At 42.0% G+C, this 59,840-nt stretch overlaps 5 protein-coding genes across 7 annotated transcripts in view; 1 reads left to right on the top strand and 4 right to left on the bottom strand.

The window, feature by feature from the left end:
* asxl1 (ASXL transcriptional regulator 1) overlaps window positions 1-8,805 on the bottom strand; it is a 28,616-nt gene extending 19,811 nt beyond the window's left edge. For all 3 annotated transcript variants that reach the window (XR_013962308.1, XM_080733048.1, XM_080733047.1), the window contains exons 1-4: window positions 8,405-8,805; window positions 4,073-4,156; window positions 2,806-2,925; window positions 1-57 (exon numbers count right to left, since the gene is read on the bottom strand). The exon at window positions 1-57 is cut by the window's left edge and continues 166 nt beyond it. Coding sequence is in view for 2 of the 3 variants with exons in the window: in XM_080733048.1 (XP_080589174.1) it covers window positions 1-57; window positions 2,806-2,925; window positions 4,073-4,156; window positions 8,405-8,461 (318 nt within the window). In the remaining variant the exon portion in view is untranslated. The remainder of the gene's footprint in view (window positions 58-2,805; window positions 2,926-4,072; window positions 4,157-8,404) is intronic.
* A 6,321-nt stretch (window positions 8,806-15,126) lies between these two features.
* On the top strand, window positions 15,127-16,443 carry LOC308291559 (zinc finger protein PLAGL2-like; the record flags this gene model as incomplete). The annotated part of the gene is made up of 1 exon (XM_080733592.1): window positions 15,127-16,443. The coding sequence occupies one exon, from the start codon at window positions 15,127-15,129 to the stop codon at window positions 16,441-16,443; it is 1,317 nt and encodes a 438-aa protein (XP_080589718.1).
* A 7,935-nt stretch (window positions 16,444-24,378) lies between these two features.
* Window positions 24,379-34,021, bottom strand: mylk2 (myosin light chain kinase 2; the record flags this gene model as incomplete). Its single annotated transcript, XM_080732797.1, has 13 exons — window positions 24,379-24,511; window positions 24,620-24,752; window positions 25,811-25,963; window positions 26,121-26,249; window positions 26,609-26,679; window positions 27,229-27,370; window positions 27,951-28,060; window positions 28,570-28,663; window positions 29,007-29,112; window positions 29,465-29,655; window positions 30,005-30,393; window positions 33,147-33,280; window positions 33,760-34,021. 13 exons carry the CDS (start codon window positions 34,019-34,021, stop codon window positions 24,431-24,433), a joined length of 1,995 nt encoding a protein of 664 aa, XP_080588923.1. The 3' UTR covers window positions 24,379-24,430.
* Window positions 34,022-35,686: 1,665 nt separating this feature from the next.
* On the bottom strand, window positions 35,687-44,122 carry LOC308291316 (targeting protein for Xklp2-like). The gene is made up of 17 exons (XM_080733302.1): window positions 44,041-44,122; window positions 43,617-43,780; window positions 41,859-41,975; window positions 41,180-41,330; window positions 40,943-40,999; window positions 40,298-40,429; window positions 40,058-40,167; window positions 39,812-39,963; window positions 39,525-39,693; window positions 39,126-39,264; window positions 38,781-38,994; window positions 38,472-38,564; window positions 38,089-38,268; window positions 37,166-37,312; window positions 36,861-36,972; window positions 36,345-36,529; window positions 35,687-35,968 (listed from the first exon to the last, which is right to left on the bottom strand). The coding sequence occupies exons 2-17, from the start codon at window positions 43,723-43,725 to the stop codon at window positions 35,858-35,860; spliced, it is 2,178 nt and encodes a 725-aa protein (XP_080589428.1). The 5' UTR covers window positions 43,726-43,780; window positions 44,041-44,122; the 3' UTR covers window positions 35,687-35,857.
* Window positions 44,123-45,149: 1,027 nt separating this feature from the next.
* wasb (WASP actin nucleation promoting factor b) lies at window positions 45,150-55,941 on the bottom strand. The gene is made up of 12 exons (XM_080732497.1): window positions 55,828-55,941; window positions 53,714-53,854; window positions 53,270-53,356; window positions 50,134-50,230; window positions 49,850-49,870; window positions 49,674-49,721; window positions 49,177-49,372; window positions 48,934-48,976; window positions 48,465-48,618; window positions 47,390-47,778; window positions 46,362-46,467; window positions 45,150-45,709 (listed from the first exon to the last, which is right to left on the bottom strand). The coding sequence occupies exons 1-12, from the start codon at window positions 55,930-55,932 to the stop codon at window positions 45,657-45,659; spliced, it is 1,440 nt and encodes a 479-aa protein (XP_080588623.1). The 5' UTR covers window positions 55,933-55,941; the 3' UTR covers window positions 45,150-45,656.
* Window positions 55,942-59,840: the final 3,899 nt, after the last annotated feature.

Below are 59,840 nucleotides of genomic sequence, written 5' to 3' on the forward strand. Positions count from 1 at the left end.
CCCGTCTGTCGGCGTCTCGGACTCTGTCGGGCTCTTGGTCCACTGCAGGGCGTTCTTCTGCAACAGGACATGAGACAGGGGCGATGTAGAAGCAGACAACAGAAGGTACAAACACTTTCTGGGTGTTTAAATTGGCTGCTTTTCTTTGAGTGCTGGAGTGGAGACAGCATTTGGTGTTAAAAATATTCTTTGGTGTTAAAAGAATACTTTGCTCGAGCTTAAAAACGTTCACCACAGCCTGACGCTCGCTCCGGGAAGTGTATGTACATGTACATAGCTGCAGCCCATCCGTGAGGGAAATTGAGTAGGAAACTGAGTTGGTCGGAATATGTTCTTAACATTCAAATCTGCAGCCAGATTCACTTGAAACTCTTATTAGTCTACACTAGGATGTTTTTGTTTTAAAACATTTAACTTTAGCACCTATCCAGACTAATCAGGCCTTTTTACCCCTAAAAGGGACATTTGAAAACACTGCTGAACTCGTTTTGTTTTGAAAACCCCAGCGCTGCACCTCTAACACAGACGAGCGTGAGTGGAGACCTTTCGAAAATGATGACGCGGACACCCACATTCCCCAGTGGTTAATTCAACATGGATAACAAATTACGAGCATTAGTGACCTTGTTGTCTACGCTAGCAGCTGTTGTTCACTCGTAATTTGGCATTTTTGGGGGTGTTTTGTCAAATTTATAAATACATATTTTGATGTTCATCTAATGTCGGGTTGTGTATTCAAATAGAGATCCACATGCTGTTCACGAGACATGACTACTGCAGTACACCGGGGGTCAATATTTATCAGTTATTCAATAATTAATTATTATATTCAATAAACTCTCCTGTAAGTGAAGACAGTGTGTCAGGATTTTTCCTATATACTATTCAACATTAAGGTAGGGCAAGTGATTTTCTTTGGTTAAAATAAGTGTTTAATAGATCTATATTGTGATAGTACTTGCTATAGTGTTTGTTCAGTACCAAGAGTCTCTCTTGCTCTTCATTAAACAGAAAATGCATTTTAAGGTCAGGAATGGGATACCAATTGTATTCAATCAAGATAGAGAACTCAGTCAGGATCAGTGTTGGGTGTAACAGCGTTATAACTAACAGCGTTACTTAACAGTGTTAGGTTTGGGGGAAACAGAGTAACTTAACGAGTTACTTTTGCAATTTAGTAGGATCGTTACCAGTTACATTTTCCAAAAATAACAGCGTTAATTAGTTACTTTTAATACCTATAATTCCCTGTTCTTTCTGTTGCCACAAAGGAAAAATAATCCATCTGACACATTTGCGCTGTTTCCTGAATGAATGAGCTCTTCTCTGTCAGAGGAGCCTAGCTGAGGAGGCATGCATGCATGCATGGCCCATATTTTTACACGGAAAAGGGTGACCAACCAGAAATGTGTTGCAGTCTGTGGTGGTGGTAGTCATTCTACAGTTTACGACATTTATGAAATTTGGTGTAACACGGTCATCTATTGGAGAACTTATTTGTCTTGTTTACATTAATTTACAGTCACGCACGACATGGCAGGGCTTAAAAGAAGCCCTTAAAGGCTGTGGAAGGATTCACACTATTTTTGGATTTACTGGTGAAAGGATAGATCAACATCATTACATTATCCACGTTCAAACTGCATGCAGCCACACACAGCTGACAGCTCCACAACACTCTGGTAGGCTGCACTCTATTTTATGTTTACCAAACTTCCTCGCAGGTGGGTCTTAATGGTCGGTAACAGAAATAGTTAGTAACCTAACGAGTTACTTTTCTCAGTGGGTAACATAGTAACGTAACAGATTCGTTTTTAAAGGCAGTAACGATGTAACCTAACATGTTACTATAAAAAGTGACGAGGGGGGGTCTCAGCCGCTCGTCTTTTCCCGTATTTACCGAAATAAATGATTTTCATCCGAAAATCGGCGATCGTCTAACCTTCCCTAGTCACCACTCGTGCATCGATAGCTCATGGCTGGTCTGACATGAAGCAGAAGTGATGTCATGGCCCTTTCCTTCTCCAAGGCACCTTCCACCCATTCGTTTACTGTCTGTACACGAGTGCTTCTACTGCAGCCGTGCTGGGGGCTATGCTAGCGAAACTTTTCAGTTCTACTCTTGAGTCACACGTGGATTATTTGAGGGGACATTTACGTGAACGGATCGCGCACGCGAAACGCACAGGGACATGATGCGTCAGCCGAATCTCCCACTCTAAGCCAATGCAGATTGAGAATTTCACTGGGAACTGGGGTGAGTAAAACAACCCGGATCGCGGAATGGTAATGGGGGATGAAGACCACGTGATATAGCGCTGGATGTCTGGTAAAATGAATGTGGTTCAGATCATAATATAATAATAGAAATTTCACGGCTAATCTACCAACAACCATTCTATTTCGGGCTATCGTCATCCAAATATTTTATTCCTATATTAAAATGGCATCTCTTCATTGTTATGTTAATGTATAATTATCGTCATCCAAATATTTTATTCCTATATAAGTCACCTTGTAGGGTGATTCAGAAGTCCTCCCCTAGCCTTTTCTACTCCATATTGGATCAACAATGATGTTGCAATTATTCAGCAATCAGCAGTCAGCAAAGCATGCACGCACACACAAAGTTTTCAATAAAGCTGTACACCACAAAGACAAATAACTAGCAACCTAAATTAAGTATCACTTCAAAGTGTTTCCTGTTTCTACAAAAGCACATATTTGTTGGGCACTAAAAATAGCAGATCTACAAGCTTGGATTTGAAGCATTGTGAGCTTGTACACGGTATAAATCAATTATACCTTGAGAGTGAAGAGGCTCATGCGTCCAGGCAGCTTGAAGAAGATGCTGTTCTTAACTCTGTCCCCCCGAACCTGAGAGTGGAGCATGGTGACCAGACAGGCCAGTGGAGCTGTGCCACTGGAAGACAAACACATTCACACACAGTCTAATTAAAGCTTAGTGTATTGGACACAAGATCATAGCTAGGCCTGTCACGATTATGACATTTTACATGACAATTAATTGTCATTCAAATAATTGCGATTACCGATTTAATTGTATTTTTGTCATTGACAATTACATTTCTGTTTGGTTGTAGGCTTTGAAGTTGCACATGGCAGATACGACGCAGAACCTAAATATACAAATAAATGACTGACATATTTGATACTTGTTCAAATAAACGTTGAGTGGAAATAGCTCATCTACAAGCTCGCGATGAGACGCGTTGTGAGCTTGTAGATCTGCTATTTCCACTACTTTTTGAAAGTGTTTGAAACTGTCTGAACATTTCTCAAAATGGAAACGATTATGACGATTTTGCAAAAATAATTGTGATTATCTAGAACAATTGCGATTAGACGATTATGTAATGATTGTGACAGGCCTAATCATAGCACATTTGAGGCAAAAGATCATGTCAAAAGGTATCAAATATTAATGAACTGAACATGTGAGGTAATATGTCATGAAGAGAAACGGGTATAGAAAGAGAGTATTTCTGTTCTCTTATTGTATGTGACTTAAAATAAAATATTATGACTTTCAACTTACCTCCTGTTTCGACAAGAAGCACCAGTCAATCAGTTCAGGTCCAAACACATGCAGAGATTGGAAGGAGAAAGTAAATGAAATCAGTGAGGCAAGCTTCCTTTGTGCTGTCGGGTAGGAACATTTACATCTAAAATCTTCACATTATGAGAAAGAGGACACCGGCAGCCAATAATAAAATGGACACTTGTACTATCTTCTCTGCCATTTTGCCATTTACGTTTTGGGAACATTCTATTGCTATTCCATATTCATTTCCACCATATCCAGTAACACAATCAAGTTATAATGCACTTAATCACACATATGCAATATTTTAATAATTTCCATACAGAGACTATGGCTTGTAGTTGTGTGGTGTTAAGCACCGAAAATAACCGACCTACAAGCTCACAACACGTGTGATACATTGTGAGCTTATAGATTATCGATTATTTCAGGGTGCAAAACATTGGAGCAGAGCTACGTACAAAACAGGCTAAAGATAATTTACTAGGGTGTGTATATCGTATCGAACCTCATTTCCTTGAGCCCCTTTGTCTGGATGACATGTAGGATTTGTTTGGGAGTCATTGGAGCATCGGAAAAGTTCTCCAAAACCTGTGAAGGATATAAAATTGTTTTAACAGAACACAGCACTGATCTACACTTTCAACACAAGATTCAAACACCCGTAGCGTAAGACACAACAGTTCATCTGGAGTGGACCATTGTTGATCAAGACTGGCTCAAAGGTTAAGTGTTTGTCTACCTAAACAAATGGCGGGAGTAAAGTCAAAACACTGCCAGAAGAATAGCATATGACACTAATCCTTATAGTCTCATTGAACTGCCCCTTTAATAGTATTTACTGAGTCTCTCAAAATAATTCAAGGGAAAAGTACTAATTTGTATGCATCAGTAATTTGTCCTAAGGGGGTTATTATTAAGTATGCATGTTAGCTAGGTTTGAACATGAACACATCTATACTTGCTCATCTTAAAACCAGACAGGCATTCATTTACATCTACTATAGATATAATAGATATCTTGAAGAAGCTAGAAGCAATCCATGGATTGGCACAGTGCCACCTCCAGTCACAGGTTAGAACTGTTGGAAAGCTTTTACCTGGAAAACCTGTCTCAAGACTACCACATAGTCACGTTCTGTATGTCAAATTACATTATCTTGGCTCTTATCAACTTATACAGGCCTTAAATTTCAATTGTCTGACATGCTATTCAACTTTTTATGCATCACTTTAAAGTATTCAGAGTGGCCAACTGGTGGTGGATGATCACGGTAAATGAAGTGGTATTGCTCCTTCCATCTTGTCGTAGCATGCAAAGTATGCTACAGGACTGAGTGGATATGGGCAAACGTGTGTATGGATGGAGAGAAAGACCTTGAACAATGCAGCTACTCAGAACAAAATCCCAGATGGAGAGTGACCTTCCTAACGCAGGTGAATGTCACACTATCACTGCGCTGTCCAAATGTAGGGTGGGTGGGTGTGTGTGTGTGTGTGTGTGTGTGTGTGCGTGCGTGCGTGCGTGCGTGCGTGCGTGCGTGCGTGCGTGCGTGCGTGTGTGCGTTCGTGAGAGAGAGGGAGGGAATCCAAACCAAAGCATGCAATTTAACTGTAATGTACTACCAGCATTTCAGCTTCTAAAACATTCTAGGGTAAACCTCTCCCTCCCGTTAAATGTTAATTTTGACTCCTTGCGGAACAGACAGTAATTACACAGAAAGTACAGTACTTAATTCAGATGAAATGTATATGTCTAGACACACGTCACACAGATTATGTTTCTGATATTGATGGTGGTCTCTTTTCATCTGCTGTGGCCCGCTGTCATGGGCAAACGTGGAAGGAAACGACACCATGATTGGGGAGGGACTGTGAAACGGTGTCGTTTCAGCCCGGCTGAATGGGATACACGTGCAGGAAATGGGCCAGGAAGAACAGGGACACAAAAAGACATGGCACTGGGCCACAGCTCTCTTTGTACTATGTTCTCATTTAAGGCCTATGTTTAAAACATATTGTGAGAAATCTAAAGGATACCAAAGATCTGTCCAATCTGTGGAGCTGGGAAATGCACGCTGCCAAGTTTATGTGAATATTGAATACATTTCCATGGAGCATAGACAGTAGAATCTGCACTGCTAATCTAAGTCACTATGAGAGTGTAAAAAGGAACCAAATTAAACTCAGAAATAATCCTAGACATTTAACATAACTGAGTGTACAATTGAAAGGAATGGACCCATACAATTGTACACTCTTAAGTTATAAGATTTTAATGTGTAGTGTTGCCTAGATACAAGCCCCATCTCCATACTAATAACCAGCCTATTCATATGCTTTGATCCTAGAACTATGACCAGAGGGGAAATCTAACAATCCAGCCCAATGTATGTACTTTTCTTTTTTTCCTTTTCCCAACGGGTCAAGTATGAATGTTGGCCTATTTTTGGGACAAGAAACAGAGGTAAATTTCTAGGAGGTAAAAAAATATATATACTGATTCACAAATCTGCAGCAGCACAGATGAAAACGAAAGCTACATACCATTTCAAATAGATCAGACAGAAGCTACGGTAAAACATTTAGCCCAGAGTCAACTAGCAAGATCCTACCAATGTTTATGCTCATCCCAAATGTTTTTACAAGCTTTAAAGTGATCAGCGTGCACTCACTGCAACATTTGGCCTACAATACACCACAGTACTTCCAAGGCAATATTAGGTGTGTTCAATTCTGCACACCTTGTATAGACAGCAGTACAAAAGACTGCACATTTTGTCTGCTTTCCACGTGTCAACAATTGTTTTGCACATCATTTGCTATAATTATTCCATTGTGAAGCCTTCTCTATTTTTGCTAAAGAATCAAAAGAACAATTCCTGGCCGTCACAAAAGTGTAAGAATAGAATCGTTTATTTTAGTCATCTCTGATGCAAGACACAAGATTTTCATGATGCCATACCACATCCAAAAGAAAAATGGGCATTTGGTCCTTATTGAATTCTGCTGATTAAACAATTATGCACTAACATTTTAGTCTAACCCCAAAGTGACCACAATGAGGTTTCTCAGTAGTGCTGCGTGTTTAGAATTGTGTTGGACTCTTATAAAGTCCCACATTCTCACCACAAGACCTTGCAGTGACACATGGGCCTGGTTTATAAATACATAGGGCTGTGCATTCCCAGCTAAGTTGAAAGCAGTGCAGCAGCAGGGCTTTGTGGCGTTGCAATGCATGGATGCTGTCTGGCACTGATGTGCAGGGGGGTAAAATGGGGGGTTTGGCGTATGAAGCCAGCCACACCCTTAACTGTAACCCTGTGCTTTTTATTTTATTCCCACTCCCATATTTAGCAAATGAAGGTGTGAGCATCCTCACTGCTTCTCGCGAGCTAAATACGTTTAAATACATCACAGACAGAGAGTGAATGGGGAGTGAAGTCAAATTCACAGCAAGGGATGGTAGTGGTACTAATACTAATATATACGTAGCTACCATGGGAAAAGACAAAACTTATCTTTGAACTGGTAAAAGTAAACAAGACTAGAAGAGAGTTAAGTCAAGACAATCATGTTAATAAACAGAGGCTATTGGTGCATTTCTCTTACTTAACTAGGCTATTTAGAAAACCAAAATGAGCAGGTTAGCCTCAATTTCAAAGCATCCTGAATTACTTGTGTGACAATGTTAAAACTGAGAATTTAAACACAATCTAAACCCATGGTTTGCCTAGCCTTTCAGCTTTCCCTCCGTATCAAGCCATAACTGAAATGCTAGTTAAAAAAATGTTTTTACTAAAGTCATGACTGTGCACAAGTTCTATCATATTGAGTATTATGGAAACATGGCTTTCTTTTCCCCTAGTTGTGGTACTTATTAACCTTACAACCCTTCAGTGAGATTAGCAATCAAAATGTTGTCCTGACTGTTAACTGGATATCGTTACATTGTTATTTATGCTTTGTAAGCCCAGTCTTAAAACAGGGTATTGGGTTCGTATATCGTACTTACTACGTTTGGCTCATTCATAGCAACCCAATGTTATTTTCTGACCAGTTAAGCTAGCAATAGCCTACCTAGCCTTGCTAGATGTTATACAATAATGTGTGCATTATGTTGCATTACAACTGGTTTTGTTTATTGGTTTTGCCCAAGGAGCTCACTTTGGTTCTAAATACATTTTTGAACGCGAGGGGCTTTTGTTTAGTTCATGTGTACCGATGCTAGTTAACGTTAGCTTAGCTTTCTAGCAAACAAAGGGGTCAAAACAGAGATCTGTGAGCTTTGATGTTAGCCGTTAGCAGCTAGCATGTCAACACTACATGTAGCGGTTAGCAGCTACACTGATATTCTAATATAACAATACTATACTGAAAATGTGAAATGATTTGGCTTATTAGCCCAGTTTGATTCATCACAGAGTGCTCATATAATGCTAACGGTGTTACGTTTTATTTGATCTGGCTGTCGCTTTTGCCAGAAAGAGCAGATGTACAAGCTCACAACGCGTTACACAGCAACGCGTCTTCAGCTTGTAGATCTGATCTTTCTGGCAAAAGCGACAGCAGACCAAATAACCGATGAAGCCAAAAAACGACACATTTTCAACCAAACAAAGTGTTGACGTGAGGTTCATCGATATTCCTGTCTTAACAAAATTATGTTTGTTTTTTATTTGTGTCGCTCGGCAGGCGTAGAAAAGGGCGTCGCGCGAGGAAGGAAGTCTTTACATGCAACCCAATACAGAAGGACATTTCTTTCTTTTTTTTAAATCACGAACAAAGTTATTGTTTTTTATATAAAATTTATGTTGTAATTATTATTTGTATATTTACCATGCGAGCTGCCTCGGCCCACGTGCGCTCCTTCTTTCTCTTTTGTTTGTCCTTCATTTCCTCCGGTGTTGTGTGTTGTGTTGTGTTGTCTGTGTTTTTCTGTCACACTGCGTCCCCGTTCCTTTCCTTTCCTTTCCTCCCTACAAGGCTGCTGCTCTGCTCTGCTCCTGCTCGGCCGTTAGCGTGTTTAGCAAAGACTGGCTAACTCTACTAGCTGAATACAGCAGGTCCGCTCTTCTGATCGTCTTGATTCGTCGGTCCTCGCTGTTTGTTGATCGCTGTAATCAGCTCGGTTAGGCTTCAATTCATGGTATGCTGTTTGCATTTGAGTGAATAAGACTACGGCGATCGCAGGAGCATGAAGCTAGCTAGCTAACCTACCTAGCCTATAAACACACACGGGGCGCAGTGACAAGCCTCTGTGATGTGATAGTAGCCTACGCTGGAAGAAGTGGCAAAGTTAGCTGCAAATATGAAGGGGCGTTTCCGCTTGTGGACTTCCAAAATAAAATCCCACTTTCAGATAGATCAGTGGTTCTCAGACAGCCCATTCCCACTGGGCAGATAACAGTTAAAAAAATCTCTTTCTCCATTCAAGTGGATGGTAAGATACAGATATTTTTTTATCTGGAGAAAGAGATTTTTTTAATCTGTTATCTGGCCTAGTGCTAGTGGGAATGGGCCTCATTCCCACTTTTTTCTTTTCCCTCATTTGAAAAGATATGCCAGGGCAGGGACGCGTCCCCATAGAGAAGATTTAGTGATTCCCAACCATTTCAATTTCAAGGACCCCCAGTTTGACAGACCCTAATGAATGGAGCCAAATGGACGGGTACATACTTTCTGATTTTCCCAGAATGGATCCATTCGGTCCCCAACTATCATTTAGCTGGGGACCCCCTGGAACTCCCTAAAGCCTAAAGGACCACACTAATGTTACGTTTTAGAGAAGGGGTGCTGGGCTCGCATTGGCTGTAGGCTAGAGAATCAGCTTTATTCAGAATCAAAGGTTTCCATTATTGATTGAAGAATGTATTAGAATTTTGCATAGGAAAAGGTAAAGACAGTACAGCTCACTGGTAGGCCTACAAGGTCAACTGAAAGGATACGCTCAGGAATGGCTTATTTACATTGAGATCCCTTTTTAAACTCATATAACATTGAATGACATATAGAACACAGTAGCATTGGCCTATGTTCTATGCATTGTCTGCCGATATATATTTTAGCTATAATTTTTATCCCACACATTTTCACCCAGTGCCAATTGCCTATGTAATCCTGGGCTCTGCTTTCCCTCTGCCGCGCCTGGGGAGACAACGGACAAACCTCATGCTTCCTTCAATGCATGGGTAGTCCAAGTTGTTTCTTTTCACCTGACAGGGGAGATTTCCCTGGGATGGACGTAGTACGTGGAAGGAACACGTTATTCCAACCAGTTCCTTTCCCCTCCATCAGGCGCCCCAGGTGGCCAGGGGGAGGCATTATTGCCGTTTCATTATAGAAGACAGAACACTCAAATTATGTATAATATTCCACTTTTTCCCCTCGTCTAATTTTGAGTTTATTCTGAAGGCAAATGGTGTAACGTCCGGTTGTGCTGTGGTCCGCTGTGGTTGACTTGACGCTGCTGGCTGTGAGCACTGCTGCAGGAAAACCCTCTTTGGAATGCGAGGCGGAGGGAACACAACAACGAGGTCAAGGGTCACACACACTGCAGGAATGCAACAGAGAAAAAAACAACTTGCACCACCCCCACCACACACACACACACACACACACACACACACACACACACACACACACCCCTCTCAGTTGCCTCGACGCCACGCAGAGAAATGCAGGGAAGAATTGCTAATAAGTGAATACTGTCCACCAGGATTTCTTTCTATTGCTAAACAGACTGAGCTGGTTGACTGCATGCACTGTTTAATTCAGATAATTTATTTAATTCTGAGAGTGTATGGAACCAAATGGACCCCTAGCTGGCAATGTAAGGGAAGGGTCCTTTTGGTTCCATATTTGTACGCTCTAGTTAAATTAACATTGACTTTTACTGTGTAGTTGATCCATAATCCATTCCTCATATCTCATTACTTTTTCAAAAATTAAATTAATGTCATATTTGATCAGAAATGCACTGCACAGATTATTCATAAAAGGACAAATATTATGTTGATATAATAAGTAAAATAATAATAACAATGTTTGTGATTATTATGTATGTATTTACAATAACAGTTACATAGCTCTATAAGTGTGGTCTCCCCTTCTGTCCACTGTGTCCAGCTCTTAGTAAACAGAAAACACATTTTCATATCGGGATACATATTTCATCCAGTCAGGAGTGAGAACTAGTATGATACAGGACAAACAATTGAAATTGGATCTGATGTAAAAAAGGGGGGAAAAAAAGAAGAAAACAGACAAAATTGGAATTCTAACTATAAAATTTGAAGCTGAAAAACGGGTTCTCTAACTTAAAAAAAAGTTCAGTCAAGTTCAAGTTCATATTTACCAACAAAACAACAGCCATTATTAATGTTATTCAGGTTCTTTCAATTTCTTTGGTATCTTCTATCTTGCTATAAAGACATATTTTTTCCCCCCAATCATAGATTTAGATGTAATGTAAGTTGTTAGATTGCTTGTATGAAATTGACATAAAGTGGGGGTCCACCAGTAGCCCTCTGCCCCTCTCTCTCCTCTCCTCTCCTATCCTGCCTTCTGTTCAAAAGTTTGTCAAAAAGTGCTGTGCGTGACGTCACACTCCCACAATGCATGCGCTCTACAACTCCAACGCCGCGCCGAAGAGTCCAGGCCCAGAATATAATAAAAAATTAAAAAAATTAGGAAAAATGTTGAGGTGAATATCAAAGGGAAAATAATCAGCAGAAACAACGTAGACCGCTTCGAGGTAAGTTTTTAGCCGCGTTTTGGGAACGTATGACACCAACAATACTGCTTAAACTTGATCCAAAAAAATGACCCGTGCCGACTTGTGTAAACTCGGTGACATAAACTTGCTGAATCGTTTTTTATCTTTTGTGCATTTGTAACCAGCGCCAATCTGGATACTTTTTAGACATCATATGATAACTGGATTCATCGTCGTCGGATATTGAACAGGAAAAAGTGCATTTTGAGTCGTTCACTCTTGAATGTAGCTTTACCTCGTGAATGCACAGGCTAGTAGCTTACATCACTTTAGCCGGTGATAATCAGGTGGAATAGACCAGACCACGTTCAGAGTGCTCACACACACACTCTACAAGTGTCCAAATAATATTAGCCTACCTTCTTCTATGGGGTTTATTTTAGCACTTCATTAAAATAGAAGAACGCGATGAAATAACACCATCAGCCGGTAATTAGCTTGTTATTACAGATTTGCATTTAAAACATAAAAAACGTTCTGTCTCATCTGAACCCACTTGGATATATTCGGAATGAATACATTGGCCATCGTTGTGGGTTTGCATGTTTAGGTTGCTTACAGCACGTTTAAATAACGAGAAAAACAACAAAACCCGAGAGCATCGATGCTTCATATTTTGAGCTAAGATGCTGCAACCCACAAGATGGCAGTGATAGCATTTCGTCATTAAGCCATAGAGCATGGAATGATGCAGGTGAAGATCTATTTTTGTGTAATAACAACAATGATAATAATAATGCATAACGTTAATGCATATTATGATGTAGCATTAGTGATGACTACAGTCGCCAGAATACAGAATCTATGGAGAGTAAATAGGCCAACTCAATAACTTATAGCTAGATGAGACAGGCATGCTTCTATCCTTAACTCTTAACATATCTCCCTTATTATCTTTTAGTGCTTTCTGTAATTACCTAGCATTATGTAGCCTATACAGAGCATGTAGGAAATAATGTAGTTTGTATTCAATAGCTTGATTTCATGTGTTTAACAGTCACTTGTGGGATACACATCACAGTTTAATTGTAACCTACTGAATAGTTTATCTTAAATCTTCAAAATATTGTATTCATTATGTAGAGAATTCCATCACAGCTATTCCTACTTATGTGTAGTTTTGTTGTTGGATTCCCTGCAACACACAGGGAAATGCAAGTTCATCAATTATAGCTGTCCTTCACACAGCCCTGAGCTTGCTCAGTCATTATTCATGTTACTTGGTTTCTGTGAAAACTTTTGACATCTTGCTACCTAAGTTAAATGTACTTATCTGCTTTCTACTTATTTTTGACATCCATTTTGCTGCATTTAATACATAACAATTTCATTACGTTTCTATTTGTATGATGACTATTTTTTCACAAATCCTATTATTTTTTAGCCCTAACAGAATCTGTGTGTGATCGTACGTCTAGATTTATTAACCGGTCCAGTAGAGTAATAACATTTATTAATGTATAATAATGTTATCAATAGATTGTTATTCAGTTACCCAGTTATTAAGTCTTGCAGCTTCCCTGAAAAAGTACCCTGATAAAATTGGACTCTGACTAAGATACATCAACCTTATTCCATAATTACTCAAACTCAATATTTGTGATGCAATTCCTGAGCAACTAATTGTGTCTTTTCTGGGTAAAACAGCTTGAATAGGCAATTTATTTAAAGCCATAATCCATAAATCCTGTGGTCGTATGAAGTTTTACAATAATGTATAATTTCAAACAGCAGATAGAGAGTTCTTGTACCGCTTTACCAGCAGACAATAACTCTGTTTGTCACGGCTCACGCTACTTAGATGCACAGCTCCACACAACATCACTAGAAAGCAGAGTTTCTGTTTCAAATTAACATACATGGTGCAAGACTGGGGCGAAAGAGTGGTGGTGTTTTGGACATACGGAGTGGGTCTTTCAGAGAAGTTTTGAATTAAAAGGGAAACATCTATTGTGAAAAGATCTCTTATGTCAGTCTCTCACAGCTGATACAGTACAGATTCAGTGCATGATGTAGTTGTCGAACTGCAAGAACACTATTCGCAAACATGCACTATGTTGATTACGTTATCAGAGATATCTGATATACTTGGTGAATTTAATCCCAGAGTTTTAAAACCTGGCTTAAGTATGGGGTATGGGCTGCTGGCCTGGTGGTCAAGGCGCATACCACATACTAGGCTATGATGCCTGCTGGCGTCGCCGGTTCGATTCCCGATCTGGACGACCTTTGCCACATGTCATTCCCACATCTCTCTCCCCATTTCCTGTCAGTCTACTATCCTATCAATAAAGGTATAAAAAGCCCAAAAACAAATCTTTAAAAAAAAAAAAACCTGGCTTAAGTAGACTTGACTTGGAGAATCCAGGTGTTGCTCAGGGGTAAAGTCCCTGAGGTTGCTCAGTGTGCCTGTTAGGCCTAGAATTATTGACTGCTTTTAACTATTGAAAAATAGCAGATATACAAGCTCACAGCGCGGCACCGAGTGCCGCGCTGCGAGCTTGTAGATCTGCTATTTTTGAAAAATCGTGAAATTTTTAATTTTGACCCGATTCTATAAGTGTCTTTTGAATCCTAAGATTTTTTGGAAAAACCTATGTTTCTATGTCAGCAATCTGGCCAGCCATCGTCAAAGAAAAGGTCCTTTTCACTTAACTGGAGCTCAGTTAGTCTGTTCTTGAGAGACTACTATGTCAACTTTTTCATGTGAAGGACCCCCAAAATGATATGTATTTGGCCACGGACCCCCATCTCAAAATATTTAGTTCCAGGGACCACCCAGAAGCAAAATTTGAGTTACAAACGTTCGCTTTAAAAATGCATATATTCAAAGATTTGCACACATTTTCACAACTTAATAGCAGATCTACAAGCTCGCAGCGCGGCACTCGGTGCCGCGCTGTGAGCTTGTATATCTGCTATTTTTCACTGGTTAAAGCATTCAATAATTCTAGGCCTAAATGGGTAAACAGGGAGTAGAACTAGGGCAGACAGCATGTTCCTCTGCATCTGTTACATCCTCCTAGTGAAACTCCTCAACGTCAGGTGAAAAGCAACAGTTTGGGACTTCATTTGTATAGGAGGAGAGGAGACACATGCTTGTGTACACCCTCCCAACTGTGTGGAAATATGGGAATTGGAAGTAAATCAATTCCAACAGTTGCTGTAATAATTGTTTAACTTAGGAGAAGACCTTTTCATCTTTACTCATGGCTCCCACTGTAGATTTTGCCATTGTCCTTAATGATAATTAAACAAAAAAATATATTTTGTTCTTTATTGTGTTTACAGGACTGTAAAAATGCCAGGGAGCCTCTGCAATTTAGCTGCTGCTGCAATTCTGGCGTTTTTGGCCGGCTGAACGCTGCAATAAACTTCTGGGCCTAAACAAGAGCTCTTTTCAGGAAACAAACACACACACACACACATACAGACACAGAAACAGTCGGAGCTTCCAAAGCTGCTGAGTGTGTCTGACTCCTCATCACCCTAACCCTTTTGGGGTTGCTATGGCAGCTGTTGCCACAGAAACCAAGCGTCGGACACAAGCTCGCCCTACCAAGGCAGGACAGACCGCCAGTCATCACCGTAAGAGACCATCGGACACCCAACAAACAGCACTTAACATTCATCACACCACACTGAATGAACAAGGCAACCAGAGGTCTTCAGTCTGATGCTCAGCTCCTTGGAATAACCCCATGAGTCTTGTCTGTGTCTGGTCAGGCTCCGGGCCAGAGTCCCTGTGCATGAGAACAGCCAGCGCTGTCCCATCTGCTAGAAGATGTTCCAGCAGCAGGACCATCTGAAGAGCCAGCTGCAGGAGAGCCAGCAGGCCAGCAGGCAGCTCTTCCAGTGTCAGGAGTGCGGAAAGCAGTACAGCACCCAGCTGGGCTACAGGCGGCACCTGGTGGCGGCACACAGCCCCGCGCCCGGCCTGCCGTGCCCGGAGGGAGCGGCGTCTCTGCTGGAGCACCTGGGCAGCCACAACGACAGGCCCCCGCCGCCGGAGGGCAACGCAAACGCCGGCGCACCAGTGCGGGAGAGGAAGTACTCGTGTGAGCGCTGCGACCGCCGCTTCTATACCCGCAAGGATGTGCGCCGACATGCCGTGGTGCACACAGGCCGCCGGGACTTCCTGTGCCCGCGTTGCGCACAACGCTTTGGCCGCAGAGACCACCTGACACGTCACCTGAAGAAGAGCCACGCCCAGGAGACGGGGCTAACGCCCGCTGGCACCGGCACGCCGACAGCCACCCCTGCCCCGGCGACCCCATGTACCGTGAAGGAGGAGCCGAGTCCTGTGACCTGCGACCTGGTCTCGGCCTCCAAGGAGCCCCCTGAGGCCTTCTCGATGGACATGTACAACTCCTACCCCATGGCCAACCCCATCCCTGGCATCGGCCACCACCATGGCCTCATGCAGGGCTCCTTGTCCACGACCATGGGCGTGGCTCGTCACATGCCGGCCCCCTCCCCCCACCCCCACCACCACCACCTGCAGTCGCCAGCAGCGCAGCAGCAGCAGCAACAGCAGCCGGCGTACGGCAACATGTCCAGGTACCAACACGGATCTACCTCATACCCCCGTGCCGATGTGGAGAGCTTCCTCCTGGACCTGCAGAGTGGCTTGCCCCCCCACCTGAGCACCGCCCCCTCCTGCACCTCCTCCGCCGCCTCCCCTCCTCAGAGGGAGGCTCTGCCGGAAACTACCGGAGTGCCAGGAGCCGGGGACCCCCACCTGCTGTCCAGGAGCCCCGCCCTCTCCTCCGCCGAGCTCTCCTGCGCTGCTAACATGGACCTGGGCCCGCTACTGGGCTTCCTGCCCTTTGGCCTGCCGCCCTACAGCGCCCACATGGGGATGGGAGGGCTGGTGATGGGCTATCCGTCTACCTCCAACTCAGCCACTTCCTCCCCAGCCTCTTCCGCTGGCCTGTCCTCCCAGGCCCCGGGGCCCTTCGCCCTCCTTCAGCCTCCCCAGGCTCACGTACCCCAGGGCCCCGGAGCCCACAACCACAACCAGCTACCTCAGGGGTACAGCAGTCCCACAATGAGCACTTCCAGCTCCCTACCTCGCTACTACCAGGCCTTTCAACAGTGAAGCAGCTCTGCTCCCCTGTCCTTAGGCGACACGGCAAAAGTTGTCACCACGGAAACTTAATCTGGCATGGGAAGGGCAGCTTCTGGTAAAGGACAAATGCTGGCCTCCCATGTGCTCGTGCATTGTCTTTTTTTTTTTTTTTTTGAAAAGGGTAAAAATGGGAATGATATCTCCGCATGAGCCTCCTGGTTTAAAAGAAGAAAAAAAGCAACAACAACAACAAAAAGAGAAATATGCTAATTTAGCTTGTTGATGCTAATTATGCTAATCTTGGATATCTTTTGTTGAACACAACAAATCACCTCATCAGTATTACCTCATTGTTTTCTTTTATTGTTTTCTTTTCTTTCTTTTTTTTTTAAAGGAAGCTTGAAAGAGGGAAGAAAATTTAGATCTCAATGCAACCAAAATTGAGTACTTCTTTCGGGTAAAAACCTGTTACAAACAGTGGTTGCACTTATAAAAAGAGAGTGGACACAGGTGCAGCACAACCCCAGTGAATTTTATGGTTTGAGGATAGGTCTACATTATTCAAAACAATTAACACTTTTTTTTTCACTCATGGGTAAGAGAATGCTTTCATGCTGCAGCAGATGGTATAGAAATTCACTGATAATTTGGCGTACTGAAGTTGGATCTCAGGTAATTTAAATGCTTTAGAGATGAGCAGGGCATTCTAAATTTGATTTTTTTAATTAAATCCAGTGGAATAAGCGCTGGCAATTTTGCCTTCAAAATGCCTTATTATAATTTACTGGCAGTAATGGCTGTAAATGTAATCCCAAGACCAACAACTGCCAGTAACTACCCCAGGTTACATAAATGATTGATTTAACAATTGCACCAGCAGATGGATAGATAAACCAATTATCTAAACTAAATATGAGCCAGTTATGAATCAATTGTCTACAACCTTCTTCACCGCTTCCGGTGATGAGAAATTAATTATATTAAGTCAATAGTCTCACAATGAAATGCCTTCAAATAGCAATTCAAGCTATGTTTTTATTCGTTACTTTTGCTATCTGATTGCTGTTTGAGTAACATTAATTGTAAAACGTATTTACATATTTTAATTAAGCACAGTAATGTTATTGTAAACAATGTAATCCATCACTTCCCAACCATGCTAACCTGAACCTTCAGCTGAGCAAGTGATGGATCCCAAATGTAATGCACAATAGTTTGACCTGTATTGCTGCTAAAAAGCATTGGAGATTCGAGATTGAACACAGTGTCCCTGGACACTGAGCAAGCTTTGAGCTCTACAACCATTTCACTGTTCCCTTTAGCATCCATTCCCGCACGTTTTTTGGCTCGTTTGATTTTATAGTTTCTAATGTAATGTTGACCGAGCACTGTGCCTCTCTTTTTGACTTTGCCTTTGGCATTTTTCACCTTTCTTTCTGCAAAAGACAAGACAAGGCAAAGTCGAAGGTGGGAAGCGTTTTAGGGAATGTCCGTTGAGATTCGAGCCAGATGTGCTTGTGTCACTGCAACATAGGATGAATAAAGTTACTCAACAGTGTACCTTAATGTGCTCCTCAGACTTTGGATCACATCTTTCCATTAGTAGCCTGGCACCTGCTTCCACAAAACAGGTCATCCCTTCAACTCAAATCGCATAGTGGCATATCAGATTTTTTTTTTATCACCACAATGAAACGTGACCATCTCTTTGGCTGTTGAAGTTATCTTGGAGAGAAGATATTTAGAGGGATTGTTACTGAAAGGGTTGGTTTCACTCTTCTGCCTTAACTTTTGCTGTATTACAAAGGACTTTACCTCACTAGCATTGTTCCAATCCTTGATGTGTTGCACCATTGTCTTAAAATGCTACTGTTGTGCCTCTCTAAGAGTGTCTAATCTCAACTGGGTTTAAGCACTTATGACATTTATGGAAAAAAAGAAAAGGATGACTCTGATCTCTTGAAAATGTTATGTACCTCAACAAACATGCAGAACTGTTATATTTTATGTGTATTTGCTTCTAGTTATTTTTGGTTATTTGTGCCATTAGATTGAAACTATAATGGTAGGTTTTATGAATCTAAACTCTTTATTTTTATCTAGTGACAGACAGCGACATAATTCATTCAAACTTTGCTACCTCTCATAATTTTTTCTCCTGCAAAACAAAATCATCATTGTTTTAACATGTAAGTTGAGTGGTTTAGACTTGGATGCGATAATGTGTTGAGTTTTCAACTATGGTGTATACATTATAGCCGTGTATCTTTGAAACACATCTAGTTTACCCATGCCTTTGATGATGATTTTTTTTCTACTTGTTGACTACCTCAGAGAAGAGCGACAGGTTACTCTCCACTTGACTACAGAGAACATGTCTATAGTTCTATATTTGTCAGTGAACAAAACGCACACTTTGTAGCTTCATAGTTTTATATTGAGGTTAGCTTAGAGCAAAATGATTTCTAGCACAAGTAACATACTGTGTTCCCTGGAGAACCATTGTTTTTTTGCGTTTGTTGTAATCTGATTGTTTTACTTTGATTTGTTCAATCTGGAATGTTTCATACATTTTAATCTGGATATGGAATCTGAAGTAAGCCAGTAAAGCTTTAGCTATACTCACAACAGTGTCACTTGTAGTAGGCAACATCATTTCTTGTGAATTTAGTTATTGGTGAAATATTTTGTTCATTTGAAAACAATTGTCACCATCAGCGTTAATTTATCGCTTCTGATAGACAAACTGGCTTAAAGAAAACTGAGTTTAGACCCACAATAAACAGCTCCTATATCACTTGTCAATTCCACACAAAAAAGGCTGTCTCTAATTAACGCCAGAGACATTGCTGTTTGCATCAATCCCTGGTAATCGATCAAAATTAAAGCTGAACATTGGCTGTCTGATAAACAAGCAATGTTGTAATACCAGCCGTGGATTCCAGATTGAACACATTGTAAAACATTATCAAGGCAGCGCAGATAGGATGCCAGGCTAATTAATGTACCCACCATCTTACCGAATGATAATTTGTTACAATTGGTTGCATCACCTGCATTCAAGTTGGCTCTGAGAACCACTAAAATGCAGGTATGACCACTTTTAACTTTGTTCGATTAGAGCAATTTTGCTTTAGGTGTTTGTATTATCACCCAATAGACTAGAGAAAGATGAAAAGAAAGAATAAACAGCTCTTATATTTTCTAATTGTCAGAAAATAAAGCAATAAATCATTCTTTAGATTTCTATTTGTCTTTGTGTTTTTTCAGAATGCAACTTAAATATTCCTGTCTTCTGAGCAATGGAAAATGTGGTTTGACATTTGACATACTGCAGTGTAGTGCTGCTTGACATTACATTTTAACAAATTATATTGTTTAATTTGCATTCCTTTGGTGTAGCTCATAAGAGGCTGAAAGTGAAACCATTAAGATAGTGTTTATTATTTCAGATACCTGTACCTATACTATTAATTGTCCATTTCTTTTGAAAGGTTTTCAAGAGCTACTGTATAAACAGTAATTTACTATAGAAAGGATTTGACTACTGTAAGTCAATTGGGAGCCAATGCGATTATCCAAGTGATAACCCATTCGTTGTAGTTCAATAACTTGACTAAACACCTTTTGAATTCCAAATTGAGGGAATGAGCTCATTCAGACCAACAGTTCAAATTAAACATTTGAAACAGGTTAAAAAAAAAAGTCAGTCCCGATTCCTTGTAGACATCATTGTGCAAGGAAAGACAGGAAAGCCTTTGATTTAATATAAAGTTGTGAATTTATTTCATTAGTTATGATCCAGGGACTCGGGAGCTGCATACGCAGATTAGAAGGAACATTGCTCTTTAACAATCATCATCATATTCTTGTGGTAATATTACTTGCTTTGTGTGTTGAAGAAATTACATGTGACTTTTGTGATGAGATGAAATGTGTCCAAAGCAGAACTGTTTAACACACTTACAATGTAAGTTAAGTGACAATGTATCATTACCTCCACTTGGGGGCAGAATGAGCCCAAAAACACTCCTTTTAGAACAACATGGTGGACACTGGACAGGACAATAATGAGGCTCAATCAAAACTTCTGTGAGGTGTTGCTGTTATTATTATTCTATCATAAAGAGCTTCTCAATGGGGTCCAGGAGCCCCTAGGGGTCCCTCAATGGTTGCAAGGGGAGATTATATATAGATTATTATAGAGTATAGTGGTTCTTAAACATTTTCACGTCATGGACTGACAAATTGATATGGACCCCCCATCTGAAAACATTGGAGGTTTTTGTTGTAGATTAGATTATATTACTGAATTCTACAACTGTCTTGATGCTGTAGGTAGGGAGATATACATCTCTCATTGGGACTGGCTAGAAATTAACCCAATGAAAGATGTATAGGAAAGATTATTCAGATCATAGGCTTCAAACTCCACTGTTATCTCCCTCCATAGTTATCCCATATTTAATTGTCATTGCACCTGTAATTGTGAGAATCAAGATGCATCAAAAGTAAATAATTATCCAAAGTTATAGTGCGGTATGCTATGTATTCCTGTAGGAATTTTTTGCCAAAATTGATTTTTTTGCTGTTTTGGCTTCTATAGGGACCAAACTATCAGAAAATGACGGGGGTCAAATTTTCAGACCCCTCCCTCATTTCCTGGGGGCGGGTCACTTCAGTTTTGGCCCTTTTCGGCCTTGTTTTCCCAATTTCCCAAAGGACTTTTTTGCCCAAATGGCTTTTTTTGCTGTTTTGGCTTCTATAGGGACCAAACTATCAGAAAATGACGGGGGTCAAATTTTCAGACCCCTCCCTCATTTCCTTGGGGGCGGGTCACTTCAGTTTTGGCCCTATTCGGCCTTGTTTTCCCAATTTCCCAAAGGATTCTTTTGCCAAATAGATTTATTTTGCTGTTTTGGCTTCTATAGGGACCAAACTATCAGAAAATGATGGGGGTTAAATTTTCAGACCCCTCCCTCATTTCCTGGAGGAGGGTCACTTCAGTTTTGGCCCTATTCAGCTATGTTTTCCCAATTTCCCAGAGGAGTTTTTTTCAAAAAAATGATTTGTTTGCTGTTTTGGCTTCTATAGGGACCAAACTATCAGAAAATAATGGGGGTAAAATTTTCAGACCCCTCCCTCATTTCCTGGGGGCGGGTCACTTCAGTTTTGGCCCTATTCGGCTATGTTTTCCCAATCTCCCATAGGATTGTTTTGCTAAAACATATTTTATCTTTTGTTGTTTTGGCTTCTATAGGGACCAAACTATCAGAAAATGACGGGGTAGACATTTTCAGACCCCTCCCTCATTTCCTAGGGGGGGAGGGGGTCACTTCAGTTTTGGCCCTATTCACCTATGTATTCCCATAGGAGTGTTTTGCTAAAATTGATTTCTTTGCCGTTTTGGCTTCTACAGGGACCAAACTATCACAAAATGACAGGGTTCCAATTTTCAGACCCCTCCCTCATATCCTGGGGGGAGTACTTTACAGTACTTTATACACAACTTCACAGTATATTCTGAGGATATTCAATAGTTTAGGTAGGAACAGTTCAAGTGAGGAGGATGGGGTAGCATTTATACTTCTGACCTGTTATTATTCTAGTCAAATACAGGATCTATTCATGATCACTGTTATCTATGTCCTCCCTTAAGGCTCATTCCCACTGGGCCAGATAAACAGATACAAAAATATCTTTCTCCATTCAAGTGGATGGTAAGATACAGATAAAAGAAAATATCTGTCACAGATATTGTTTTTATCTGTGTCTTACCATCCACTTGAATGGAGAAAGATACTTATTTATCTGTTAATCTGGCCCAGTGAGAATGGGCCTTTATACTGTTGGCAAAGTCTCCAGTCCAGTGCCATAGCACTTGCAGAGACTGACTGTCCCTTGCAACCTGCTTTGCACCCACATTACATGTGATGAGCTCAAGTATTGCCTTTGGAGCAGGGAGGGCAAGACACCTGACTGGAACATACCCTCCACTCTCTGAATTCCACCAATTCTCTTCAATTGGTGGAAGCTCAGGGCTCAGGGCAATTGGAGATCGGTGTCAGCAGCCTCTTCAATGTGTGCACCTCCTCAAAATCATGTCCCTTGATGAAGGTATCATATATGACAACGAGCTTGAAAGAACTGTCCCTTGAGAAATACTCAAGCAGTCCCTGGCCTAACACATGTCAACTTCTCCTTGGTTGATCACACAGTCAGGAGTTCCTTGATGGACATAGTGAGCTTCATCTCTGGATGAAGACTTCGTGTTTTTCGACTGATCCATATACCTAATATTACCTATCAAAGACAACTTGACCCTCAACATAGCCAGCCATCATCGTTATGATGCGTTTGTTGAATGCATCCTGAAGATCTGACAGCTTTTTGTCTTTTTCATGCTCTGAAGCAAACCCATGGCATCAACAATAAGAACTTTGATAGAATAATCGTCCTCCGTCAGATCATGCTATGGGACACATGGAAGATCTTCCTACAGGGGCTCTGCCCTGGCATCTTCAATTGCATGCAAAATGTGAACCCCCTCATTTTCTGACAGTTTGGTCCCTAAAGAAGCCAAAACAGAAAAGAAGAAAAAAAAATCTATGGGAATATAGAGCCGAATAGGGCTAAAACTGAAACCCCCCCCTCCCCGCCTCAGGAAATGGGGGAGGGGTATGAAAATTTGAACCCTGTCATTTTCTGATAGTTTGGTCCCCATAGAAGCCTAAACAGCAAACAAAACAATTTTAGCAAAAAAAAAAATCCTATGGGAAATTGGAATGCATAGCTGAATAGGGCCAAAACTGTGACCCGCCCCCAGGAAATGAGGGCGGGGTCTGAAAATTTCAACCCCGTTATTTTCTGATAGTTTGTTCCCTATGGAAGCCAAAACAGCAAACAAAACAATTTTTGCAAAAAAATCCTATGGGAAATTGGGAATGCATAGCTGAATAGGGCCAAAACTGAAGTGACCCGGCCCCAGGAAATGAGGGAGGGGTCTGAAAATGTGACCCCCGTAATTTTCTGATAGTTTGGTCCCTATAGAAGCCAAAACAGCAAACAAATCAATTTTTGCAAAAAATACTATGGGAAATTGGGAATACATAGCCGAATAGGGCCAAAACTGAAGTGACCCGCCCCCAGGAAATGAGGGAGGGGTCTGAAAATGTGACCCCCGTAATTTTCTGATAGTTTGGTCCCTATAGAAGCCAAAACAGCAAACAAATCAATTTTAGCAAAAAATACTATGGGAAATTGGGAATACATAGCCGAATAGGGCCAAAACTGAAGTGACCCGCCCCCAGGAAATGAGGGAGGGGTCTGAAAATGTGACCCCTGTAATTTTCTGATAGTTTGGTCCCTATAGAAGCCAAAACAGCAAACAAATCAATTTTAGCAAAAAATACTATGGGAAATTGGGAATACATAGCCGAATAGGGCCAAAACTGAAGTGACCCGCCCCCAGGAAATGAGGGAGGGGTCGGAAAATTTGACCCCCGTCATTTTCTGATAGTTTGGACCCTATAGAACCAAAATCTGCAGAAAAATCAATTTTGGCACAAAAATCCTACAGGAGCTGTATTTTGGACATAGCATACCACACTATTACCATAGTAGAGTTTTGGTTTGTGTACACTCCAACATTATCAAGTTGCTAGTTGAGTCAACAGTTTAGGGAAATACATTCAACACAAATCCAACTACAACAAGATAGCTACATGTAAAATAATAAATCATGCATAAATAAAAAATGAACCTTAACAATGAAATGAATGCTGCAATAGCTGATTCATGAAAATGCTACCTTATGTATTGCATAGTAGTTGCATATTATTAGCTTGTTTGTGGGGACCGGGGTGCAGACTGAATATAGGCTAAATGTGTTTGAATTCAACACAAGCTTAGCATATACTCAATGAAAATAGCCAAGATACATACTCATCACATCACCCAATGTTGTGAGCTTGTAGATCTGCTATTGTCTGTACTACGGGTAGAGTGCTGTTAGTGGTTAGACTCCCATAGAGGTGAGAGAGCCTGAACTGCTAATCTTCTTCAGTCTGTTGGCTGCTGCTATGGCAATGTAGTTTTTCTGCCAAAATAAAACACACAACAAACACACAGTGTCAAAATCTAACTATGAAAGTCTAAAACTGGAACTAGTATTGGTATAAATTAATGTCAATTAACGCAAACTGACCTTCCATAGCCTCTTGGCCATGTACTTCTTGAGCAAGACCTGGGATTTGAGCACAATGTTATTGTGTTTCGCCTTCTCTGAGATGTTGTTGAGCCAAGGATGCTTGAGACACTGAGCTGCACTCATTCGGCCTCTGAATAAAACAGTGGATTAGATGGAAAACATTATTTTAATATGCTTTGTTAGAGACAGAAAGGTGGGGCTGAAGCGCATCACAGGTCAGGAGAAAGACTAGAATAAAGAGAGTCTGTACAGTGTAAACAGAAAAATCCTAACTGGTTGCTAATGTCAGAATTGTGATCTAGGACCATGTCACTGAGCATGAAAACATTGTTATCCATACATAGTTTTTGTATTATGTTTAATCCTAGACCATTATACCGCAAACTATGTAGATTAGCAATGAAATGTGCACAGCAGACCTGATCACATTGCACAATACATTACAAGAAAAAATCAAACCTCGGTTCGAAGTGGAGCGGTGAATCTGAGCAGCTATACCCTGTGTGTGTTGCTAAATGCCTAAACTGTAAACTGTGCCTGTGAGTGAGTGGTGAGTGTGCCTGGCCTGCACAAAACAGCGCCCCTCCTTTAACTAGTGTGTTGTGTGTGGCCACTCAAGGTATTGCCAGGCTACGGACACGGCCAGCCAGCCACCCAGCCACCCACCCACGGACATACCCACGGACATACCTGTCTATTGGGAGCGCTTTCACCGCTCCAAAAAGTGAAGTAGTTAGACCTGCCAGTTAAAGTTACTATCCGTAAGATTTATGTGCTGCCCAAGATTTGAAGCCCAGTCCTCTGCACAACTAACTCAACTTCGACCACTGACCTCGGACCAGTTCAGTGGCCTTTTGGTTAGAGTGTCTGCCCTGAGACTGGGAGGTTGGGGTTCGATCCCCAGCCGGGTCATATCAAAGACTTGTGACCCAGTTTCTCCCAGCTTGGCAGATATTTAGTGTAGCCCATGGGAATACGGTCAACTAAGTAGGGGGCTCATGGGAATATGGTCAACTAAGTATAGGGTTTAGGTCGTTAAATAAACACTCAGTGTGTACCCCCTCTAATGACCACTAGCACAGAAGTAAACAGAACATTTCTCAATTTCTTTGTTGAGGGACTCGATGTTGCTTATTAAGCCAATGCAAGCAGCACTGGGTTGGGCAGAATTAGAGAGCTGCATCTTACCCCTTCTCTCTGATCAGTAAATTGGTGATGAAGTCCTTGGCTTCTGCAGACACATGTTCAAAGGCCTCCTCGTCAAAATACCAGTTGACAGCCAGCACGTTACTCAGTGTCTGGCTGTCATCATCACCCAGGAAAGGTGCCATTCCACTTACACTGTATAAGCGACAAAGGCAATAACACCGACACACTATTATTGTTTTAAGCATCTCATTGCCTATATATTAAAGTTTATATTTATTATCTCCGCCAGGCCGGAATGGCAGAGGATTACATTTGTGTGAAATAGTGTCACAATTTAGAAAGGACTTACAGCATGTATGTGACCACCCCAAGGGTCCACATGTCTGTGGGAAAAGAGACAAAGTCAAAGTTCACCACCTCAGGGGCCAGAAACTCTGGAGTTCCAAAGTTGACTCGCAACTTCTCCCGTGGTTTGTATCTGTCAATCAAAACAGGTCAAATGTGCACAAGATTCAGACATTTTGCCATTTGACTTTTATACACTTGAACACCTATCCATGCAACTGTAGAATAAGCTTAAAATGCCTGAATTTAAAATAACTAATATCAAGGTGTTAATTTCACAGCACCTTCGATGGAAGTGGATCAAATAATCTATGCCATCGACATTAATATTTTTCAGTTCAACAGCTTTCAGCACAGCTTAATGCTGCAGCTTAAAAAGCTCATTTTGGGCCATGGCTGGATTGATCAAAATGCGACTTTATTAGGGCCAGACTACCTTTTGTCTGTTCATGCGTGTGCACTGTGCACACATCATTACTTATCTAGTCTTACCTTCTGGCCAGTCCAAAGTCAATAATCTTCACCTGATGACCAGTGTGGTTCACACACAAGATGTTTTCTGGCTAGAAATCATGGAACAAAAACAAACACAATTGGAAAGAAATCTGACTCAATAACAACTAGTTGATATCCTGAGATCCTCACTCCTATTAAAGGAGTTGTTCACCCCCAAAATGACTTATTTTCTATTGATTATTCACGCCATGGAGACTTGAGTTCAATAATATTTTTTGTTTTTTGTCGCATTCCTAAGACAAAAATTGATTACAGTATACTTACCCTGAGGGTTTCCCCATCCAGTGCCATGCATTCGGGTCCCCATCCAGGGCCATGCATGTGGGTCCCCATCCGGAATCAATGGGGGTAAATTTACTATAATCACATTTTTGTCTTAGGAATGCGACAAATACAAAGAAATCTATGGCATGAGTAATCAATAGAAAAAAAGTCATTTTGGGGGTGAACTACTCCTTTAAGTAAACAAGACATCAGAGAAGACCCATAGAAATAGAGAGAAATAGGGAGACAGCAGATCTATACAGAAATACAATCAGCTATTACACAGGGATGTGTTCATCACATTATTTTGCTATCACGTGTGACTGCCTGACCTTGAGATCCAAGTGAAGGACATACATCTGATGCATGTATTGGAGACCTTCACAGATCTGCTTCACAAACACCATGGCATCCACCTCTGTCAGCGGTGTGCTCTCATCCACGATCCTGTCAAACAGCTCGCCTCCCTCCACACTGACACATGCCAGAGACATACAGTACACACAACCACGTGCCTGATCAAAACATAACTGTCATTGCAACACTTATCCCAAATCCTAAACCTAACCATGGAATTTAACAACGTAGGCCCAATTCATACTTTGTTGTGTTGCACTGCAATTTGTTTTGCCTTTAATTACATGCCCACAATAAGGACAAGTGGGGTAGGTAAGTAGGTAAAATGTAGCGGCTGTAGCTCCTCCTGTCTACATGTCCTTGGGCAAGACACCGAACCCCGAGTTGCTCCCGGTGAGCTGGTTGGTGCCTTGCATGGTTTCCACTGCCACCGGTGTATGAATGTGTGTGTGAATGGGTGAATGTAATGCACATTGTAAAGCGCTTTGGATAAAAGCGCTATATAAATGCACCATTTATGTAAACTTGTAAATGTAGTAAAAGTACTTTTATCAAACTGGTCATTAGGCTGAGGCTCCATTTGAAATGTTATTCAATGAACTTTACTGTGCAGTGGTGATGAGAGGAGCAGAGAAGTGGATGGCTGGACACAGTGTGGCAGAATACAGTAGAAGAGGAATGGAGGAAGGAGTCTTACTATTCCAGGATGAGAACCACTTGGTTCTTGCTCTCAAAGGCCTCATACAGCTGGAGGATGTTGGCATGACTGAGCTGGTTCATCACCTGCACCTCATTCTGGGCCATCTCCTGTCAGACATGCATGCACACACACTCTGAACAACTCTTTTCTTTGGAGGCATAACATTTTCACTGTCACTAAACTATCAATCTATCAACACTGTAAACGGTCAGTTTGTATATCCGAGTTATATTAGAAATTAACATAGAAATGTGTTTATCCATCTACATACATACTATATCGTCACTGTCGGGCAGAAACCTCGTATCTCCAAGTTTCAAATTTGTAATTTTATTTTTTTTCCAAAGTAAAGACCTGCTTCATCATATAAGGCAGTCTCACAAAAGTAGTGAAAACAGCAGATCTACAAGCACACAACGCCTCGCGGTGCGAGGCGTTGTGTGCTTGTAGATGGGCTGTTTTCACTAGTTTAGTTCATTTTTTAAATGATAAATACAAAACGAACGGTTTTGGACATACAAGGTTTCCACTCGACAACGACGATATCTATCTATGGTACAGCAATCAATCAATCAATCAGTCAGTCAGTCAGTCTGTCTATCGCCAAGTGTTTTACCTTTTCTTTGGCGTTGCGGGTATTAATGACCTTAGCAGCCAGCCTCAGTCCAGAGGACCTTTCCGTGCACCGATGAACCTTTCCAAAGCGTCCGCTGGTGAAAACACATGCAACATATCACATGCACTGTGATATACAGTATAAGATAACTCTGTGACTGCGTGTCCCTCCTTACCTGGTACATGTACTACTAACTACATGAGCCACCAAGGTGTTGCCTGAATGGTGGAGTTTACAACTGTTGTGTGATTGGTCTGTAGGATCAGCAAATAGCCAATATACTGGAAAATATGTGAACCTAAAGTTTAGTTATGATTGACATATTACTAGAGAGAGAGAGAAAGAGAGAGACACACACAGGTTCAAGCGAGTATGTGTCACATTGGTGTGCCTCTACCACAGTGTTTCCAGAGACTGTTTGTGTGAACATCTCTCACCCTCCCAGGACCTCTCGGGTGTGAATGATGAAGAGGTCTGATGCTGGGCTGGAGCTCAGGGAGACAAATCGATGGAGGAACGGCGCTGAATGGGGAGGGACATCATCTGAGAGGGCAGGGTAGAGTCAAGTCAAGTTCTTAAGAACTGTTACAGTGGAAAAAAAAGGTTTTACAGAACTACATTTGAGGAACCATACTGGTGGTCTGGGGTGTGTTCAGCCCATTGACTACAATTATACTTTGTAGACCATTTTCCAAAGCGCACTGTGGTTTAATTTTCTAGGAAGATATTTATTCCATTCCATTCCTTTCACAAAGATCCACTTGCAAAGAAATTAAACTAGCTTGAGAACTAAATTCAATGATTGACGATTTAACCAGGCAATGGTGTTTAGCCATCATTGATTCAATTATTCAGGTATGTATAAGAATGTTTCAATGACTGGAGAAAAACCAACCTAAGATCTTTGGAGATGAGATGGTTCTGGCTGTGTCTGATGATGTAGCAGGGATGACACGGATCTGAATGCCACAGTCTGGACTGGGGCTGGGGCTTGACCCCCTGGCCACGGCATGGCTGCTCCCCTGAGCAGGGTGCGTGCTGAGGACTACCATCTGAACTGGAGCCTGGGGCCCTGCTCCCTGGAGCCTACAACACCACACACACATATCACTGCTGTCAGGTGGAAACCTGTCCAAAACATTTGCTTTCCAGGAAATGGAAAAAAGAACCCCTATTCCAATGGATCCAATGCAGTTCATTTTCAAGTTTCCAATAAATAAATTACAGCCATGATATGTGACATGGTACTGAGTAAAACCTGAAGCAATAAATCATCTGCTAGGCCCAAGAAATACCACAAAATGGTGCCACAAGATTTGCCCTAATATAAAACAGTGGGGTGTGTGTGTGTGTGTGTGTGTGTGTGTGTGTGTGTGTGTGTGTGTGTGTGTGTGTGTGTGTGTGTGTGTGTGTGTGTGTGTGTGTGTGTGTGTACCTCTGAAGAGACTCTGGACAGCTAGACACATGTCTGAGGGAGGACGGACTCTCCATCGTTACTATGGGGACAGCCACTCCACACGGCTTTTGAGGCACCTGCAATAAGGTCTTGGCTGTTTTGGTCGAGCCAGACGTGCTCTGGCTCATCTGGCCGCCGGCCACTGATTGGACGGCTGCTGCAACCTCCACTCTCTTACCCATTCCCAACTTTTCTTTCTGGCTAGAGGGCTCTGGCATTGATTGAACCTTGACCTCTTGGGATTTCCCACCAGTCACATGGAGCCATCCTCTGGCTGCTCCCTCCTCTCTGTTGAGAGGAGCAGCGACAGTGGCTTGCTTGGGAGGCTGCTGCTTAATATGAACCTGTGGCTCACTGGGCAAGTCACTCTGAAAACATAAAAAGTAAAAAAAATATCCATGAATTCACGTCTCCATGAGGTGAGTAATGAACAGAAAATAAGTTGTTTTTTGGGTGAACTATCCCTTTAAGTACTTTGTCCACCATCAAACCCTTGTCTCTGTATTGGTGGCCGAGTGACATCCATTGGTATTAGGTTTGTTTTGTTTGAATAAATGAAGGTAAAATACCTTTCTAATGACTGATGTGCCTGGTGTGGTCACAACCGTTCCTCCCACACACTGCTGGCTGGACATTGCCATTGGCTGACCTTTCACCTCTTGGGAATTTCCACCAATCACCTGCACTCCAGGTATGATCACCTGTCTGTTCATATCCTAGTGTTGAGGTCAGTAATATGATAAGAATAAATGTCTACAAATACTAATGCTCACAAATGTGAAATGGTACTAATGTGACCCATGCTACATTTCGGCATCCACATTTCCATGTTAGGCAATTAGCAAACTCTTAAGGCTCATTCAGACTCCAGAGAACGTGAAGAGCAGTTCACCGCGGTGTAGTTTCACCTTAATACAAGGATGAAGTGAGGGTGAAGTGAGACTTTAGAAAACTACATCACAGTGAACTATTCTTCACCGTCTCTGGAGTATGAATGAGCCTTTAATATTCAGTCACTGCACCTTACAATAAATGAAAACCCCCCCTGTTTTCATAATAAAAAAGGCAGACAAACCTTTCCAGCCACCAATGTACTCTTGGTTTTTTGTACTGATGAATCAGCCACTGGGTGTGGATGATCCACTGGTGTCCCTCCAACAATGGGCTTTTGGCCTATTGTGAACCCTTTAGGGTCTCTCTGCTCTTCCCCACCACCAACTGAAAAGATATGCAGACCACCTGGCCGTTATGCTAGGCATTAGTCATCATCAAACACTTACGTACTTACTAATAGTACTGATAGTTTACAAATAGAAGGAAATGGACCTATTAAAGTTGTACTCCCATTGGAATAAAATGTGATAAATTAGTAAATAAGTAAATTAACAGAGGATTTTACTGTAGGAAAGTGCTAAACGTTAAAAATAAAATTAAAATGTTGAAACGCTTCTCCTCCATCCATTGTCATCTACTATAGGACCTAGGCTACATGGATGCTGTCACTGTTGCTTATGACCATACGTCTTTAACACACCCAATCACATTGAATTTCCAAAGCTAAGCAGGGTACTCAGAAGTACTTGGTTGGGAATACCAGATGAGATGCTGTAAACTTCCATCTAAACACCAGAGACTTCGTTTCAGATTTTTGTAGTTTTTTCCATAGAAATACTTTTAAAACCTTTTCATCAATATTGAAAAATGAAAAATAAATAAGCTTAATCCAAATGTAGTATGCAGGAAAGCAAGTAAACTTGATTTAGAGCGAACATGTAGCCCTAAAATAAATTAAAGAAAAGAAAGAAAAAGAAATGAAATGATAGGTTTGTTGCTTGTTGCTTTTTTCTAAAATGAAACATTCATACATGTAAATAACAGGGATACATGTATTTGTAATAGACATGATCTGTACCTTTCTGGGGAGATATGGCAGGAGGTGAGGGTTTGATGTATTGTTGTTTACTGCTTTCTGGCTGGGAGCAACCATCTGGACTCTAGCCGAAAATACAATACTTCAAAATTAAAAATGATTTAGTACCTAAGTACTTATTATGGCATGACATACATTTGAATGTATGCCTACATTTGAATTGTAAATAACAGGTTACCGGTATATAACCGGTATATTTTTGTTGAAGACAAAAAACAAATGTTGTTTTTTGGAAATAGCATAGAGTACCTTCACAGTGATTTGTGGGGTCCTTGCAGGCAGTGATGTCTTTGGAGTGGCAGCTTCTTGTGGTGATTGAAGGACCACATTCATGTGTTGACTTGTTTGTGTATTTGTGTAAACATGCTTTCCTTCAAGACCACCTTCACAAGAAATAATGAATAATGAATTCAAGTTCATTTGATCTGTAAGCCATTTTTCCTCGACTGATCTTTGGAATTGGAGAGCATTATCCAGCATTGCTATACCTCCCCAATTGCATTCATCGTCAGTCCTATAAAACTTATTATATACAAAATAAAAACATATTTTCAATGTCTCCTCCAGCCACAATTGTCTATGTAGGGCCTATCGTTTGCTGCCAATGTTGCTTATGGCCACACCACCCTGAAGACGCTAAACAAATAAATATATGAATAAATATATAAATAAATAAATAAGAAAGCTAAAGCAAGCAAGCTGAATCCATGATATCAGCCTGTATGAAAAGCATAATGTGATGACAATCACCACACAATATTTATCATCATCATCAGACAATGATGAGTTATTTTTTGAAGTAAACATAGTTTGTTGTTTTCTAAACGGAATTATTCATCTGTAATAGAAATGAGCTGTACCTTTCTGGGGAGATATGGCAGCATGTGGGGATTTGATGTATTGATGTTTACTGCTTTCTGGCTGTGAGCAAGTATCTGGACTCTGGGAGATAATACAATATTTTCTGTTAAGGGGAATAATTTGTATTACATTATGATACATTATGATCATCGATTCTCTCCACCAAGAAGGTTATTTGTCATAAGGCATAATAAAATAAAATTTAATTTATTTCGACATTATAATTGCAGGCTAAATAATTAGCCCCAATCATTCCCAGCCTTTTCTCATCCCAGAGGAGAATTACCTTTCTCAGGGTAACAGGATGAAAAAAATAAAAGCAAAGAGTACCTTGACAGTGATGAGTGGGGTCTTTGCAGGTAATGACGCAGTCTTTGGAATGGCAGCTTTTTGTGATTGAGGGACCACATTCATATGTTGACTTGTTTGTTGATTTGTGTTAACATGCTTTCCTTCAAGACCACCTTCACAAGAAACAGCATAATGAATTAAGCTGTGAATCTGTCATTCCATCTAATAATCTAATACCAGTTTCTGTTGAGATGTTCTCAGGTATGCACTTCCCCTTACTAAAATATATCAGTGGAAGGAAAGGACAAACTGTTGGACATTTTGCACAACTGCTCTGTAAGAAGGGGAGAATAGGAAGGTTTTCAAACATGTTTTACTGGATGAGGATGATTTGGAGTGAGACGACCCATCCAATGCAAAAGGTAACCTCAGCCTTCACAAAAACATGTCTGCATTGCAATTTGCAATACAGTAAACCGTAGAAGCACATAGGGGACCTGGCAGCTCAGAGATACTTAAATTATTTGTCGAATGAGCGAAAAACACAAGTGTTGGGTGGCTTGATTTAATGTAGACCTACAGGTAATTTAAAGCATGGATCTATAGCAGACTATATAGTACAGTACTTTTCCACTGACACATCACCACCCACCTTTCTGCATCCTCTCCAAAGCTGTCTGCATTTCAGCAATCCTCATGTCCATCTTCTCCAGCAGCCTGGACTGGGCTGCCAGGTGCCTCTCTGTGGCCTCTTGCTGGCGAACATGCATACTGCAGGTGAGGCACAAGGGACAGCCACCATGTCCTCCTCGTCCCAGGACTAGCTCCAGGTTATGAGCCAGGCTGTCTACTTTAGCTTCTAATGTCCCCAGACCAGTCAGAGCGGCAGATACCTGGCCCTGCAGTGAACCCATGGTAGATGGTTCCCAAGGGACTTCCGAAAAAACAGAGCCTACAGATGCTTAGCAATTATGGGCAAAAAATCTTGACAATTGTGATGAAAAGCTGATTCTATGCCAAACTCAGACCGTTATAGAGACTGAAGAAGACTCCAAGTGTGCTCCAAGCCTCTGACACTTTAGGCGTGATGTCCTTTTCCAAATGACCTTCGCCACCATTCTTTAAATTTCCAGGTCCAATGTTTCCATACCTGTTGAATTCAAATGCTGTTCCTAAAAGTGCAGATGAGAGTGAAAGAGGCAAAACCCATAAGTGTTGCAGGGCAGGCAGTAGTCTTTGGAAAGTCCAGTGCACTGGTTTGGACCAGTTATCTCTATTGGCTTCCAGCCCCAGATCCAGAAATAGCCAGACAAGGGGTACAGTGGAACAGCAGCGACTTGGGAAGGGTAGAGAATAGTACCAGATAAGCAAGGTATGCCAGGGACAGTGGACAGACGTCAGAGGAAAGCACACAATAGGCAAATACGTTCTCATGGAGTAAAATTGTACAGGTTATAATAATCTGATTCAAACTCAATGTTAGCTGAAATACCTAAAACAGGGAAAAGGATTTACTCAATACTCATAGAAAACCTATTAGGGAATGATATTGTGAGTAGAACATCCTTACAAATGTGTAGTGGAATACATAAAAGCACCCACTTTCTTTAGATCTGCAATTTCTTAACAGGATATCCATCATTTTGCATTTCCCAGGTTTTGCTATCAAATAGGTTGTCATGGGTCCCTAACTCCCTAGTGACCTGCTATTGTATTATGGGAAGTTACGGGTCAGCAATCTACACAGGCTGACATCCTATGAGTTTTGCTTCTTTCCCTGTAGAAATGTCCTATGCACCTACAATAGTGTACATTATTCTCTCTAAGAAAACATGACTGTTGATGTGATCTGTATCAGGAGGGTCAACCTTTTTGTTTTGCGTTTTTATTTTTGTATTGTCAGCTTGCCATATAGTTACATTACAGCCAAACTATTTTGATAGCCCATCTACAGGTATAAATAACCTCTCTTCTTTTGAACCATCACATCAGGACATTGCAATACCATTATATCTTCTAGACTCAGATCAGTTTGAATGAAAATATTGTGTAGAATGTAGCCTATCCACAACTTTCCAACATCCCATCGTGCCTTGCGCAGAAGGCGAGCGGCATAGCAGCCGAGTGATCTACAAGCTCACAACGGTTGCATCTGTGACGAGAGCTTGTATGTCTGCTGTTAACCAGAAGTGTTCCGCAGATAATGCTACAGTAATGTCTTGTGGAAACAGGTGAATACAGATGGGACTAAATTTAGACTACATTGCTTAAAGAAAATCCTCACTTGTATGCCAAAAATTACCCTCCCGTGCCAATGTTGGCACCTGCACCTAAGGTTGTCCTACCTTGAGCTATTCTAGAGCATAATTGACCTCTCGCCTATGCAGTACATGCAAAGAAAATTGTAACTTGACACAAGAAAATGATTCAGAAATGTTAGTAAATGAAGTTTAATACGCAAAAATATTCAAGAACGAACATTCATGTTAAGACTTTACACCTGCAACCCTAGGGGTGGGCGATAGGTTGACATATTGTTGACAATACAGTCGTCTCCAGGATATGCCTTTACAATTGTCTCCAGATATGCCTTTCCAGAGATATTGTGTTTAGTCTTTGTGACACAAGGAGGCAGAGCCTTATAAAATAATCATCCACCCCATACAACCCCACCAAAAATAAAATAAAAAAATAAGTATAAAACATATTAAAACATATCCAACAAATAAAATGCAAATTCAAACCAGAGCTCATAAACGGAAACGGTCCGAAAAATTTGGAGACTGTGGCACGGTGACAGCAAGGTCCGACTTCTTCAGCAGCACTGGTTTGTAGTGTCTGACTGGGCAAGCTTTATGGACCTGAGGAGAAAAGTCAAGTTAAGTTTCTGGATTGTCTAAAAAATATTCAACCAATGCAAAGTATGTCTGCATTGGTCAATATTTATAATACCCAACAAAGTGTTACAAGCTTATGACTATTTACCCCCCCCCCCCCCCCCCAATTCCTGAAAAATATGGTTGGACATACAAGGTTGAAAAAGAAAATAGACAACGCACATCGACTGGTGGGTGCTGGGCTAAAAAATACTATGAAAAATGGATGGAGCCCGCACACCAGATAAGGTACAAAAAGACTTTCTTTATTTGGACAACGTTTCGATCTATTCAGATCTTCATCAGGTCATCAAGGTTCCCATCTGACAGCAATGATTAAAGTCTGAAAGCATGTAATCACCTGATCCTGACGCATCTTCACAACTTCGTCCTTCTCTCGCTCTTCTTGCTCTTGGCGCTGCCTCTCGTCCATGCAGGCCCTGAGGGTCTCCTTCTCGCTCAGCACCCTCTCAAACTCCTGCCTCTCCCGGGCGCGACGCTCTGTGGCAAGCTCAAAGACCTCTGGAACTGTGGAAGTGTTCAAGCCTAGTAGCCACAGATTGATAATAAAGAGAAGACAAATTAACAGTTAAGTGCGTGATAAAGGCCCAGGACAGCTTAGTATTTAGATTCTGCTTCAATTACTAGGTAGTCATTACTGAATATTATGTTTGAGGCCATTCAGCATTTCTGCCATTACAAACACATTTCCCCAATCTGCTGGAGACCACCATCAGAATACAGCCATTTAACAACTAAAGATCACTTACAACCCCTTTAAGAAAAGGTCTGATATAAGGAGGACAAGTTCAGGATTGTGTCTTGCTGTTTTAGGAGATTAAACACCTTTAATTCCCTGTAATGAAGTTCTACTCACCAAGAATAGAGTGATCTTCCTTCTTGGGCTGGAAGGGTTCTTTGTGAACAACTGTGCTAGGCTGTGCTTTGAAGATGGTTGCTTCTGCCTGCCGTTTCTGCTCCTCCTTCACCTACAGGAGTAGCACAATGGTTAACCACCCTAGCAATACCATATTGAACGTGTCATAGTAAAAAGAAAAAGGGGGGGCTTTATTGTGTTAAGAATTATGACTTTCATATTCACCCAACTATTATACTAGTAATAACTAGAGCAATGCATCATCGAATCTTGTTCCACATTACAATAAAAAGTTGATAACACACCATCTGCTCCCAACGTTCGTTCTTGGCCATTCCTCGTTCGTCGATCTGCAGCTTGAAAGGCTCTGGTTTGGTAGGCTCAAGCACCTTCTTTTTGGGAAGGTGCACCTCATGGAAATCTGGCAGGGGTTGGGCCTTGAACTGCTGCACCTGAGAGTTTTAAAGGACAGAGAAACCACATCAAGTTGAGGTCACAGCTTAAGAACATTCTTTCCCCTGCCAACAATCACCAGTCTGACATTAAGGAGAAAGTCTGTGTCCAATAGGAGGGCTGAGGGCAGTTCAAAACCCTATCTGCCAGTGAAATCATCGTTAGGCAGATTTTAGTTAAACACAAAAATATTTAGATGTTTTATTATCACAAGAATGGCTTCCATTATAACTTCAGGAATAGAAAACCTGCCGTTTCTATTAACTTGGATTCCCTATCAATGTCACTGGCAGATGGGTTTCTGAACTTCCCACAGCCCAGTAGAAACAGACAGTAGAAACAAAGAATACATTTTAGCCTTTTTTTATCATGAACATTAGTGAGGACCAATTACGACCACGTGGTGAAGTCGTTCTTTAATGTTCTATTGATAATAGCCGTGGGGGACACTGGACAGTACGCAAACTCAGTATTTGAGAAAGTGTAGATATTCCTGGTCAATTACTTAAATGTTGCTGTCAATGTTGTACTGGAGTACATGCTTTTATGCAAAGTACAAGCTACAAAATATATCAAGTGACAACAGATCTCCAAGCTCACAATGTTGCATGGAACATGTTTGTGTAACAGCACTGTCAGCCTGTGTAAAACACATTTTACTGTCGTAAGTTCATAACTTAACTTGAGCCTCAACACAAGGCAATAGGTTGCCTGTTTATTCTCACAGAGTAATGGTTTCCAGAAAGTTCTGCTTTAACAGGCATGTTCTCCCTACCTCTTCATTTCTCTGATCTTCCAGTCTCTTTTCCTTCAGAGCCCTCCTCTCCTTCTCCCGCTCCTCAAAGGAAAAAGGACAAACTTCGACCTCACTCCTGTCTCTGTCTGGGTGACGAGGTTTGAAGACCACACCGAAGTGAGGCATTGGCATGGCCTTGACAGGGGATGGAGCTTTCACCTGAAGGGGGTGGGGGGACCAAATACAACCTCATTAAATGTCAGATTCCCATCAGGGGTGTGCTAGGTTTTACTAGTGTTATATACATATTATTTAGGATTATTTTATAAACCAATATAAAATGTAGTGGTAAGGGAGACTTGACCTTACAAGAAGCTTAAATACAATATGTGCATAAGACTGTAGAAGTAGAGGTGCCTTACCTCCACCTTGCGCTCCAGTCGCACCCTTTTCTTGAGGGCAAAGGCAGGAGATTCTGGGATAGTAGGGCACAGAACCTTTTTCAGGGGCACTCCCTGTTGATGAACATGGCAATCAATAAAAGCTTTGTTTGCCACCCCGTAATGGGACAAGTCAAAAGGCCATTAGTTGTCTAGCGTTTTGTCTTTATGCCAAACCCAAAGGGTCCCTTGGCTACAACTCTGAGAATCACTGCTTTAAACTAGACAAATACATTTTAGGTCATTGAATGTTGAAACGCATATGCAGTTTTCTGCAGACTCCCTACTTACCACCACCTCCTCCAGGATCTTTGAGGGTACAGGCTGGGCATGGAAGACATGATGCTCCTCCTCAGCCTCCTTGGTGGATTGCCTCTCATGGATCCTCTTCTCTATCTGCAAATCGAAGCCCTCTGGTTTTGTAGGCGCTTTCACAGCTGGCTTCTTGGGGTTCAGAGCACCCTCTAGAATCTTTCTGTTCAGCTCAAGAGGCTTGAACTTAAACCTTGAAGAGACAAGGGGTGTTTTAGTACTAGGAGTGCAACTACCTGTAGCCCAAAACTCTCAGGGTCAGCAGAGCTCCCATCATGACACATTGACCCAAAGTAACCAAACTTTTGTGTAATGTAAACCTACTGATTGAGTTTCTCAAGCTCCTCTGCCTCCAGCTCAGCGCTGCTCTTGACCGTTGTGGGGCGGTTCCGCCGACGGGCCATCAGATTTGGGGTGCGGGGCTGAGTCATCTTTGGGTGTTCTGCCTTCATTGGAGATGGCCCTTCATGAACAGCGCAGAAGCCAACAATTAGTTGGAATAGGTCTGGCAACATGGTTAAAGGCCCCACCATACACAACTCTATTTTACAGTGGCTACTGGCTATTAGGTTTACTATGCTAGGATATCATGATGGTGCAGATACTGTGAAATGTGTTACATTGGAAGAGTACAGGTTGCAGATGAACTATGCACATCTACCTTAGTTCTGATGCAGGATAACGGCCTACAAGCTTATGATAGAATGCCCAATGCATGCTTACCTCTTTCAGCTCTCTGACGACTCCGCAGATGGTAGCGATCAGGAGTACGTGTGTGGAACTGCTCAATTTGCTGAGCAATGGAGACATACGGAGCAGGCTCCTCTCCCTTCTTCTTGCCTTGTGAAAGGTTGAATGGCTTGGGCACAGTGGTACCTTTAGAGGACTTTGCCTGAAATTAGAAAGGACTTCTGTGACAACCAACATCAGGGCATTGTATTCACATGCAGCAAGGCTTAGACTCACTGGTTACTGCTAGATGCTGACAAACGGGGCAAGAAGTCACTCACCGGAGATGATGGGTGTTTGCGGAGCTGTGAAACAAAATCAGCTGTCTTTTGAGATTCATTCAATGGGTTGCCTGCTTTAACCCTGCTGTCAGTAGTGAAGTGAAATTCTTTGGGTACAGTGGTGGCCAGGGCCATCCTTTTTGGCAGGTGACCTGAAATCAGTAAATTAGGGTCAGCAAAGAAAATGCTTATATGGTCACAACCTTGAATCTTTTTACATAATTTAATTCCTAAACAGTCACTCACTGCCACTCAACGCTGCCTTGTAGCAAGCCTCATTTTTCTTCCGATGCTCAGCCACTTCCATCTGTAGCCGTTTAATGTGCTCCAGCTCCTGCGCCTCAGAGCTATTTGGTCTAAGTGGAAGAATATATTTTTAGTTAGTTTTAGTTTTTGATCACTCACATTTTTACAAGTCATACATCCACTTAGTCATTGTTACATGTACAATTTCCAGCATCATGTTGTCATAAAGGGTTTACTCACTGTACACTTTGTTGTGCTGCCTGCATCCTCTGGGCAGCCCCAGATTTCTGCTGGCTACTCTTGCTAGTACTTGATCGTCTGACTGGACGTTTGCCTCTACGAGGAGTGGGACCGGACCTCCTGGCTGGCTGGCTAGTAGATTTAAAAATAAAACCATTAAGCACCCAGTTGCCCAGGGTTGGGTTTTCCAGCACCACACACAAAATATCAATAGTGAACTTTCATTATGTTTCCATCTGTGCCATGGGGAAAAAAAAAAAAAAAAAAAGATAGCACAGCTTATCATTACCAAAAACATCTAAATGTGTTTGCATGCAAGCATGCAACCCACCGGTGGCATATTGTAATACGTTGCATTACAAGTCTTCCCATCACGCAATATTACAGAAAACCAGATGTGGAATTGTGCTGCCGTATCAAGTGCTTAGCCATGACACTCAATAGTTGAGTAATTAGTCATTAAGAAATTTGACCAAATGTGAGCAAAGACACCCGTGCTGAGGGTATATGTTCCAGATTAACCTTATACGTGTCCGTAATGGACGCACAGTGACTGTAGCCTCCACCCTGGAATGTCAATGAAATTATCACTTTGTGAAATGTTACATCCTCACTGCCTTCAGAGAATTAAGAGCCAGGTCTCACCTTCTTTGTTTCTTGTCTGGAACCACTTTTGTCTCGTCCAGCTTACGCTTTGAAACCCTTCAGAGAAATCAGAAATGGAATAATCACCAAGACTATTCCTTGCTTAGCATTTAAATGTAGTCTGTTGTGCAGTTCAATATACAAGTTGATACCCCAGAATAGTAGCAGATTAAACCAACAGCATCAACTAAAGAGAATGTATACCCTTGTGTGAACATTAATTATCACAAGACATACCTGCGTGCTTGGACAGGGGGTTGAGCGGAGGTGTTCTGTTGCTGGACAGCCATGCGACTGGGAGCATGGTTACCAGCAGCCAGACGAGCGGGTGCTTGGTTCCCCCAGGATGTGACTATGTTGCGAGGTGGTGAACTGGTCCCGCTGGGTGCTAAAAAAAAGAAAGAAAGAAAAATAGAGCTTTAAATTACAGAGGCATTACAGATGTGTATGAAAGAGCAGAAAATGGGGACTCATGCAAATATATCTTCCTTAAGAGTACCCAATTGTGGTACTAGTGCACCCCGTTAGCTGAAAACCTTTAGGGCCATATAAGACTACACCATCTAAGAAAAAAAGGCCTGTAGTCTTTCAGAGCAGTGGTTCTCAATCTTTTTTGGCTGGATTTCTGATAGCCAAGTACCCCCTTCCACAGCAAAATAAAACAGCATAATGGCAAATAAACATTGCTTTCTAATCAATAACTGTTACTACTAGTCTGTGTAATGGTGTAATTTGGTTTAGAAATGTACAGATGAGCAGGTTAACACAAACTCTGTTAATGTTTATCATTACAGTAAAATACATACCGGTATTCCCATTTTCTTCCGTGCGTACCCCCTGCTGTACACGTACCCTCTTTTGAGAAACACTGGTTGAGAGAACTAGATCGCTGAATACGGATTAATATAATACTAACCAGAGTCACATGGTTCCTTGACTTGAGGAGCCACAACTGCATGCGGCAGGTCCGACTTGTCAGTTCCAAAGTGATAGCTTCTGTTAGGAGTTGTGGCCAGATTACTAGCCTGTTCATCTGTTGATAATGATGAAATTAGTCAATTACAGATTTTTAAAAAAAGTGACATGAAACCATATTTGGTTAGTCTTAAAATAAAGCAGATAAAAAAAAAAAAAAAAAAAAAAAAGGTGGGCTAGTAAGAGAATGAATGGTGTGTTTAGAATAGATGTGCCACTAGCCAATGTTTGGATATTAACAACTAAATCATTTGATTTGCTGCACATATGTGTTGCTTAAATGATGTAAGCAATCATGGTGTAAAACTATGACGCAGTGGCGCTCAAGTGGGACCCAGGGACCCCCCCAGGGGTCATTGAGGTCATATCAGGGAGTCCCCCAGTAAAATTGTGGGCTGGCTTTAGTGAGCACTCAGTTGACCCCAAATTTATATTCATTCTTTATTCTGCCAGTTTTTCACCACATTCTTTGAGCTAGAAAAAACATTCAAACTTAAACTTGTATTATACTTAGATTTACTCAAGTACTGTACTTGAGTACAACTGAAGATTTTTTGTATCTATCATTTCCAAGTTTCAATACTTTTTTTACTCCACTACATCTCAGAGGCAAATAATGTACTTTTACTAAATTTTTTGACAGCTTTAGTTACTTTGCAGATTTCGATTATTAACACAACATACATTAACCTATTCAGCCCTAGATATTTCGGCCATTTGAAAATAGTTGAGCTACAAGCTCACAATGCATTGCGCTTGTAGATATGCCATTTTCATAATATTTTATATAAATTATACATTTGAAAACCTGTGAACTGGGACATTCTGCATAATGATTACTTTTACTTGTAGGTACATTTTGATACCAATACTTTTGTACTTTTACTCAAGTACATTCTTAATACGGGACTTCTACTTTGCACTGCAGTACTGACAACTTTACTTAAACGTTAAGTAAAACATGCGAGTACATCCATCATTGTGATTTTAACAACAAAATTATCAGCAGTTGGTGCCAGTTAGCGAGAAGACTGGGCCAGCTGATCCCAGCTGATAGATGGCTACTGGGCAGGCAGCAGCAACAAAATGGCGGCGGTCACAAACTCCTGTAGTAAACAACGTCGTATTTCCGAAGGTTGATCAATCGAAGGTAAAACATAAAAACACGTTTAGTTGGTTAAGTAGCATATCAAGCTATATTGAAGTTATTTACAAAAATAACCGATCTACAACAAGCCAATAACGGGCGTTGCGAGACTCATTGTTTAGCTTGGTGGGGAAAAAAGTACATTTTCTTTTACTCAAGTTAAAGTATCAATGCTGCAATGTAGAAATACTATTACAAGTAAGTGAGAATTAAAAATGTTGAGTAAAGTACGAGTACTGGCATCAAAATGTACTTAAAAGTACCAAAAGTAAAAGTACTCAGTACTCAAAAGTATGTCACCTTTTAAGTTCTCAAATGTAGGGAAATCTTTTGAAAATAGCAGAGCTACAAGCTCACAATGCGTTGCATAGAATCAATCTACAACTAGTGACTTAAATGTATAAATAAATGTAGTGGAGTAAAAGTACAATATTTGGATCCGAGATGTAGTGGAGTAGAAGTAAAAGTATTTGAATTTTGAAATACTCTAGTACAAATCTCGAACTCCTAAGTAGGCTACAGTTTCACCACTATATTAGTTTAATAACTTACCAAACCATTGGTCCGCGCCGTCCTGCTCGTCCATGTCAAGGTGGTTGAATTCTATGACATGAGACGGAGCGTCGAACTCATAACATCCCTGTTGTTCCTCGCTCTCCATGATGTTGTTCGATGAACCAGACCGTGCAGAGCAGAAAACCCAACCTCACAACCACCTAAATGTGAGATCAAAACGGTCGTGGGTTAGACTGAATGTGAGAACTTGTGTTTTACGCGTCTTCTTAATTCTTACAATAACACCACAGCCGTTAGGCGGCCATGCATGTTGTTGAAAAAGCCTCCACGACAAGCGGCCAACGTTTGTTATCGATTCAAACTCCACAAAGTTACCTCGCTACACACGAACAAAAGTCGCTTTATCATTCATTAATGACGAATCAATCAAAAAGTAACGCAGTTACTGAAATTATCTTACCGTTTAAATCTGTTTTAGACGGGTTGTTTCTCAGTACAGGTCGGGATAAGTAGTAGACTAGCTGCTGTGCTGTAGGAGCTGCTTGCTGGCAGGATAATCCTAACGTTACTGCGTTCAAATTTGGTCCTTTATGTTTGAACCAGCCAATGGCTGACCTGCTCGTTCATTCACTGGTTCATGTGAGTCACGTGATACCCGACTCACGCCTCCGACAAGAGAAGATCTACAAGCTCATATCACGTCGCACCCGCGACGCGTTGTGAGCTTGTAGATCTGCCATTTTCGGCGCGCGGTTTAAAAAAAATAATATAGTTTATTATTATTTTTACAACTATTATAACATAATAGAAAAACAAATAATACAACACTTAGCTATAAACACTATGCACCAATATGTATGATTAATACAATATATATATATATATATATATATATATATATATAATTTTTTTTGCCAAAATGTTTTCATTCGTCCCATAACATATATATATTTTTTGTAACAAATGAACAACACACACACACACACACACACACACACACACACACACACACACACACACACACACACACACACACACACACACACACACACACACACACACACAAAACAGTATTATGACGTGCAACCTTTGAAATTAAAGCTTTATTGTCAATGTTACTACTGTACTCAGGGCCATTCAGCACAGAATATGAAATGACGTTTTCAAATGACATTCCTTTCCAGGCACACCCCTGATAACAATGTTGTTGTCTAGTCTTATGGGATGAGGAAGTCCACCAGAGGGCGCTGCATGATTACTAGTTAGACCTACTAGTTTTAAATTTTAAGGGCCCCCAGATTGGTTTGCTTTGCATTAGGCCACAGGCCCCATAACTCTGATACTCTGAGTTACAGTCCTGTAATGGTCCATTTGGATCCCAACTTTCATGTTCCTCTGGGAAATATGGGTCCCTGAACCCCACTTCGAGAACCACTGCAATAAAAACACAATTCATACTCACCAATTGACCATATTCACCTGGTGGCCATGATTGAAATTTGAATTGAAAACTGTACATAGGCAACTAGGGTGGTGTGGGTGGAAAATGAATTAATTGCCATCAAGATATGGTCTATACTTGAGCCCCCCAGACTCAGGTCAGCAAACGTTTTTATTGGTTGAATCTAGTTCCACAGTCTTTATTCCCATTTCACCTGCTAATTTACAATTTGCAATGTAGGCATTTAGTGGACTCTCTAGAGCAATTTACAATAAAGCAAGGACAACACAATATAATACATCAAATGCATAGAAATAGTAGGATTATACTGTATGTAAAACAGGAACCTATCATCAGTCTAATAAACAACAACAAAACATCTATAATCTGTACACTGAAACTATACACACTATAGGATTCCAGGTCAATAATGACCTAGCATCAGTCTACATATCATGCTATTTAAATCTGTTAGCACTGTGAGAGGATGTTATTGAAAACACTTACATTAAATTGCTCTACTTTCCAAGCTTATATTGTCCCTACTCCCACACATGTAAACTGTATGCATCTTTTTACAAAACAGTCTGCATCCTGTCATTGTTGCCATGGTAAATAGTTAATAAGAATTCAATTCAGTCCCACTCATCGTCATCTTCCTCATCAACTGCATCCTCTTCTTCGTCACCTAAAGAAAAGGAGATTGAGAAATAATACTCCATTGGAAGCTCTGTGCTACACAGTAAAAAATCAATGTTAATTTATCCATTTGTAACTCAGTGTCCAAATGCAACCAAAAAAAACCTGTTTACATTAAATTTAAAATAATTAAAGTCCTCAAAAATGCTGATTTTAAAATGGCACCATATTATGTGGACAGTTCTCAGAATCCTGCCTAGCAATGACATCATCGGTAGGCAGGTTTGGTTATTTCAAACAAGATTTCAAACTTTATTTTTTACTAATGCAAGAACAATGCTTACATTTCAGCATAGGCCTACTAACTTTCCAGCAAGATTAAGGCTGTATTTCCTTTTGGCGTGGAATCCCCATCATCAATTAGTAATATCTATCAGTTAATCATAAGTATTAGCAAGGACCAATATGAAGATAATGTTGAAAATGAGTGAATAGGGGTGCCCGCTGGCCTACTGGTTCAGGTGCATACCACATAGGCATGGATGCCTTGCCGGTTCGATTCCTGATCAGGATGACCTTTGCTGTGTGTCACTCCCATAGGTCAAAAATCTCTCCCCTCATTTCCTGACAGTCTACTATCAATAAAAGCCCAAAAACAAATCTTAAAAAGAAAATGGGTGAAGTGCTCCTTCAACTCTTACCAGAGGAGTGAATGACTTTACTCCTCTTCTGCATCACCAGCATAAGAGCGTTCACAATCCCCTCACTGGACTCGGTCTGTGGTGTAGCGTCTGCATTCTCAGGGACCTGGGGCACGCGCGCGGACGCACACACACACACACACACACACACACACACACACACACACACACACACACACACACACACACACATACATAAATTGAATTTTAGAACTTGATGGCTCAGGTTTTACAATATCAGAGTCAAATGACCACTATGTATTTTTGCTGTCTACTTTGTTTCAGGGCTGGGGTTGTGGGGCCACAAAATCAAGCACTACTTGCTCCCTTTCTCCCTTTTGCTCTGAGCCCAAACAGCCTCTTGATGTCACTGTCATTCTTTTGCATTTACATTGATCAGAAATTCTAGGTTGACACTGACACAGATGTTTATATTTTGCATCAACCCATATAGTGAGCTCTCAAGCCCATTCTGTGGCTTGAGAGCTCACTCTCAAAGGAGGAAAAAACCCTTCTGCCTGGCCAGTAGGAAATCTGTCACAAAAGTATAACTAGGTATAAGCATTGAAAAATTGCAATGTATTTGCAGTAAATATCAGAGGACTATAAGAATTCAAATCCTGAATGCCAAATTAAGAACTTAAACCCCACAGATTAGAACATGTACAGTAAACGCACTCATTGTCATACGGCTGTCTTCTCACATGTGGTCAAGTCAAAATGTCCCCTACAAAGTAAAATCTGAGGTGTGCATTTAACTCTGAGATTGCAAATATGTACCCATCCATATTTAATTTAACTACACATACAGTACTCTCATCCTTAAATTAACACTCACAAGGGTTTTACAGTCCTTAGAGTAGGCCTATGTGATGGCCTGGTCTGGTGTATCTGATGTGTAATCAACACTAAACAGAATAAGGTTTCAGATATGATGCCTTTTGTCAGAACTGATTCAGCAACGATAACAGCATGCGTATATGAAATGCAGGAATTGACCCAATGTCAATAAAACAGGAACAGCTTACAATCTTTAACCTGGTCCCCAAGCGGATCTGGTCTAGCAAGGCCCCTCGGCTGACCCCTGCAGGGGCAGGAGCGGCTCCACTGTCTACTTCCAGTGCTGGCTTCGATGTTGATGGTGGTGGTGGTGGGGGTGGAGGAGGAGGAGGGGGAGGCCCGCCACTCCCAGACACTGGGGACGTAGGGGGGCCACCGTGGCCCGGTGGCCTGGGTGCGTGGGGAGCTCCTGGAGGAGGTGGTGGCGGTGGAGGACCGCGACTCCCTGGTGGCGGCGGGGGTGGAGGATGGCTGCGGCCGGGAGACCCGCGGGAGGGTGGCGCCCTGGGTCCCGGGATAGACGGAAGTGGAGGTCTCGGAGGACCGGGACTCCCTCGAGTCGTGCGGGGTGCACCTTCTGCAGGAGAAATATAGGTGCAATGTTAACTCAGGATTATGTCTTTAATGTCCTTCATATGTTGATTACCCAGTTTGTTATGTTGTTATTACCAGTTATTCAAGAACTTTCTACTATCTTATGTCTCCACTAGCCAGCCAGTTAACCAGAATGCCAACCTGTCATGGCAGGAGTGGGCATGGCATTCTATACTTGAACCAGGGACTGCACACTCAGGCTTTCCAATAACAGATGAATAGGAGAATGAGTAAGTGATTTAGAAAGCTCAGGGCCTAAATCCACAGTCAGGAAAGTTTTCATTGGAAAATAGTATGTCAAACTTAGTATTCAACTGGGCCCTGGGGTGCGGGTTGTGCTGCAGTTGTGTATATCGTCGTTGTCGGGTGGAAACCTTGTATGTCCAAAACCGTTTGTTTTGTATTTATCATTTTAAAAATGATTTAAACTAGTGAAAACAGCCGATCTACAACGCCTCGCACCGCGAGGCGTTGTAGATCGGCTTGTAGATCTACAACTGCTTGTAGATCTGCTGTTTTCACTACTTTTGTGCAACAGTCTTGTATGATGAAGCAGGGCTTTTCTTTGCGAAAGAAATTACACATTTTAAACTTGGAGATACGAGGTTTCTGCCCAGACTGACAATATTTATCATTGTAAATGTTTGCATTAAGGGTGTGAAGTTGAACCTTGTTTTTGCATTTCTTCCTTTATAGCCTCCAGTCCTCCTGACTGTTCAATGAAGTCGTAGATGAACTTAGAGGTCTCTGCATCTGTCAGTTGGTCTTCACTGATTCCAGCACAGAAGAAGAGCTTCTTCAGAGCTGGATCCAGATTAGCAGTCTACAATGGAGAAACAGTAAAATCCTGATAATGTATTGAACCATTACAGGTCAGTTTTTAGACTCTCAAAGTTAAATTAACAAAAGTTAATCTTTATGAAGTGTGGAGGAACAAAACTAGTGAAACAATTACAGATACATTACAGTTGTCCATCAATGTTTTGGATACCATTTCATAGTAGCATGAATTATTGAGAAGATAGCATGGGATACATTTTTCATTTGCCTACATATTCTTTGGGTCTTGAAGGCAAAATATATCATAATAGAATGAGGTAAAATCTCTCAACCATGTCTTCTAACAATATCAACTTACATCAAATCCAGTGTTAGGATCCCATCCAACATGAGTCACATGTCTGCAAGAGGAGGTAAATGGAATTAATTGTTCTACACACTAGCATTTGTCAAAACAACCCAAATGGACAAGGAGCATATAATACTTACTGTAAGTGTAACTCAGAGAGTGTACAAATGGACCATTCCATTCGTGCACTCTCAAAGTTAAATTAACACTACTAATGTGATGGTGTGTTACTAAGTCAGCTGTGATACTAACTTGAAATCGCTGGGTGCTCCGATGTCAGCCTTGGTGAGCCTTGGCCCCTTTTTCTTCTTACCCTTGTCTTTGGCCTTAGAGAAGTTCAAAGAGGCAGGGGCAGGGGTTGGCACAGCTGGGGAGCGGTATCGTGAGGCTATTATGTCAGGGTTTGGAATGTCCACCATACCTCCAGAATGCATTCCATTTCCTGGGTCTGGAGAGCAAATTTTCTTGTGTCATTTTGTTGCCAAGGAGCTGCACTTAATTAGCTCATTAGAGTTGAAATCACAAGTCTTTTTACATGCTCTTTACAAGTTCAGTTAAGGTTGAGATTATAATACGGTGGAATGACACACAAATGGAGCAATCGTGGAGGGTTCCAGATGTACATTAGCCCAGTTTGAAAGAAAAAGCACATCATCTTGAAATGAAGCATATATTTCCAGTATGAAATAACAAGATGCACATTTTATAAAATTCACATCTTTAGTCCTTGTTTATGTTTTAGTACTCACTGTTTGGTGGTAATGGAGGAGGCAGGCCTACCGGTACACCTCTATTGCCTGGAAAATAGAAAGCAAACTAATCTATCTACCATTTCTGTTCATTCAATGTTTAAATGTCCCAGTCCCACCTACCAATGTCTGTACACCATTTTTTACAAGTTACTCTCATTTTGGCATTTGCTCACCATTGCTCTGAGGTTTATTTTCTGGAGAGGAGAAATCAGAACTGGAATGAGCAAAACTGTTTCATTTCAAGACATATCATTTGTTGTAAATAAAAGCTCACGATCACATCACAATGCATTGTTAGCTTTTAGATAATCTATGTTTTATATTTTGGAAAGATTCTGTCAAAAATATTAAATAAATGTTTGACATTTAAAGGCTTTGCAATGACAAGGTTATGTGGTCAACCTACTGTGCTAAACTGTTTTTATGTGTTTATTGTGTGTATAGCTACATGACTAACCTTGATGATTGGCTCTGGGGCTGCTCTTTTCCATCACTATGGCTCTGAATGTTTCAGCTTCTATTTCACTGGCAAAGTTCAGGCCCACCTGGCATTCCTAGAGAGGATGCATTATCATCTCATTCAGTGTTCCGATCAAGGAGGTTGATTTAGCTATGAAAATTAAACCTTTATATTACAAACATTATCTAAAAAGGACAAGACGCAAGGCCAGATATCAGGAGGGTAAAAAGTGTTCCTTCCATGGTTTATTCAAAGTAAGTTCTCCAGAATACAGAAAGACACAGGTTTATATAGGCTATTGAAATTAAGTCACTCCTCTTCAAGACACACCTCCAAGTTCAAAATTACAAGCAGGAAATTACTCAACAAGCAGTCATGGGACAGTCGAAAGCTGAGGCTGTTGATTGGATTAATCAGTTCACATCCTTTGACAACAGTTAAATGAAACAACAAGTCAATGTAGCAGGCAGGCACTGGGTGATGAGACAGTCACAAGCTGATAGTTGTTGATTGGATGAATCAACAACTGAGGCAGCAAGTCATTGTATGTTTGAGTTCATCACAGGTTTAGCATCCTTTCCCATTGTGAAGTCCCAGGATCCTCATCAGTACAGCAGGAAGTGTCAATAGATGCAGACAGCAGAGGAGTGGTGGTCAAAGTCTGATATCTTATAGTCCAATATTTTCCTTTGAGTGGCTTCTTCTTTCCAACATATGAATCATCATTTGTATACATACAAATGATAAAAGTCCTTCTATCAACACCCCCACATCGTAAATACCTTAACTCAGTTGCTACTAACAAGGATTTTGGACTTCATGTTATGTTTAAGTTAGCATTTAGTTGCTCATCAATTTGATCAACATGCAGAGGTGTGATGTTACATCTCTGTGGTGGTGGTGGTGCCAAGTTTCTAACATTCACATATAATTATGATGAACTGATTTTAAAATCTAGGGGCAATAAAGATGTACTATGTTAAGATCAGCATTCTTGGATCACAAGTGTTGTGATCACAACAGCACCACAACAGCTGTTGTGTAGCTGTTGGTACAGTTGTTTGGCCCATTTTGTATCAGAACGTGTGATAGTCACTGAAAGGGCCACTGATCACCTCCGCTGGCGCATCTGGTTAGTCGATCAAGACCAGACCCACTGTGGATCTCGATTTCTTTTTTTGCGAGAGTCATGGGATGGTGTTTTCTGCTGGTGTTTCAGTCCGAGTGTACAAGTAAGACTCCCTAATCGGGAGATAAGCGACCGTAGGTCACTTATCTCCACAAATAGAGCAAAAATGTGTTTTTCCAAAATCTTCCTGATCCATGTTGATGACATGAGTGTAGACATACTGTGTAGTGATTTTCGTGATTTTAGGGCAAAATCTGAATCGGCCTCATGGTGGCGCTAGAGGGCCATGTGAGAAATGAGGGGTGGGGTCTCCGCGCCGCCAAGGCGGACGAATAGGTACCGGCCCCGGCTCTCCCGGTCGCTCCTAGCCCGAGTTACGGCATTTTATGTGAGCTGCAGTGGCAGGGGGTCCTCCACTGGGGGCGCCACCACTTTTGCATCCGTTCTGGAGCACCAGGAGTGGGTGGTCCCCGGGAATGCCCCGTGAGCAGCCCCGTTGGGGTGGTCATTTGGTAATTTTTGCACATGTGCTCATTTTTTACACTTGGGGGTCCCCGAGGGAGCTGGGGGTCCCTGGAGCTCCGGGGGTCCTTGGAGGTTGTAGTTTGGCAGGTAAGGAGTGTGTGTGCAAAATCTGGCATGGATCGGGGCAACGGTTGCGGAGATATGAGCAGGGCAAAAGTGTGACGTGTGACGTGTGTGACGGACGGACGGACGGACGGACGGACACCTCGAGCAGCTTTCTGTAGTAAGTGCGACCTACGGTCGCAATCAAAGGGTGCGTTCGGAAATGCGCACCGGGTGTGTGCTCAGTGTAGTGAGTGCCTAAACCTAACCCTAATCCGAACCCTAACCTCAGTAAAACTATGCCTAACCCTAACCAGTAAAACTATGCCTAAACCTAACCATAACCCCTAACCCTAACCACAAACGGGGAGCATTTACGAACGCACCCTTTCATACACTCGGACTGAATCACACTCTCCCCGAGAGTCATCACCCATTACTCTATCATGGTCTGCAGCCATCATCTGTCATTCCCCACATCCTTGCTTCGCCATCTAGCACAGCCTTCTTGTAAATACTGTAGGATATAAGCAACTGAACCCAGTCCATCACATTGAAATCCTTTTCCTCCTGTTGGTGCTATTCTCTTTGTTGCTGCCAGTAAAAAGAATGTACGCTGGAAAGTCATTAAGTCTCAATGTAATTTGCAGGCACGAGGGCGGTCGGACATTTATAGGTGATGGGTGGGCAGTGAGTCTAAATGGCAACACTTGTTTGTGTATAGTACATCATAGTTTGTGCAAACTGTAAGCTGCATGAGACACTAGTCTATTTATACAAACAGACTATAGCTAAAAAAAAACTTGAAAAAAAAGAAAAAAGGAAAATATATGAATTCAAGTCTTCATGGGTTGAGTAACCGAAAAAGTCATTTTGGGGTGAACTATCCCTTTAAATTATGTTGAGAAACGGACAACCTCATCTCCTGACAGTTTATCATAATGCTGTACAATATAGTTAATGTTTAAACATGATGTTTACCCAGACCCAGAGTGACTGGTGTAAAGCACAGTAATACAGAAGTTGGGAATATATTTATAGACAGTGGAAAGTTTGCATCAATGACAGGGTATCATAATCCAGTAAAACATAAATGTTAACATTGCGTGAGTAAAGTCTGTTGTCAAACAGCTGTTTCTGTTGTCAGTTCAGTGTTTTAACGTTTGTTTCATTGCTTTTAAGTGACCTGCTGTGAGCCAATAAACAGACGAACAACTGATTTGGGTAAACTTTGTGTCAGATTTAAGCAGTTCGGGCTGGGTTAAGAATTCAATTAGTGTTTCTGTTGGGTTTTAAGGACTGCAGGTAAGGGATGGGTGTGAAAACAGGACATGTGTGACTCAGTGCTAAGGAACCATATCATAAGATAAGAGCTGATATAATATCCAAATTGTTAGGACTTGAGTGGACTTGCTGTTTTATACTCATTTTACTCACATCAGCTGAGAAGGTGTGGAAGTGGTCTTGAGGACTGTGATATATCATTTGGTTGTACAACTCCTGTTCCCATATTTGTTTTCCTTCCTAGATAGACAAGACAGTATGAACTCACACAGATAACACCACACACCTGTCAAAAGTCTTATTAGTGTACAGCCCAGCTCATTAAATGTCTACAATAATTCACAATATTACGTTTTAGGAATACACATGGAATAAGTCCACCATGTATAGCATATTATAGTGTATTTTGTATATCTTCTGGTGGAAACCTTGTATGTCCAAAACCTTACTTATTTTTACTTCAACATCTATAAACTCACATCGCCTTTACTACTTTGGCGCGACACTGTTCTGAAATATGGAGAGGTTTCTGCAGTGAGGACAGTGAGTCCACATTTTGAGAAAATCACTGTTAATACAAAAGAGCAAGAGCAGAACCTTAATGTTGAAGACGCGTATGAAGTAGGAGCGTTGTGGGTTGTCCTTGATGAAGCATGCAACCCCTGTGTGTTGGAGACTCCACTGTGTTGGACTGTGAGGCAGGGCCATCCATAGCTGCACCACTGCTGTAGCCAGGCTCTGCACAAAACAAAGAATTAAGCCTGAGTTTGGGGGTGCAACAGTTAATCGAACTAATCGATTTAATCGATTATACAAAATAATCAATAATAAAATAAAATGATTGATAAAAAATGTATTATCCAATTATTCGATTATTGTATGATAGAATAATAGCTAACAAAATAACGATTGTTGCCAGCAACCCTACCTGAGTTATACTTGGTTGTGCAACTGTATATATATATATATATATATATATATATATATATATATATATATATATATATATATATTCCCCATTTCCAACAGTTTTTATTATATTTTGACACTTGCTTTGGCAGTGCAACACATTGTGAGCTTGTAGATCTGCTATTTTTGGTGCCCGACACAGACACACAATTAAGTATAAAACAGGTGAGGCATTCGGGTGGTGCAGTGGTAAAAGTCCCTGCCCACCACCACGGAAGGTTGTGGGTCCGTGTTCGGGGGAGGGAAGCCGGACAGGGACGGTAATGCTGGTCATTGCATGTATTCCTACAGGCTGGGGCAGCACCTGTCAGCAGGGAGTGTTGGGCAGGAGGAGTAGGACGAAGGCTCTACGTCCTCCTGGTGGGGGCTCCTCACTGACAGGTGAGTCAGTAGGATACAACAACAGTGACAACACAGAAATGTGTGGGGAGGAATCAATTGGTATAACGACTAAATTGGGGCGAAAAAGGGGTAAAAATAATTGGCTAAAAAGTAAAAACCCTCTGGGATAAAGTATAAATCAGCCTTTATTACCTCTCTAACACCTGACACACTTCACATTATCCTGTTGACTAAGTTAACGAGGACACACAGGTATACTTAATTTTCTAATTCCCTCTTGAAAACTATCAGCATCATCCACCAATATCTGAGCAACTACAGGAGGTAGCATAATCTACATGCAATTTTAGCTGCGGATGTGATTTTACACCCTGTTTGCAAGGGAAGTTACCCTGCCAGGTTTCCGGTTTCATTTTTAAGTATAGGCCTGCAGAGTACAGACCATTTAAAAACAATAAGGAAATCATGATCTGTGTTAATAATGAAAAGGCTGCTGAACAATTGTCTCCCTGTAGCGTTGAATTTTTCTATATTCTACTAAGATTGTTTTACTGTAGATACGCTGATGTTTTATTTGTTCAACTCTTGCAAATTCAATCTGGCTTTTTGAGCAACATATGCGTACAAAATATGAACATTTCTGTTATGGCCAAATGTTTGAATATCCTTTAGATTTTTAGAATTAAAGGCATTTATGCTGCAAGTTAGTAGTACACTTGCATCTACGTTTAGTCATCACAAGTAGGAAATACTGTAAAACATTATTTTCCAAAATGAGTCACTGGTTCAGAACTAACAATAGTTTCTAAAGGTTTTCATTGTGGGCCCCTAAGCTCTCTAAAAATGGTCTGGGCTACTAAAACTTTAGCTGATTCAAAATCTGCTGTCACGGTAGATCACGTTTTAGGAGCCTATTTTTGTTGTTCATTTAATCTGTTTAGTTGACTTCTTCATATACAGTATATTGTGCCATTATCAGATCTTGTTTTGTACTGTGAATCACTTTGAGTAGTAGTAAGCATGGTAAAGTTATATTGTAACAATACCAATACTATAAGCTATTAATAGATTATGTGTACTCACGAGACCACATTGCTTAACAGAACATGTTTAAAGCCAGATATTTCCCCATGTGATATTGCATCAAGATCAATGTGTTATTATCGACAATGAATTATATGCAGAGCCTGACCCAATAAAACATCACCTGGTGACCAATAAATATTACATTGTGTTTGGAATGGAACTGCAGCTGATCACATAATCAGTCTAGGTCTTTGAAAGCTTTGCTCTCTATGCATTTCCCATTAGTCCAAACCTTAGCTAGAAATCAGAGAGAATCAGACCTATTGTTCCAGTCATGTCAGCCAACTAATCTGACTACTAGCCTACTTACTTACCAAGCATCTCCGGCCCAGAAGCTCCACCAGAGCCTGGTTCTCCTGCGGGCTCAGCAGGAGGCTCAGGTTGTTCTCTTGAGAATTGGACTTTGATGATCGGCTCATTTTCTCCAATCCAGGTTCACTTCATGGGTCTGGCAAATGTTTAACGCTCAGAAAGGATCACGGCAAGACTGTTGTGTGGGACTTCCCTATTCTACGGTGTGATGTAAGGGTACACTAGGTAGGGAGCAGGAAGTGAACAGAACCACAAAGGCTGACATGTGCATATAGAACGGATGTTCACTTTAAAGTGCTGCCAAGATTCACAATTGAATTGCAGATTTCTTATGCCCTTGCATTCATTTAAATAAATGAAATGCTGTTCCTCCATAGCAGACCAATAAAAAAAGCATATCAATAATAAATATCAAAACATTCCCTTGAAACAGTACTATAACAGTACTGTAACAGTACAAGGAAACAACACCTAATTGGGACGCTGCACCATGACGGCACATCATGCCGTCACATTACAGCATGATGTCACAATTAAGACTACTAGTATCTGGCCAGTGATGTATATCGGACCAGTTACTCATACATGGAGATCCCTGTCTGAACCAGTCGCACAGATATGGGCTGTCTTCTTCCATATTATGGGCATTCCCATATGAAGTCCTGTTAGATATGTGGTTAAGATCTCCATATATGGGCATAAATGGGATTCTGTTAGAGTGGTTCCCATGACATCACAACATACAATATATTTTATGCCTATTCATGGGTTGCATTTGTGTCCTAAACCGGCCATATTGAGGACCAACACAGGTGTTCAATTTGTCTGATTGGCATAGAACGTATAGGTTCCGAACGGAACCATGTTTATTTAATACCGGAGGACAAGGTCCCCCTATGGGATAACCAGCGCCATCTGGCGCTGCAACAGAGTAAAACTCATAAGCTCCCGTACGAGAAATATCATTTGTCGGTAGGGCTGTCAATCACAAACGAGGGCGCCGCCCCCGAGTGTATAAAAGCCCTGCGGGCTATCATAACTTCCTCTAAAGCCGCACCTCTGCGCCCGCAACTAGCGAACCGAGGGGCTTTATTCGGGGGACCTTGTCCTCCGGTATTAAATAAACATGGTTCCGTTCGGAACCTATACGTTTATTGTCATACCTCCAGACAAGGTCCCCCTATGGGACTCATATACTCCCCGAGAAGTCATGAACCGACAAGACTGTCGTGCACACCGACCACACCCGGAAAGGAGGTCCTGTCAACCGACGTGACCCCTTTCAGGACTGATCCGACCCAGACCCACAGGGCCTGGGCGTGTTCAGACAGAAAAAGACCCTGACAGACCGAGGCCTGCCTTATGCACTAAGGGCAGACACAGGTCCACCTTATAAAATTGCAATAATATAAGGGAAAAACTCAGGGTCCCCCCACGTATCCTAGAGACAGCAGCATGCTATCTCAGGAAGGGGAGAGAGCCGCCCCACTACATAGTAGGAAGGGCAGCAGCACCCAGAACCGTATGCGCCATAGCAGAAGGCGCAACGTCCAGGTGATAGTAGGTCGCAAAGGTGGACGGCGAAGACCAATTCGCCGCTGCACAAATCTCCTCAATGGAGACACCTTTGGACAAAGCCCAAGAGGTAGACACACCCCTAGTACTGTGGGCCTTAAGTGCTTCCGGCACTTCAGACCCAGACCGGGTGTAAGCCAACCTAATAGCATCCACAAGCCATCTCGACAGAGTGGGTTTGGACACCGCTTTCCGTTGACGGGCATTCATGACCACGAAAAGCTGAGAAGTAGACCTGCTGTCCACCGTCCTATCACAGTAGGCCTTCAGGGCCCTAACTGGACAAAGACAATGAAGACGCCTATCCTCCTCTGATGCAAACGGAGGAGGATGGAAAGCCGTCAAAACAACAGGTTCCTTCGGGACCACCCGGTTCTTAGGAATAAAACTCAAATGAGGTTTTAGAAGAACCTTGGAGTCATTATTGAGAAACCTCATACAATCAGGGCTCACAGAGAGCGCACGAAGGTCGCTCACACGCTTAGCCGTAGACAAGGCAAGCAAAAGAGCTGTTTTGAAACTTAAATGTTTCAAAGAGGTCCTCCCAATCGGTTCAAAGGGTGCCTTGCAAAGGCCCTCAAGAACCACTTGTAGATCCCAAACAGGAAACAAGGCTCTGGTCACAGGTCTCAAATGGTCCACACCATGCATGAACTGGACCACCTCAGGGATTTTAGAAAGGCCTTTGCCTGCCACCCCCAGGTGGCAGGCATCAATAGCCGCTAAATAACCCCTCAGTGTAGAGAACGCCAGACCAAGGTCCAGGCGGTCCTGCAGGAAATCTAACACCTTCTGGGCCGAAGCTATATGAGCCACCACAGGTGGCTCCTGTAGCTCACACCAGTCCAAAAAGGCATTCCACCTTCCATCATACACAGCCCTAGTAGAGGGGGCTCTAGCACTCTGAATAGTGGCTACAACCATCGGTGAGAAGCCTGCTGCAAGCAGGTTCTCCCTCTCACGGGCCAAACCCACAGGTCTAGGCCCCGTGGGTCTGGATGGAAGATCTCGTCCCCTGCCTGGCGCAGCAGATCCCTGAGCAAGGGAAGCCGCCAAGGGGGTTGAGAGAGCAGTGGGGTGATCAGAGACCTCCACACTCCCCTGGATGGTGTCACCAGAAGAACCTCCTGGTTGGAACATCTGATCCTCTCCAGAGTGGGAAGAATCAGTTCCAGGGGTGGAAACGCGTAGAGAAGACCTTGTGGCCATTCGTAAGCAAACGCGTCCATCCCCAGAGGAGAAGGTCCCCTCACTGAAAAGTAAAGGGGACACTTCGCGTTCTCCTGGGAGGCAAAGAGATCGACTCGCGGTCGACCGAACCTGGAGAAAATCTGCCTCACCACCGCAGGGTGGAGAGACCAATCCTCGTAACGAGGCTCCCCCCTGGACAACAGATCGGCGCCGCCGTTCTGAAGGCCCGGGACATGGGAGGCTCTGATGGACCTCAACCGAGGCAAGCACCAGAGGGTCATCTCGCGCGCCAGCTGATCCAGCGTACGCGAGGAGAGGCCGCCCTGTTTGTTGAGATAATACAGGGCCGCCGTGTTGTCCGTCCTGACCAGGACATGGCAACCCCGGAGAAATGGTTCGAAATGCTTGAGCGCCAAGTAGATCGCCATTAACTCCAGATAGTTGATGTGGTACTCCAACATGGCCTGGGTCCAAAGACCCCTGGCTGAGCGCCCCTTGTGGGTGGCGCCCCACCCTGAGCGGCTGGCGTCTGTGGTGATCACCTTGCGTGACACCACTTCGCCCGTGGAGACCCCACTTGTCAACAACGCCTGGTCCCTCCATGGGACCAGAGCGTCCATGCAGACCTGGCTGACTGTCACCTTCCTGTACCCTTGCAGGGAAGGAATCCTGAGCGCCAGTGACCACCGCTGGAAAGGTCTCATATGAAACCTGCCCAGACGCAGAAGTTGCACTGCTGAAGCCATCAGCCCAGTCAACTTCATGCACTCCTTGTACCTGACCACCTGGTTCAGTCGGAAGGAGCCGAGACAAGTCAGAAACCTGTCCACCCTCTCCGGGGAGAGGCGAGCGGACATGGTGGCCGAGTCCAGAGATATTCCTATAAAGGAAATCTGCTGGGAGGGTAACAACATGCTTTTGCCAAAGTTGACGTTGAAACCCAAGGCCTTCAGGTGTGACAACACCAGATTGGTATGGCGCGCCGCTTCTGAGAAGGAGGCGGCGGAAATCATCCAATCGTCTATGTAGTTCGCCAGCCTGACTCCCTGATGCCTCAGTGGAGCAATGGCTGCCTCGGTCACTTTCACGAAAACCCGAGGGCTCAGAGAAAGACCGAAAGGGAGGACCGTGTACTCCTACAGGCGCCCCCCGAAGGCGAACCGCAGGAACTTCCTGTGTGGGGGATAAATGAGGATGTGCTGATAAGCGTCCTTCAGATCCACTGAACAGTGGAAATCCCCCTGTCTCA

This window comes from Nannobrachium achirus (genome assembly GCF_963921795.1).
Source record: "Nannobrachium achirus genome assembly, chromosome: 9".
In the NCBI taxonomy this organism is placed as follows: domain Eukaryota; kingdom Metazoa; phylum Chordata; class Actinopteri; order Myctophiformes; family Myctophidae; genus Nannobrachium; species Nannobrachium achirus.

Bases quoted from the DNA above. Each gene is read 5' to 3' on its own strand.
- LOC308291316 (XM_080733302.1), bottom strand. From the start codon at position 43,725: ATGGAGAGCGAGGAACAACAGGGATGTTATGAGTTCGACGCTCCGTCT. The intron at 40,168-40,297 runs GTGAGTAAACCC...TCTTCCACTTAG, and splicing joins GCAGCACAACAAAGTGTACA to ACCAAATAGCTCTGAGGCGC. The intron at 36,530-36,860 runs GTGAGTAGAACT...TGTGGCTACTAG, and splicing joins GGAAGATCACTCTATTCTTG to GCTTGAACACTTCCACAGTT.
- wasb (XM_080732497.1), bottom strand. From the start codon at position 55,932: ATGAGCCGATCATCAAAGTCCAATTCTCAAGAGAACAACCTGAGCCTC. The intron at 53,855-55,827 runs GTAAGTAAGTAG...TGTTTTGTGCAG, and splicing joins TTCTGGGCCGGAGATGCTTG to AGCCTGGCTACAGCAGTGGT. The intron at 46,468-47,389 runs GTAAGCTGTTCC...CGCGTGCCCCAG, and splicing joins TGGGGACCAGGTTAAAGATT to GTCCCTGAGAATGCAGACGC.